Source organism: Mixophyes fleayi, chromosome 5 (genome assembly GCF_038048845.1).
Source record: "Mixophyes fleayi isolate aMixFle1 chromosome 5, aMixFle1.hap1, whole genome shotgun sequence".
In the NCBI taxonomy this organism is placed as follows: Eukaryota; Metazoa; Chordata; class Amphibia; order Anura; family Limnodynastidae; genus Mixophyes; species Mixophyes fleayi.
In genome coordinates this window covers 166,130,496-166,198,685 of record NC_134406.1, presented here as the reverse complement: position 1 = coordinate 166,198,685, position 68,190 = coordinate 166,130,496, and the positions used below count along the sequence as shown (strand labels likewise).

General features: G+C 39.9%; 1 protein-coding gene and 1 long non-coding RNA gene across 3 annotated transcripts in view; one reads left to right on the top strand and one right to left on the bottom strand.

Annotated features, from left to right (window-relative positions):
- Nucleotides 1-7,486: 7,486 nt before the first annotated feature.
- On the bottom strand, nucleotides 7,487-41,157 carry LOC142158735 (serpin B6-like). Of its 2 annotated transcripts, none has more exons than XM_075212975.1 (7): nucleotides 41,049-41,157; nucleotides 26,570-26,757; nucleotides 25,015-25,152; nucleotides 21,800-21,917; nucleotides 19,784-19,926; nucleotides 18,913-19,080; nucleotides 7,487-8,054 (listed from the first exon to the last, which is right to left on the bottom strand). In XM_075212975.1, exons 2-7 carry the CDS (start codon nucleotides 26,732-26,734, stop codon nucleotides 7,650-7,652), a joined length of 1,137 nt encoding a protein of 378 aa, XP_075069076.1. In that variant the 5' UTR covers nucleotides 26,735-26,757; nucleotides 41,049-41,157; the 3' UTR covers nucleotides 7,487-7,649. The 2 variants fall into 2 exon arrangements, with proteins under 2 accessions (XP_075069076.1, XP_075069075.1); XM_075212974.1 differs by lacking the exon at nucleotides 7,487-8,054 and adding an exon at nucleotides 11,059-12,614.
- A 26,732-nt stretch (nucleotides 41,158-67,889) lies between these two features.
- LOC142157763 (uncharacterized) overlaps nucleotides 67,890-68,190 on the top strand; it is a 649-nt gene continuing 348 nt past the window's right edge. Inside the window, exon 1 of the long non-coding RNA XR_012692613.1 lies at nucleotides 67,890-67,959. This is a non-coding gene — a long non-coding RNA (uncharacterized LOC142157763). The remainder of the gene's footprint in view (nucleotides 67,960-68,190) is intronic.

The following is a 68,190-nucleotide window of genomic DNA, read 5'->3' as shown; positions in this document are numbered from 1 at the left end:
TTTTTCAGAAAGGACCACCACAGGGAGGTTTGGACTTCATTGCTAGTGGGTTCCAGGTGTGATGAGCTGGTATAAACAGCAAAAAGGATCTGTTCAATGTAGCCGGGACTGGTACGCAAACGGACTGCAGGATGTCAAATCAGCAATCGGAAAGAGTGTCAGAACAAGCCGGGTCAGCAACAATCAGGTATAAACAGTACTAAACGACAGGCAGAAAAAAAGTCAGGAACAGTCCGGGTCAGAATACACAGAAATCAGCCACAATATGAACAGGAATGCTGGAGTAAAGATATGGAGCCTAATACTCTGGCACAGGTCTGTGCACAGAGCAGGTTTAAATAGCTGAGCTGAAGAATGGGGTAAGTCCCAAGTTAGAACACATGACCACAGGTTCAGAACTGCTTTTAAAGAGCCATGCGCCTTCTTTTGTAAAGAGTAAGACTTTGGCACAGGGTTCTGCGCCTGGAGCGGATGGAAGAGTAGAGCGAGCGTGCCGAACAGTGAGTTTGAAAAGTAAAAGCTGGACACCGATGTGTGGCATTCACACTGAGGGGCTCAGGGACTGTATCAGTAGTACTGCTGTTCTTTCTCGGTGCTCAACTATTTGTGCTTTTGGACAATGTTCTGATAAGCCTGTCTGCATACCTGCCTCAAGTGAACACCATTCATACCAGAGACAGTTTGCTATTGTAAATCAGTGTCTAAGATACTTCTACTTTACCAGGGTGTTAGGGACAATTCTGCATTTCCAGTGGCTGTCAACTGCCAGAGATTTTCATCTACACCATGTATATCCATATTTGTCTGCATATTCTAGTTTCCTGTTCATAGATAATACAGTGGAAAGATATATGGGCATCTTTAGGTTTTGGTGGTAGCCAATTTAGCTTGTAGATTTTGCGGGAGGGGGGGGGGAAGGGTAGATTTTTTTTTAATCAAATTGTTTTTTATTGAAGTTACAAGACATAAACGACCTATTAACCCTAGTCGTGTAAGTAGCAATACAAACATAAATAAACAAAAAGCTTGCCCGATTTAGCAGGGGGAGCATTACAGGTTTATCAATATCAAATCAGTTAAGTTGGTTAGTTAATTAAATTAAACTGGTGCAGTCACAATGACACAAGTGTGCAGAGTCATTAAGTACATGTACAGAGTTGGCATCACATGCAATAGACAGATTATGGTTAGTAAAACAGTCCTCGCTGCCCAGAGAAGAGCGGAGCTGAAGCAGGTGTCCTGGGTCCAGAAGGGGTTCATCTGTGACCTTGTTGTAATGCGTGCAATCTATGCTTCGAACCATACCATGGAGACCATATTTTGTAATATTAAGTTTCTCCCGTCTCTCAGTATACATGTACCTCTTGTGGTGCAGTGTCATTTACCAAGGCTTTCCATTTATAAAAATTTGGGTACTCCACTGCAAGCCAAGTACGGGATATGATGACTTTGGTCAGGGTGGTAAAGATAAAAATATATTGGTAGAGAGGTCTGTTTAAACTCTTTCCAAGGAGATACCAAATAAAGATATTTTAGGGGGGATCCGGGGTACTATATCTCCAATACAAGTCCACACCCTCATCCAGAAGGAACGCACCCACCTGGCACTCCCACAGCAGGTGCCAGAAGTTTCAACCTGACAATCCACATTTAGGGCATTCAGTAATAGACCTCCCCCCAATATTAGTCAAAGAGCTTGTGGTATGATATACTCTATGCAGTATGTAAAGTTGTATCTGTTGGAAACGGATACTCAAGGTAGCATCCTGTATGGTTTTCATAATGTGTTTCCATTTCTCCCCTAACAGTATTCCCAGATCAGATTCCCATTTGGCCTTAAGGGGTAACAAGCTGTTAATTGCAGAGTGATAATTGAGCTCAATGTATACCGTGGAGATGACTCTGCGTCCGCGCATACTTCTCAGAAGCTCTGATGGGAGAGACTAAAAGTGTGGGAGTGGAATCACCAAATTGGGATTGTGTAGCATGTCTGAGCTGCAGGGGGACTAGATTTAACTAAACAAATGGTACAACAAATACAAGTATGTGTGATAATTTTGTTCTATTTGTCTTGGGTGGTACAAAAATATTTTATATTACAACATCAAAGACCTGTGCTTTGTAGTCCTTCTCTAGATTTGTATTGTAATACTTCATCTTTAAAGTTAATTTTATTATTAGTTTCTAAGGTTTTTTTTTTTTTTGAAAACTAATTGCAATGTGTATACTGTCAGGAGTGAGCAAGGACTTTGCATCAGTAGGTTTCTGATAGGTACAAGTAGAAATTAGATTATTGGTGTCAGTAAAGATTCTTAGACCCAGACATTCTAGTATGAGGAAATTTTAAATTAAAACAGTTTGTATATATAAATAAGTACTAAAGCTTCAAATCATCTTTAAATGGACAAGTGCCTGCCCATATATGCTAATCTTCCCATAGGCCAAGGTATACATTTGTATAACTGGGTCTTAAACATGTTTCCATATTGTACCTCCTATTTGGTTTTGTTGCTTTTTTTAAAAAGAATTTTCAAATAAGAAATAAATGTTTTCCTATAAAGTGGATGCCATCTAAAACAAATTGTATTTGTAAATCTGGCAGTTTTGAATTGCCTTTTACATTTTTTTTACTAGCTTCTACTCCTTGTTTATGAAAAAATATAAATATGTGTATATAAGGCGCATACATCAGTGGTTGCCCATCATGAGATTTTAATTTGATGAGCAGAGATTGTAGGAAGACATCTAAGTATTCTGATAAATTGCTAGAGACAATTAATTCCTGATATCATTAGGAATATCTTTGAGAAGTTTCTAGTCTCTGTGTATTTTTAGTATAAAAAATAAAGATGACAATCTTTGATTCCTGATTGAGTAAATTTTTAAATTCATTGTCTATAGTAAATACCCATCTCTTTTGTGACAGGAAATTTAGTTAATATTTTCAAATACTTTGCTGGTCTGGGATTTTGTGTTTTATAGCAATCTGTGTGCTTTAGTAAAATAGGCTTCCTTGTCTAGTATAATTACGCCCCCACCTTTATCAGCAGAACAACTAGAGTCATTCGGTCTAGGTTTTTCAATTTGTGAGGTATTTAACTCAGTTTGAAATTTATCACTCATAATTTCTAAAATTTTCTTTACCATGTTACAGAATACTTCAATATATTTACCCTTTATTTGGTAGATGAAGCTGGGGCTTAGTCCTGTGTATTTGTTTTATCAACAAGTTCATGTAGTAGATTTATCAAACCTTCTAAAAAGAAAAAGTGGATGTGTAGCCCATAGCAACCAATCAGATTCTAGCTATAATTTATCCATTACATTCTAGAAAATGCTAATTTGATTGGTTGCTATGGGCACCACCTTCACTTTCTCTTTTTAGAAAGTTTCATTCATTTACGCCAGGCCTGTCCAACCTGCGGCCCTCCAGGTGTTGTGAAACTACAAGTCCCAGCATGCTTTGCCAGTAGACAACCAGTTGATAGCTGGAAGGGCACGCTGGGACTTGTAGTTTCACAACATCTGGAGGGCCGCAGGTTGGACAGGCCTGATTTACGCAATGTCTTGATATGTATTAAATTAGCCAAGTTCAGCCACTTTTGCGTCACCTGGTTGACTCCAGTGGTTTTATTAGCTATGTTTATGTCAATCAATGCTATTCGACTTCATTTTTTTAATTGTTTTTAACAAAAATAAATATAATTTTTTAAGGATGAGTCATCTAATTTTTTTTATAAGGGTCAACTTGTAGAGTAATATTGCTGAGTTTACTGTAAATAAATTAAAACCTTTCTATAGTATTAATTTTTCACTACATAGGAAGATTATAAATATTGGATTTAATTTGGACTAATGGCCTCTCCTTTATAGCTGTCTAATGAGAGGCTATCTTTTTGTGTTGTTATACTTTATATGTTCTGATGTTGTTGGGTTTTTTTCCCATGATTTCAGTTTGTTTTTTGTGGAGCTTACATTGGTCTGTTCTATAATTTTAAAGGGAATTCACCAGCACCCAAGAGAATGTGTGTTATCTCCCTTAATATTTCATCACTCAATATTTTTTTTAAAAAAAAGTAAAAAAGTTGTGTACTCATTGACATGCATATTTAAAATATAACAAATTATAAGCTTTATAATTTAGATGACCCCATTTTTTCTGAGGTCCTTGAGAATAAGTGAATTTAGAATAGAAAGTGAAAATTAAAGTAAATAAAAGCTCATGTGTTTATTACAGAAATATGGTTTCTGCACTTAATTCTCTACAGTACTGCAGTTATACATTTGTCTCCCACAGTAACTAAACCTGTGATACAATGTTATTTAATTCATACTGTGTAATTAATTTACAACTAATTCTGAAGTTAAAATACCCTGTCATTTAAGCTGAGTTAATACCTTTCATCACCAATTCACCTAAGCTAAAAAGAGCCAGTGTACTACTCTGTATTAAAGCCTCCAGATAAGGCATTAATACATCACACACGTAATCAGAACTTGTGTGGAGAGGTCTGATGACAAGCACGCACTGCATCAACATCTTTATAAGAGGAGAGGCAGGATTCAGAAGGTCCATCTACTCTCCTGGCAGTCCAGGAAGATTCTCTGAAACTCAGGCGTTTCCAGAATGATCCAGGAGAGTAGGCAATTAGGACTGTATTGTTGCTGATTTGCTCACTAAGCCAATAGAAGTGTTTATAAAAGCATATTTACATGCATTTATAGTGTTTTCCCACAGCTGCAAGTATAATCATATTTAACGCTTATGTGAAATAAACATACTTGTACTATTATCCTTTCCTGCTTCTTTGGGGGGATATTCAATTGACCGCGTTTTTTTTTTTGTTTAACACCGCATTAATTCATTTAATGCTGTTTTTTATAATTTGCAAGCGTGTTAACTTTACCTGCGATTCAATTCCATTTTAAACTCCATTTTTTTTTTTCATGAAACGGTCCTCTCGTGCTCCGGTACAAGGTCTATTGAAAGTATAGGGTGGTTGAGAGCCCGCCGCGTTAAAAGCTATTTAATTGTTTAACGCAGCACGTTAAACAGGCCAATATGCTGTTTTATCTCGCACCTCTTTGGGGTGTGCTAAAAATCAAAAACCTAAGAAAACTATTTGAAATCATGCAATAATGAAAAATCAAAAACACCAATTAAATGTTTATGTATGTTTTTGGCACAAATATGTATGTACTAATATGTTTTGACATGGTATAGATGATTCTATAGTAACAAATAGTGAAATAAAAAAATATGCTAAAGTACTGTAATGTAGATATTATCAAATAGAATGGTTGTGTAATGCAATCTAATGTATGAAAATGTATGCCAGTCCTTTTTTTTGTGTTATAACGCATGAAACACTCCCCTTCACTCCCCTAAAAAAAACTCACAAACACCAATGATTAACGCGCGGGGGCAGCGTTCCCTCTTTTTCAATTGAATTGCACGAGTTTTAACGCTGCGTTAACTAAAAAACGGTCGCTATAACAGTTAAAACCCCGCGTGATTATTATTATTTTTTTTTTTACGCTGCGGGTAAAAAAAAACTCTTGGTCAATTGAATACCCCCCCTTTGAGTGTCAGTGCTGTGTGTAAAGTACAAATTGTATGTGACAGTTTAAAAAAAACAACTTTTCTCTTTACATCCTCACCAAGAATTTTACTTGGCTGACCCATTGCATCTCGACTCATGTGTCCTAAAATAAAGTGTCCAAAACTCTTAAGATTGATTTTGACCTGCATCCATTGGCCATTATGGCTATACCAAATGTGCATCTTGGGTGCTTGTATATATTTTACAACAATTTTTGTTTATTTTTTAGTATACATTGATAGTTATTTGCATCTTGGAACATACAGAACAGCATTAAAATACGTAACACCAGGGTGTATCTTTTAGATATACAAAAATTGCAAAATGTTTGTAGAGTATTAACAACTATGCTAAAAATTTCTGTATTTTAAATGACCGATTTTAGTATCCAGCACGCATTTTAAATCAGGCTTTTATATGGAGCCAATTGCTAGGTTTATAGGTATGTACACCAAAACATGTGAGCAACAGATCATTGTTTGAAAACTTGACACTGAATGCTGAGCTTCAATTCCTCTTTCAATGATTTTCACAAGTATGATTTATTTCTTGGCTGGATTTTCCTTCCATAAAGGCCATTTTTGTCCTAGTTATGCTTCAGAAGCAACTATACATAGGTCAGGTGGATAAGTGGTATATGTAGATATAGATGGAGCAGACATACAGTCAGATAAGGGAATGGCTGTCAAAGCATAACTCAAGGGAAAAAAATGTGCAGATTTCCTGGGTATGTGGTGTCTGTATGGGGGAATCATCTCAGGGTTTATAATAGGTATAAGTGGAGAACATGGCACAGCATTTTTGTAAGGGGGTTTGATAAGTTGTGTATGGAGAAATTCCTCATGACAGAAAATCTTGTACTTGTGGAGATCAGTTAAGATAGAGGATGTACATCCTTTGGAACAAAATTTACCAAATCAAGACTCTTGCAATACTATTATTTTTTTGAGGTTTTAAAAAAAAAAAAAAAAAAAAAAAAAAGTCTAAATACAATATGAACCCTAAATAAAAAATAAATCGAATTTTTACTCCATGAAGTGATCTCTATTGCACCAAAGTCGTAGGGAATCAGAATTCAGAACTATGTACCTATATAGTAAATTAAAAATATGTAACATTTCCCTTTTTTTTTTAAAAGTAATTTAGTAATGTGGGAACTGGAAACCCCTCTGTACATCTAACGAAAAGATACCTTAAAGTATCAGGACAAATTCAATTTCAAATATAGGCATTAAGAACATGAATTCGATAATGTCCTTCTTTAGGACTAGTTGCTGCAAGAATTAGATGTATTATTATACAGCACCGCTATTAAAACCTTTGTTACAGACAGTCAAACTAAATTCTTATATTTCAAAATAGAATTTAAAGAATTGGTGGTTCACATCTAAGATGCTGAAACACATGCAATTAGTTTCCAATCAGATTAGTAAAATCCAATCTTTTTTTCCCTAAAATAAAAAGATACAGTTATTGATTTTACATTTTTAGACTGTAAAGTTGGCGTGTAAAAAAGTACTCTACTTTCAATGCACAGTAACAGCATACAATGTATATATTTTTTAATTCCTAAAGAATTTAAATAAATAAAAAGGCTTATAGGTCCTGCTTCAATGAAATGAGGGTAAAATCATATTACCTAGTATATTATTATACACCATTACCTACAGATACAGAAAGCTCTTGAGTGTTATGTTTTCATTCCAAGAAAATCAGTCAAGAACAGACCAATGAGAACTTCTCCACAGTTTAGAAAATTATCCTTTCAAGTGTTAATTTGTTTAAAATTATGGATTCTCTTTATATAAAAACAAAAAAAACAAACAAACACCAAAACAAAAGAAAGCATGTACATCTTTGGCAGTACATAAAGGCAACAGAACTTAAAAAGGAATCAATAAGAATAGGTTTTATTATCAATAGTACACAATAAGCATTTTTTTTTTTTAAATAACTTTTAAATTACACAGTAGTTTGTCATTGTAAAGTTAGGAGAATTGGAACTGCAAAGCAAGTGTTTACTGTAAGGAGTTTTCTTTAAGCATTTTATGGTGAAGTGAATCTGCCAAAGAACAGGATACTGCGGCTTTGCTTGTGTATGATAAAGAAAAGGAAAGGATGGTCACAAGTGAATTTTTGCACAAAACGTGCAGAACGAAGCATAATTACAGCGCCTGTGGCTGCAGCTGCCTCAGTACCCTCCTCATTCACCTCTACAAAGGATTTGTGCACCACTTTAGATAGAACCAAGTCACGACTACCAGACATGCCAGTAAAATCACATTTGCCAATATCAAAGGCATCGATCATCCCTAAATTGCCAAGAACAGACTCCAGATCATAGAAGTCTTCTAGCTTGAATTTAGGTAACAAGAGTTCCATTTCTGTCCTTTCAAAATTCTCTGGATTTGTCCAGTTTGCAAATTTCTCATAAGTTAGTTCCTGTTCAAGCTGGGAACAAATACAAAACAGTGTTATTAGATTATCAGTTGTACTGCTTGGGGAGAAATAGTGAATGTTGATCAGACCAACTACAATGGTCATTTGTCATCAATAAGTAAATAAATACCAGTTTTATCTTTACCAGAAACCCCCAAAAATAAAGAAAATCACTTATAAGAAACGAAAGTGTCAAAAATGAATTAAAAATAAAAAAAAAGGTTACTATAAAAAGGTAATACCTTATTTTAAAGAGGTTTTTTTTTTTAATATTATTATTTAGATTGGTGGGGTGAACTGGGTGTTCTACAAATTAACCTAATCTTGTTGTGACCATTGTTGCTTACAATAGAATATCACGTACCATTGGTTCAAATGAGATTTATTTTGATCTAAAATGGAAGTGAGGCACTAGCTATAAATTAAAATTGGGATAAAATTATAAATGCCATTAACCAATAAATATTAATCACTTCATACTTCATTTGATTTCACTCAGCTTTTGTGCTGAACAGCAGTAAGCGACCTAGAAGCAAACTAAACTTGACTATATAGACTTGCCACAATTATTCAAAGCTATCCTGTAGTGTACAATCTTGGAAGATATATTCACTCATTTTGTAATTAAAACAATGATCTTCCCAATTGATATGATCAGCAGACACATTTATTAATTTTCTGTTGCCTTATGGTTGAAATGTTTAACGATTTGGCAGAATACGGTAATATGAGAAAGAAACTGCCGCTGTCCCTTTGATGTTGGCATTTTACAGGCAAATCTCAGGTAAAACAGCCTTACAGGTATCAGGTATAAAAAACATTATATATAAGGGTTAGCCACAACAAGTTGGCTATATAGACTTAATGTTACGCAATTTTGAAAAAAATAAGGGGCACTGACACTATAGTCATAGGCATCTAAAAATAATGTCTTGGAAAAAAGTTGGGACAATAAAGGAGCAAAAGACACGTTTGTAAAAAAATAAAAATAAAATATAGACAACATAATTCAATATTGATAATTACGCTTCCCTTCCCCCCCCACCACTATTCCAACATTTCTAACACACTGAATTGATTGCAAAAATAAATATAAATTAGAAAAATCAGAAGACCCAGATCAAAATGTACATAAATTACTAATAAATTAGTTACATGTAATTGGCAATATAACCGTAATTAATGTGATGGGTCACATTTCTGAAAAGAAATAACTTCATTTGTTTCACAAATCACACAATGCAATAGACTGCAGCATTTGTATCACTTTTGGTTTTCCAGATTTATAACCAAATCTAAAGCATGCAAATTTAAGTTAAGAGTAACCACACAAGATATGTGAAATAATTTTACCTTTACCAGAGCTATTTAATATATCCATTTTGTTCTTTCAATGCTAGATATAAATAGTGAACACACTACACTTGTCACAATGTTTTAAACGGGGTAGGTAATATAAAATGTACAGACACGACATTAAAGCTTCTTAGACATCAACAAAAACAAAAACAAAAACAAAAAACAAAAAAAAATACAAATAAAACTTTAAGGGCTAAATGTGACCTCTTTAATGGTGTTTTGCTTTTAAATGATTGAAAATGGAATTTAGTATATTTGAAGTGTTTTGGGGGGAAAAAAAAAAGTTTATTTAATAATGCATTTCAATATGAACTTTGACCATCCTTCTCAATATTAAAGAATTGAAAGGTGGAATATATTCCTATTTCATGAGGCTATGAGCAGCAATGTGGGGAGAATAATTCCAGGGGGTATATTTACTAAATATTTGAAAATGTGGAGATGTTGCCTATAGCAGCCAGACTCTAGCAATCATTTTGTAAAAATGTACTAAATAACTAGAATCTGATTGGTTGCTGTAGGCAACATCTCCACTTTTTCAAACCCCCAATTTAGTAAATATACCCCCAGAAGTTTGTTTACAATAGGATCCTTTTCTGTGTTAACAGGAGATACCTTGCATGCATAGAGGTGGCAAACTCAGGGTTACTGATTATCAGTTAACGTCATTATGCTTCGTGGGTCTTTTAAGTGTGTATCCCTTTATTTGTATGTATGGGTCTGTCCTTTTAGCGCCTATTTATCTATGGGTCTCTTTCATACCAGTGCCACATGCAGATTGTACAGGAGGGATCTCCATACATGCATAGAAGATTGGCACTAATATGGGGGTGGGGGGCTGTCTGGCTGTAAAAACTATAGTAGATCTCCCTGCTACTGATTTGACATTTGAACACTATTTGTAACGAACACCACTGGGAACAGTTAGCCACATTTAGTTGACAGCTTGCAGTGCTTTGATTTGCCAAATATGTCTCACATGAACAATGTACAAACGCTCCTATCAGACGTGACACTAGAGCCATCAGCCCTACGAGAAAGCAGCAATCTCGCGGATAGCAGGTACACTTAGAAATCAGGGCAATTAAGAGTCTGCTATACATTAGCTGCTTCGCATAATTGGTGGGATTGACAGGAGTCCCGTTTTCCAGTTGGTATGGAAAGTAGGTGTTCACAAGCATGTGCTCAGGATTGGTCTGGGACATGTGTGCGGTGGTATGGTGTTATTAGGAGTGGTGGGGACTTATATTTGCACTGGAACCCAGGGGTATTTAGCTACACCACTGTGATAACCAATGCAGCTCTACAACATTCACAGTCCTGTATTAAAGTTGAAGTCTGACCACCATAACTATACACAGAGCTTGTTCTTTAAATATTAATAGAATAATTTTCAATGAAAAGACTGCAAATAAATGTGGGCTGCATCTGATTAGAGGTAGATTATGCGTTAAGAAACGCTCTACTATAGATTACTGTTATTATGCAGAAGACAGGTTTGCAGCTTAGTGAGCCTCTGTTACCAGTATGTAAACATTTGAACTAGTCCATAACCAATGCCAATTGGGGTAACAAAATGTACAAATCTCTGCAATACATCATATTCATTTAGTTATTAAACAAACATTAATAAAGCAAATGACAAAGACAACATGTCTGTAGTTTTATAGGACGACACATTTTATTTTCATATGAAAACATTGAACATAAAGCATTTATTATGGCCCTTTATTTTAAAACAAAATAAGTGTTGTGTAAGAACACATCATATCTGAAATTATTTGATCAAAAATAAAGTAGTCTTAATTTAACATAAAAGGCCTTTCTTAATAGTGCATGACCAGGAAATACAGACAGACATTTCAGATTTGGCTTTGGAGTGATCTTAAAATATAAGACCTGTACATGACAAAATTACTAATGACTACCTGGAACAAACCATTCCAAATCTTTACTGGACTACAGACCTGCCACTAACCAACATGTATGTGAAGTAGGTCAAAAGCAGGGATCCTGTGTGTCCCTGTTGTCCCAGGACAATACGCTTTTACCACCCAAATTTTTTTAAACAAAAAAACCTCACAATGTTTATTTTCCTATTAGTCAGACTCCTGATCCCAAAACTTAACAGGATAAGTGGCACAGATTTGATTATTTTACTTCAATGATACCAAAAATTATGTTAAATGCTATGGTCTGAACAAACATTAGGTCACATGGGTGTACAGGGTGCTCATTTCATACTTATGGGAGAACTACTGGAGTGATAATGATCAGATTATATGGATGACCAAAGGAATTTCTCAATTTAAATGTTATACAGCTTCAAATCCATTTTAACATATCACTTGCTTAAATTATCTGTGTCCCAAGAAATATTAGAGGAAGAAAATGCCCTTTAAACAGGAAGGACTATATACTATGTAAACTACAAAATAGTCAGTGGAATGGCACACAAAAATTATGAAATGTATTTTTCTAATCTCAAAAATGTTATTGAAATACATTCTACTGATCCACTGGAAGTCATACAAAGATTAAATTCTGCAAATATGCCACATGGATCAGGAAAATATATTTAGTAATTTTAATTCATTGAATGATCAGATGATTACTATTGTACATCTTAATTAGAAGGTGCGTCACAGGAAGTAATATTCACAGATTATACAGGTCCTTTGAATGCCTTAAATGCTTTCAGATATGAAATGTTTACTGGTATAATATGTGAATATTACAAGATGCCTTTTCATTGGTTCAACTTGTGTTATAGGTTTTGTGTCCCTTAAGATTGTAAGGAGGAAGTGTTTACGGTGAAGTGAATCTGCCACAAAACAAAATGCTGCGGCTTTGTGCATGAGTGATAAAAAACAGAAAAGGATGGTCACAGATAATCTTTGGCACGATCATCATACAGCGTAGCATCATGATCCCTGCAGTGGCTGCAGCAGCCTCTGTACCTTCCTCATTCACTTCCACAAAAGCCTTGTGCACTACTTTAGACAGGACTAGGTCATTATTATTAGACATTCCTGAGAAGTCACATTTGCTTTGATCAAAGGCATCAGGCATCCCCATGTCACTAAGGACAGATTTCAGATCATAACTGTCTTTAAGCTTAAATTTCGGCACAGACAACTCCATTTCTGTTATGTCCATCCTTTCTGGATTTGTCCATTCCAAAAATTTGCTGTAGGTTAACTCTTTTTCAAGCTGAAAAAACAAAACATTACAACAGGTCATTGAGAGTTTTTCCACAATACGATGACTGTGCATGTAAAGCTAGGTGTTGTACACCGGGGTGCAGAGAGAGGAGGATGATTATCTATTACTGACCAACCCAGTACCACCTAGTTTTCAAGGTAGTAATATATACAGTCCTTCACTGTTGCAGGCCCCCACGGCAGAAGGAAGATTACATTGCACAGTATACAACGGCTTCAGCCCCATCCACCCTGTGCAGTACAGGTTTAAATAAAAAAAAAAAAAAAAGAGGAGTGTTTCTGTACAGACCAATAGCAGAGCTCACAATTTTCTATTGGCCCATGAAGTCACACCCCCCCAGGCTGTGCACATTGCCCACTAGTGAGAGGAGGTCATGTGGTCACACCCATCAGTCAGCACACACCCCTCCAGACTCCCCCCAAATATAAGGTTGACAATAGGCACAATAGGTTCCATAGAATCAAGTCTTTATAGAAAAATCTAAAAATGATACGAGAGAGAAAAAAAGGTGGGCCACTCAGTCTGTTTCCCGTATCTTCTCCTGATTGCATGTATCACTGTTATACAATTGTTCATTAGCAGCCCACAATAGACAAATCTGGTAATAGTGTATGTCAATGAGCTTATTGCAGTCCATACACTGAACAATTCCAGAACTTTCCTAGTACATATGGAACACCTCTTTCTCAGTTACTTGTTGGATCAGGAACCAGGTGCATGCAGTGAACATCAAATATAGGATTAGGTGAATGAGCAGGTCTAAATGCAGTGAATCTGGTGCATTTTAGACCCAGAGTATCTACACAGTTTAAAAATAAAAAATAAAAAAAATGGGTTTTCAAAGAGCATCTAAAGATTTGAAGACTGTGGGAAAGTCTGATTGACTGTGGTAGGGAATTTCATAAGTGGGGAGCAGCACGGGAGAATTCTTCTAGGCAGGAGTGAGAGGTAGTTACCAGAGAAGAGACAAGATGAAGGTCAGAGGTAGATCCAAGAGGGCGAAAGGGACAGTATTTGGATACGAGATGTATGCAGAGGGAGTGTTGAGGGTTTTGTAGGCAAGGGTGAGTAATTTAAATTTGATTCTGGAGGATACAAGAAGCAAGTGTAGGGATTTGCAAAGTGGTGCAGCAGATGTGGAGCGGTGAGAGGAAGATCAGCCTTGCAGCAGCATTCAGGATGGATTGAAGTGTGGATATATGGGTGTCAGGAATGCCAGATAGCAGGAGGGTGCAATAGTCAAAAAGTGAGATGATGCAAGAATGGGTAAGTGTTTTGGTAGCATGTTGAGTAAGAAAAGGGTGTATTCTGGCCATGTTTTTAAGGTGGAGTCGACAGGACTGGGAGAGAGTCTGGATATGAGGAATGAAGCAGAGTGTGGAGTCAAGTATGATATCAAGGCAGTGGGCTTGGAGACTGATGATATTGTGCTGTAACTGACAGGGAGATTTGAGGGCAGATGTTGACTCTTTCAGAAGGGAAGATAATAAGCTCTGTTTTGGACATGTTGAGCTTTAGGTAGTGTTGGGACATCCATGTGGAGATAGCAGAAAGTCCGTTGGTTACACGAGAGATAGTACAAAAGGAGAGAGTTCAGGGGAAGAACTATAGATTTGGGTGTCATCAGTGTAGAGGTGGTATTGGAGGCCGAATGAGCGAATTAGTGCCCCAAGTGAAGAGGTGAATAATGAAAAAAGTAAAGGGTCAAGAACAGAGCCTTGTGAGACTCCAACAGATAGTGGGAATGGAGGGGAGGATGTGCCAGAGACAGAAACCCTAAAGGAGCAGTTTGATAGGTAATAAGTGAACCAGGAAAGAACTTTGTCAGAAAGGCCAAAGGAGTGAAGGGTGTGTAGGAGAAGTGTGATCAACAGTGTCAAAAGCAGCAGAAAGGTCCAGGAGAGAGTATGGAGAAATGAACCATAGACTTTTCAGAAAGTAGAGCATTGATCACTTTTGTGAGAGCAATTTGAGTGGAATGTTGGGGGCAAAAGCCTGACTGCAGAGTCGAGAATGGAATGAGATGAGATAAAAGTGAGACAGGCATTAGCCTCCAACCTACTTAAGTGATTAGGAGAGGGAGAGATTCTTTAGAATTGGTGAGATGAGTGCATGTTTAAAAGGAAGATGCAAATGTGCCAGTGGAAACAAACTGACGAGGTTAGAGAGATGGACCGGAGAAGTTGGGAGGGAATAATGTTGAGGAGACAGTTTGTAGGGCAAGAAGGAGGAGGAGTTCAGAGACTTTGTTTTTAGTTACTGAAGAGAAAGAATTAAGGTTGAATTTGGGAGTATAGGTAAAGGTGGGTAGAGCAGGTGGAGTGAGGGAGGAAGGGGGGAGGAGGTGCAGGTAGGCAGATAAGCAAGTTGAAGATGGCAAAGAGGAGATGTGGGCTAGAAGACTGGATGATATTAGAGATTTGAAGAATGTTTGTTTGGCAATTGAAAGGGCAGTGCTGTAAGATGAAAGGATGCATTTCTATGGAGGAAAATCAGGATATGAATGAGATTTCCTCCAGTGGCATTCTGCAGCCCAGGAGCACTTTTCAGGAGTCTGGATCGTCGTAGATTATATGTAGTAGCTGCATTGTCAAGGGCTGGAGTGGTTTTTTTCTTCTCCCTTTAATGAGGCAGCCTGATTAGGACAGGACAATGCAGTCATTGGAGAATACAGTTTTAGTGAAAATGAGAAATAGATTGGGTTCAGAGTTCTAAGGTTTTGTTGTGTATGTGTGAATTTGGGTGTAGCGGGGAGGGCATAAGGTAAGATGAGGCTGAAGGAAAGGAGAGTGGGCAGGCTAAATTGGAGAAACTAGAAATGGAGTAGTAGCAGGAGAAGACAAAGGTCAAGAGAGTGCCCATCATAGTGGGTGAAAGATGAGGTCCATTGGGAGAGACGAAAGGAGGAAGTAAGGGAAAGAAGAAGTTTAGTGGCCGAAGAGACAGTGGGATTATTCATTGGGATGTTGAAATCGCCTAGTATGAGAGTAAGTCGGTCAAAGGATAGTAAATAAGCAAGCCAGGTCGCAAAGTTTTCAAAGAATTGGCAAACTGGACCTGGGGGGGCGATAAATGACAGCAACACGAAGGTGGAGAGGAATAAATAGACGGACAGTGTGGACTTCAAAGTAAGAGAAGGAGAGGAAGGGTTCAGAGGGTATGACTTGGAAGGCGCAACTTGGAGAAAGTAGAGGGCATACTCCACCAACTTGTTTCAAGGTCTGGGAGTGTGGCTGAGGGAGAGTCCCCCATAGGAGAGAGCTGCAGGGAATGTAGTGTCAGAAGAGCTAAGGCCAATTTTATGTAATGGCAAGGAAGTTGAGGGATTTAGAAATGAATAGATCATGGATGGATGCAAGTTTGCTGCAAACAGATCTCACGTTCCATAGTGCACAGGAGAAGGAAAGAGGGTAGTGGAGATATGTGAATAAGGTTGATGGGATTGGAAGTATGGGATGGATTGAAAGATTGTACGGGGTCCAAGGTTAGGCGAGATATCACCAGCAGCCATGAGAAGGAGCAGGGTGAGAAAGAGGACATGTAAGTGTCTTCAGTCTCATCAGAGTGGCTAAATTGAATTCTGCATGGATGAGAGATTTTCTGCAACTTCAGGATGCATATGCTAAATATATATTTGAACTATAAAATTAGTGCACCACTTCCAGAAATGCCATATTTGTCTTCTGTATTGGTTCAAGCCAAACACAAATACCCATAACCAAGGCTGCACATAACTTGCTTTTATATTATATTAAATCTATCAGCTTTTTTTTTTTGTGTTAATACTTGTTTGTTTGTGTTTGGGATACATTGTGTGTGGTTTGAACATTTTAAAGCCATGTTTTTAATTTTTTTGGGCTTAAAAACTCATATCTACATGCATTAAATTCAGTAGGACGGTTTGCACATGAGGTCACTGATTAAACAAACAAACAGTCGTTTACATGAGAAGAGCAGTGTTACCTTATAAAAATGGCCACTCAATGCATCTAAATGGTCATAAGTTAACCAACTTCTAGCAGTACCATATTATACAACGACTCCATACTGACCACCCATGCAACCTCACCATGGAACACCACTGGTCACCCCGATCGCAACACCCACAACGGGCAGACCAACCACGCTGCACACTTCATCTACAGAGCGCATCCGCCACCTGGAATAGGATCAATCATCCATGGTAGTTTCAAGCGGTTTAACTACCTACATAAGGTAATTGCACATCATCACCAGATCGTGGGAGACTCGCAGCCGCCACTACTCCCCAATAGTGCACGCTGACACATAACGACCAATCAGCGGCGGACCTCCATCTGTATACCACCCTCTCTTCTCTACATCAACACCACTGTGGACTCATTGTATACCGATCAATAACTAGATTAATTACCAAGTTATTCACTGTATTTGCATTTCTCACCACCTATCAAGTTTAGGCAATCAACTTATGGTACCCTTACCTTGATATTATTTGTTTATCCTTATACTCTCCATCTCCATATAATTTCGCTCACGGCTCACACTGGTCAAGACAGAGTCTGAGCCCTGACTGTAAGAACCACCACCCCAATAATAAAATATCTACCCATCGAAGATCAATTTTCCATTTATACTCAATATTGCTCTCCATACGGAACTCCACGATCTGCCCATCAGGTAGGACACTCACTCCCCATGGTCACTTGTCTTTTGGTCAAGAAAAGTCATGCGCATATGTGCTGTGGACTTACATTTCTGCAATGATTTACTGTTCATAACATGCACTTCTGCCTTGTGATTTATTTCATAGACCTTTATGTCTCACTATCTACTGGGATCCTTCAGGCCTCTGTTCTTGGTCCTCTGTCTCTCACTTTACACCTCTTTCCTTACTAATTTGGTCTTTCAGCGTCCAGACACCCAAATCTACGTCTCCCTCCCTGGTTTTCCTCTCCTGTACCCAACTGTCTCTCTGGTATTGCCACATGGATGTCCCAACGGTACCTAAAGCTAGGTACACACTACAGAAAATGTCTCTCGATGCAATATAGTTAATGATTTAACCAATGACTAGTGAGGGGAGAAAAAAAAAAAAAAGTCCAGGTCAGTACACCGATTCATGTGTACACGCTGAACACGTTTTGCCTTTATATCTGTGCTCTTCATCTGTAATAACCATCCGCTGAAATGATTGCGACTCTACACACTCAATAGAGATCTATGGACATTGCCAGTTGTGAGTGCATACACACTGCAGGATTGGAACATTGTTCCATCTTTGAACAAAAGTTTCAATCCGGTTTAAAAATCAAATGAAATGATACGATATGCTTTGGAACAATAATCGTTCATCGTTGAAGCATACACACCAATGAGATATTGGGCCGAATGTTTGTTTATCATCCGATTGGCCCGATAATCGTCTGCAAACCATGTAGTGGGTACCCAGCCTTAAGGTCAACATGTCTATAAACAGAGCTCATCTTTCCACCTTGCAAAGTCACCAATACTCCATAAATCTCCCTCACTGTCAGTAACACCAAATTTCTTCCGTTTCCTAGGCCTTACAAAAATAAATAATTATTGTCAACTACCAAGCAGAGCCCTCATCATCTGTGTCATTGTATGTTTTTTTTTTTGTTTTGTTTTTTTTAAATTGTATGCACAATTTCTCTAAATTAACTGCACTGCAGAACATATTGGTGATACATAGGGCGGAATTCAATTGCAGCGTTACTGACCGAAAGTAAGCGCGGCCTGCGCACCTATTACCGTAATACTTATCGGTAAATTCAGTGGGTCCAGTTCGAATGTAGTCAGCGTCAGCGTTAACCAATACCGTACTAACGGTAATAATGCACACTATTACCATAGTAACGGTAATAGTGCGCAGGCCGCGTTACTTTCGGTAGTAACATGGCCAATTGAATTCCCCCCATAAAGGCTAATGAAACAATAAGGGTAAGCGTAATTTCTACAATGTAAGCGATCTGCATCAGAGCAAGAAGTTAATACAAATCCATAAACATCAATGGTTATATACATACGCGCGCACACAAGAGATATATATATATATATATATATAATTGTATTTAAAAAGTACAGTCATTCCCTATAGTACAGCTTTGTATAGTGAATATTTGTTCCCACCTATTTTATGAGCAACAAATGTAGGTGATTATTCAGATTGTACTCAACCCACCTTCATGGAGAACTAGTCACTTTATTACAGATACATAAACATTAATATATCATCTTTGGGAAGGAGATTATTTAATACATAGAAGTATATATTGTTTCCTACCTTTTCAAGCCCAGTAGTTCCATCCTGAATATCATCGGGGAGCATTATGACCATATTCAACTCATTATTAACATATGGTAACTCAAGGACCTTGGTGAACAATTCTCCTATATACGTCATTTGATATTTGGCCTTCTTATACATCATCTGCACAGGCTTGGTTTCATTCTAAAACGGAAAGTATTTGGCACATTTATAGACCTTTTATTACTAAACCTAGGTGGTAGCAATGTTGTGATATTCATTGCAATATAAAAAAAAAAAAAAAAAAAAAAAAAAAAAAAAAAAAAAAAAAAAAAAAGCTAAACAATTTAGCTACAGTTCTTATAAAAAGGTAACATTACTAAAAAAATAAAAATAAAAATAAACTGGCAAAGCAATTTTTTAATTATATGGGACAGTGAAAATATCTGTCCACAGTAAAATCTGTTTCTCAGCTCAAATTTGACTTTTAATATGGTAATGGCTTATGTGGCTTCTTGGTACCCAAGTGTACTCTTCTTTTTGTGCACCTGGTAAGATCTTTACTACTATATTTTGAAGTTTTGGACTGAACATTTATATCGTAATTATGGCAAACACAAATAGAAATGTAACCACCTATTGTTATTAAAACCCAGATCAAACTTGTGTGTGATTTGTCTAAGGCAGGCAAAACCTATTTGCAATCATCGATTCACTCGTTCCATAGGCAAGCACGGAAAGCTATGTATTGGGGTTAGGAGTATAAGACAAACTAGATCAGCAAACCACTTAACCCGACCAACATGTTTAAATATATAGTTTAACTTTAATCACCAGCATGTGAAATGTTAGCATTAGTAATATATGAAAAGTGGCATTCATAAAAATAAACACTTCCAGCACATACCTTATTCAATCTGAACGGCATTTCACGAGTACATGCTTTATCGAACTGGTTTGCCCAGTTTCCTTTGAAATAGATTGCATTGACAAGCACTAGTCTGGTTAGTGCATCCACACTACCGCTAGGTAACAGGTCCTGGATTTTACCTGAAAGAATAGTTGAAAAAAGTGTGATGAGCGCAAAATTCTAAAGGTGATGCATGGAGTGAGCATAATATTTTAAAAACACTAAAACTAGTAGGGTAAACTGCAGGGAAGCAAGAGAGGAGGTTGAACAGAGCAAAAGGCAAATTACAAACAGAAAGTGTGCCGAAATATGAACCAAATTTTAAGTGTTTTAAGTCACTATGTGCTAAACAACCACAAGTGCATATCTAGTATACAAATATGGATTACCTTTACAAGTCAAGGGTATGTAACCAGGTTGTGTAGCAAATATATATCATTTTTAGGTTTACTATATGTCAGTCTTAGAGGCAGATTCAAATTCCCTGCATTGTTCTTTAGAATAATAATGTAGGAGGGAGCATACATCATGTCCATTACCCCAACAAGATGATTTAAAAATATTGTCATCTTCCAGCATCCCAAAAGGATGTCCCCCATTCTATGGGGCACCAAAATATTTTTCATCACCATCATATAATGATTAATGCATGTTATCCCAAAAATGTACCATCATTTTTGTCTGCACACCACCAGCTTTAGCCCTACTTGTGCCCAAGAGGTACAAAGTGATGCAAGATCAAAGGAAAAAACAAGATTCCTACAGCTAAATATATACTTTCAAATTCTGTAAGCTGTCCCTGGTTTAATAATTTTTATGTTGGCCTATTTCTCAATTTTAAGCATTAAAAAAAAAAGTGACCCTGGATTTATGGTTACCTCATTTCCTACTAGCATATGTTCTTTTTCTGCTCCTTTTCTTTCCATTACCTGAGCCCCCGTCTCTCCTACAGGCAAACTTGCTATTGAAATGACTGCACGAGAAGTCATGTTAATTCTTTCTTAGTTGCAATGCACGACACAAGCTGGGTACCTTATGTCAAACTAACGTGTGCTGCGTTTTTCACTCCAATATATTCACACTACATGTTTAACTTATTTCACCAAAATTGATATGTTCCTAACTACCGTATATACTCGAGTATAAGTCGACCCGAATATAAGCCGAGGCACCTAATTTTACTACATAAAACTGGGAAAACTTATTGACTCGAGTATAAGCCTAGGGTGGAAAAGAGCGCTAATTTAAAAACCTAAATAAAAATGATAGGTTCAATCTATGAAATCATTTTTAGCTAGATGACAAGGAACATTCATAAATGATTATAAAATCAGAGAGAGAGAGAGAGAGAGAGAGAGAGAGAGAGAGAGAGAGAGTCAGAAAATATATAAGGATATTATGCCTCCTCTCAACAAGCATGCAAGTTCTTCTAAGCAACTGACTGAGGACTTCAAAACAACGGTAACTCGAGTTACAAGGCAGAGAAAAGCTATACAAATATAGCAAAATGCTTCCAGTTAGGAACTTACCCTGTCAGAACCATCATTAAGAAGTAGAAGAGGTACTGGTGCTGTTTAAATCAAGGCAAAACCTGGAGACCCAGAAGATGTGATCGAACGGCTTGTAAATCCACCCCGCAGTGGAACGCATATGCGTTCCAACAACAGGAAGTTCGGCATTTGGAACGCAAGTTTGCGTTCCAAATGCCGAACTTCCTGTGTTGGAACGCATATGCAGAAGTTGAAGCCGAGGGACCGGACACCAGGTAAGTTCACCCGTGTATAAGCCGAGTGCCCTTTTTCAGCATACAAAAGTATGCTGAAAAACTCGGCTTATACACGAGTATATACGGTATGTAGCAGGGGACATGGTTATTTGACACTTCAGTTGTCTTCTTTATATTACTGGTCCAACAGGGATCCAACAGGTCAACATTTATCCTGAATCCTTAACTTCTTTAGCCCTAGTGCGATGTAATAATAGATTTTTAACAAAGGTATATTCTGACACCACCTTCAGTTTTTTGTTCCACCCAGTTATTGATTTCTTTTCTGCATTCTTCTGCCTTCCCAGCGAAGTCTACAGACTGTAAATCTGCATGATAATGTTTCTGGGTTGATCCCAAGAATTCCTGTTAAATAAAATAAAAACTTCAGGTACACAGTGTCAAGATGGTCGGATCTTAGAAATGAACAGATATAATTATAGTCACACAGTGGTCGAAGTGGACATTTAGAAGTGGTGGTATGGAAAATGTAAGTGAAAGGAATTTGAAAGTTTTACAAGCAAAGCAGTAGAAGTGGCGGTATGGCGTACTTCAACCACTGGTTACACACATTGCTGACCTTAATGTACATTATTAATTCAGTGATGAAATTAATCTTTGCCTGACTTAGTGTTCAGAATTTGGCAACACCAACAATAAAACTTACCTTTACCTCCCTCCAAAAGTGATTATAAATAAATCATAAAATAAATTGGTACATATAAATCAATTAAATGTCACTAGGGGTATAAAAAAATATAAAAAAAATAAATAAATACATCATAGCTACTTATAAACATACAAATAAATAAAACATTTGCCTGACTTGGCGGTTCATCAACAAAAATACTGTTTGGCCACCAGACAGATCCAGTAGTGTGATTGTGATAGCTGCCATTTTAGCCATTGGCAGTTTGACACATGTAGATTGCAATGAAAAGCTGTTCACCACAAGTATATTGTAATATGGAGACATTTAATCACATGTTGAGTAATTTATTACAGATCGGTGAACCTGGACCCGTTTTGTTTATTGGAGAGTAAGAAAAATTAAAAAAAAAAAAAAAAAAAAATTATATATATATATATATATATATATATATATATATATAATAGAGGAGGAAAAAAGCAGCAACAGACTGTGCATTGTTCACGTATGCTACAATGTGTCCCCTCAACCAATACCCAATTTATCTTCCTACATTGTTACAGTATGTACCCATTTGACCTTCTTCCCTTGAGTCTTATTGGAAAGGGCTGGGTAGAAGAGACGTCCACCATCATCAACATTTATTTATACAGTGCCAGCAAATTCCATAGCGTTTCACCTAATGAGAAACTAAACCAAAAGAATACAACATGATGTTGCGTGTGAGAGCCGTTTCTTATGTGTGTATGTTTCACCTTGACACTTCCACATACAAATGGATGTTCAAGGGAAGGTTCTAAATGAGACACCCTGAATATAAGTTTGTATCACAAGCTTAGGGACTCACCTACAGGAGTTGCCTTGACGCTGGCAGATGAGGTAAGCTTAAACCCAATATAGCCATATTGTGCACAAAATTCTCCTCTATGTATATGCTGACAGAAGAATGTTGTCCAGCGCCCAAACAATATATAAAAATCACATTTGTACTTCTACATACAAATTAAATAACAACCCTACTTGCATTTTAAACCTCCTTTCCAAACAGTTTTATTTGCAACCCTTTACTGGTGTCATATGCAAATTAATTACCAATCATATAAAACTGCAAATATGGGTTTGTGAATTCATTTATAGCAATAGCTTCATATGACTCAGGAGCTCTGTGTACAGACAGGGGTTAAAATGCTAAATGAATGTAACCCTTTTATTATGTTAAACTGCTCTGTTCTTCCCAGGAGGTGTTTGTAGATAAGAGCCAAGACCCATGATTACAGACCAGCAGTGGTCCGATATTTATGGCATGGGTCACAAAAGGAAGTCTTTGAAATATCTCTTTAAAGGACACAAACATCTGGGATGACTGCTGAGCCAGGCAGCTGGTTTAAGTGTTAATAACAAACTGGTGAAGTAAGGACACCAGAAAATATCATTTTCTCAAATATCATAAGTACAGGAGTCATGTTTGGTATGCAGAGGAAGGGAAACTTATGATCTGTTGTGTGGAGGTAAAATCATATTTGTAGGCCATTCTGGTGCGAAGTTAGGACAGGATAAAGAAATCCTGACTTGAAAGGTGGTTTGAATAGGAGTTAAACCCCGAATTTGCATTTACACAGACTTTCTAGTTCTGACATTACAGGAAGGGGGGCTGTGGGTATCTGTAGTATGTATATGTCCTGTAAAGCTAACAGATTTGTTCACTTTTGGGAGTCAATTGTCAAGTCTCAGATTGTAAGCTTGCGGGCATTACCCAGTATTGTTTATTACAGTGTTTGTCCTAATTTTAAAGCAGTATGGAATTTGCTGGCACTATATAAATAAATGTTGATGAGGATGATAGTGAGGAGTGTCCCTTTATTCTGCTTCTCCCAACAGACAGACTTGATTACTCCAAAGTTATTTCTGTTTTTTATTTTTATAAGAAAACTATGGCATTAAAGTCTTTGTATGTCATTTGTTAACTGTTTTATCTTAAGCATTGTGGACTTATTAAGTGTAATTTAATATGGAACATAAGTTCAAGTCTGTGTTCTTACGAACTCACATTTTGGACAGCTTGGTTTTAAAAACGCTACACAATTGAAACAGAGGAGATTATTTTGGGTTTATGATACCTGAAGAAAGTAAATGGTGATAGATTAGTAACTTTTAAGGGAGAACCAAAAGCTTCCTGAGTAAGTGTCAACTCTTCACAAAAAAAAAATCTTGGTGGTGACATAATTGGTAAGGCAAAGTTAGTGTGTGGCATAGACAGGGAAAGTTTAATTAATTGTAGTTAAGTGGTCAAGTGGTTGTTTTTGATTCACTCTGACACACACACACACACACACACACCCCATGCAGGTTCAGGTGTGTGCTGGATTGGGACCACCAGTATAATGGTGAGGGCGCCAGTCATACCCTACAGAGTACTTCTAAGTGAATTTTGCATAACGCAAGTCATCATTGCAGTCTTCTCCACCTAAAGAAGTGTGACCATCATTCTCTATGGTCATCTACAGTAACAGGACGATTACATACACAAAATTCTCCAGGTAATACATGGTATATAGAGAGAAAACATACTTGGTGTCTGGTACTAGAGGGGGAAAGAAAATGTAAATATACACACTATTCCAGGGGTTAAATCTCTGAACAGTTATTGCGATTAGAACAAATACCAAATATCCCTTTCTCAATACGAAGACTGGTCATCGGACAAGCAGCGCTTCAACGATGTCCAGGAAAAATATATTTTGTATGTTTACATTTCATGTTGTAGTTTGCAAAGAAAGTCCCTTTGCTTGCCCCCCATGTTGACAATTAACTTACATCAAGAAATGTAAAGGACTTTTCTCCATATAGGCGGTTAGCAGTTCTCAAGAGATAATCAGTGCCTGGCTTGTTGATTTCAGAGATAAGAGATTGAAATGATGCATGGACATCTTTTGCTTTATCAAACTGAAGCACCTGGAAAAAATAAATTGACATGGTGTTACATTTGAGGGGAAAAAGATTCAGGTATTATATTCTAAACCGCTGTGTATTGATAAATGATGTACAGATGTGTGTTACAATTCATTATATCATCCATGTGCCAACTCCACTCCCCACCACCATAAAACACAACAGCATGTCCCTCCATCCAGGTGATCAAGCAATTATGTAATGTGATAAGAATGCAGGACAATTGGTGGGAGAGATATAAGTGACCCCTAGATTTCTCTCACACATTATAAATAACCAGGAATTATAGGCATACTAGTGTGGTAGTCATAGTTGCCAAATCCACTTATAACAAGCAGAATTGGGCTTCTATTTGTTAAGTTGCGGGGGTTTTTTTCCACTGCCGCGGGTAGCTTGTTTTTGGGCTTGGACACGTTCCTCAAGTCCTCAGGCTGCATAATAGTTTTTTTTTTTGTTTTTCTTTTTCGTCTTACTATTTTGTGATTGGTGCAATTTTTTTTTGTGGACGGGTTTGTGCAGTGAATTCCTCCAATGAAGTGGCGCTTTGTTGGTGAGTGGGCAGAGTCAGAGGAGGATGTGGAATAAATCACAGAAAGACGGATCTGCAACAACCTGCTGAAATAAGTGTTGTGTCTGTACGATCGCTGCACTTATGCAGGTAACGCCACAATATAACACCCTCTCCTCCCATTCAGTAAGCTGGTCATGTTAGACGACTGCTCTCAGAGCCCTATTTTATACTGTTATATAATGGGTCTGTGTTGTATAGACAAACCAGTGTCCTTGCATACATTATACTCAGTTCACGTATGTTGTGGATCTACCCTTTTTTACTTGCCGGGGCGATGCTGTGGTGCAATTATAGTCAATAAGAAACTATTTGGGGATATTTATAGAATCTGCAGCCATGTCAGGGCCCCCTCCCCCCCATTTCAAAAGGGTAATTTACTGCATTTGCTTCTTCTTTTGCCATATCAGTGTAGAAATGCTTCCTCTTGTGTTTATAAAGGTTTTCTAAATGGAGACGCAGTGTAGAAATTGGTGTTATAGAAAAGGACGGTCCCCTGTAAGTTGGTCTTTTTAGGATTGGTTTGAGCTTGTTTTTCACCAAGCGGTTGCTTGTTTTTCATTTCAGAGTTGGCAACCCTGGTGGTAGTAAGCTTTTATTGGCTCTTGTGTATTACAATATTTGTTGCCTCAGTGACAATATCAAAGCTCTCCACCACTGGTATATTGTAATATTAGGACATACAATATAACATCATTTCATACATAGTCTTGTGTAATATATTCATCTTTCAGTCGTTGGTAAAATCATTAACGATATTGCATTGGAAAAATTTTATGTAGTGTGTACCCAGCCTTAAACCACAAGACTCACTCCACCTCCTGTTAATGTGCTGTACTTTTAAAAACTCACCTTTGACATCTGAGCAGCAGTTTCCCCCTTAGCTCCCAGATGAATCATTGCCAGAGCAGAGGACATGCTTATTGGGGAGAAGAACAAGTTACATTTATTCGTTTCAGATATTTTCTTAAAGATATTGATAGCAAAGGAACCATTTGCGTTATGTAGAGAATCCATTGTTCAAAACCTGCAATCGAATCCTGCAACATTAAAGAGAATATGAATATTATATACTGTATATAGAGAGCTATAGTTTTATTTGCACACCAACCCTAACATGAAACTGACAAGAAATTTACATCCACCATTGTTTATTCCATATTTGATAGAAATCAGACTTTGCATTTGAATTTTGATTTAACAGAATATTTTAAAATAAAACAAATGAAAAAATAGGCATGGACAAAAGTTATGGGCCCCTTAATCTAATATTTTGTTGCACAACCTTTAGTGGCAATTTCTATAGCTCTCAATGAGACTTCTGCACCTGTCAACAGGTAGTTTTGGCCCACTCTTCCTGAGCAAGAACTGCTCCAGCTTTCTCAAGCTTAGTGTGTGCCTTCTTTAGACTGCATGTTTCAGCTCTTTTCGAAGATGTTCGATAGGGTTTATAGATGGCCACTTCAGAATAGTCCAATGTTTGTGCTTATCCATTCTTGGGTCATTATCCTGTTGGGAGGACCTATAACCTGCGATGGAGAAAGAGCTTTCCGACACTGGGCAGTATGCTTTGCTCCAGAATACCTCGATAATGAGATTTCATTGTGCCCTGCACAAATTCAAGGCACCCTGTGTTAGATGCAGCAGATCAGCCAGAAAACATGATAGCGCCTCCATGTTTCACAGCAGGTATGGTGTTCTAATCTTTGAGAGTGTTATTTTTTTTCTTCTGACATAAAGCTGATGTGACTCGACAAAAAATTCCAGTTTTGACTCATGAGTCCAAAGGGCATTCTCCCAGAAGCATTGTGGCTCATAAATATGCATTTTAGCTATTCCAGTCTGGCTTGTATCTCTTTGGCTCTTTTTCTACCATTATCACTGTGTTTAACCTGGGGTTGATTTTCCTCTTGCGGTCATGTCCAGGGAGGTTGGCTACAGCCCCATGGACTAGCTTCTTAATATTTGGAACTGTAATCACAGAAATATCAAGCTGCTTGGTGATTGTTTTATAGCCTTTACCTTTAACATGCTTGTCTATAATTTTCTTTCCGATCTCCCAGACAATTCTCTCCGTTGCATTCTCTGGTCCATGGTCAGTGTGGTGCACACGACGATACCAAACAGCAGAGCGTCTACTTTTATCCATTTAAAATAGGCTGAATGGCAGATTAGAAGACTTAAGACATATGTAAGGTGAGGAATCACTACTGAAAAAAGGTCTTAAATTTGCCCCTACAAATGTGATAAATCCATTTGAGACATATAGATTTGCAGAAATTCGTAAGAAAATGGTGAAGTAGAGAAGAATATAGAAGGTGAGAACACAGGTGTTTAAGACCAAATCCACTTTTTTTCCTCAACATGTGAAGGGTTGTTTTATAGAATCTATCAACAAATTAGTTGCAGATGATATTAGAAGAATTTTTGTCAAACATAAAATTAAGAACAAGGAATCTCAACCGGAAGGAGAGAGAAGCGATTAGAAGCCTAGCTGAAGATCATCAAATTGTGGTTAAACCTGCGGATAAGAATGGGGGGGGGGGGGGGGGGGTAGTGATTATGGATTTGAATAAATACAAAAAGGAAATCTTTTCCCAGTTGGAAACAGGAAGTACATACAAAAAATTGAATAAAGATCCAACAGAACAGATCAGTACAAACCTCCTTACTATGATCGATAAATATGAAAGTAAAGGAGTTATTGATGCCCAAACAGCTAAATATATTAAACTTGAACATCCAAGAATTCCTGTTATTTACATACTGCCGAAAATCCATAAAGATAACAAACCCCCAGGCAGACCAATTGTCTCTGGGACAGGTTCCATTACCATCAATCTTTCACGAAGTACTTGATATGTACCTGCAACCGATAGCTCAAAATTCTAGATCATACCTCAGAGAAACAATGAATTTTTTTAAAAACTTGTCTGAGATAAGGTGGGAAGCGGACATGATCCTCGTAACAGCAGACATAAAATCACTCTACACCGTGATTGCACATAATCACGGTGTAGAAGCAGCTAAAAAAAGCCTGGTCACAACTGATTACAGTGAAGAATTACAAGAATTTATCGTAGAGGGTATCATGTTTGTTCTGACCCATAATTACTTCAGATTTCAGGGTTCCTATTATCTGCAGTGTGTGGGGACTGCCATGGGCACCAGGTTCGCACCGAGTTACGCTAACATCTTCATAGCCATGTGGGAGGATGAGAGTGTTTGGCATGGTCATGATTTCGGGGCGAGCCTGGTGTCCTGGTTCCGCTACATAGATGACATCTTTTTTATTTGGAAGGGCTCAGAAAGAGAGCTTGACATGTTTTTTCAACATTTGAATTCTAACATACTTGGGATTGAACTTATTTTCTCTTGGAGTAGATATAGTGTGAATTTTCTAGACATCACAGTCTACATAGATGCAAATGGTCTCCAAACAAAAACATTTCATAAACCTACAGATACTATTAGCTATATAGATGCAAATAGTAACCATCACATAAATTGGTTGAAAAGTGTGCCTCTTGGACAAATGGAGAGTTAAACGTAACTGCACTGAAGAAACCGTATTGGATGAACAAGTAAAGGATATGAAAAGGTCCTTTGTTAGTAAAGGGTACAATGTTGATATGCTTAATAATGCAGAAAGGAAATTAAGTGAGTTTAAAAGGGAAGACCTTCTGGTTAAAAGGCAAAAAAATCCAATTGAAAACAGAACAAATAAAGAGTGGGCTTTCCTCTCAATATATAAAATAGTGATTTTAGGCGAATAGAAAAGATTTTTGTGAAGCATTGGGGGATTTTAAAAAAGGATATGGTTATTGGGGACATTCTCCCAGACAGACCCCAGTTTATATACAGAAAAGCCCCTAATTTGAAGGACAAGCTAGTATGTAGTGACCTTCCGGATACAGTGAGACATTCAGTTAGAACACAAGGGTTTCATAGATGTGGCTTATGTGCTGCTTGCAAGATGTGCAAAAGTAGTAGTAGCAAGTTTACGAATGTTACGTTGAATGGTATAAAGCACAATATTGAATAATTTATAACATGCCACACTAAAAATGTGATCTACGCAATTGAATGCACATGCAATAAGGTGTGCATAGGAAGAACATCTAGACCACTTAAAGTGAGATTAAGAGAGCATCTCTACAATATCAAAAAAGGTCTTGAGACCCACTCACTTTCAAATCATTTTAAATGTACACATTCTTGCTTTGGTGGACACAACAAGGGTTTTTGGGGATTAAAAAAAAGATAGAGGAGAATTGTAAAAATAGGGATATAACCACTTCCCTGGCTAAACTAGAAATTAAGTTTATATATGTTATGGAGACACTTCTCCCCAAAGGTCTTAATGCAGAATTCGAATTGAAATGGTTTTTGTGATCTAAATAGGTTTGAATGATCCTGCATGCAGATTATTTTATGTTGGGACTTTAAATGGAAGTCTTTCTGATATATAGTTCGACTGAAGAGCTTATTCACGTACAATATAGACTTACCTGAAGTATGGAAGGTTATGGAGTTATGTCTTCATTGAATTTTATTAATTTTTATTAGTATTTGGTTATTTATTGAAGGATGCATTTTTTTAAAAATTGTCTTCTTTGTATATGTGTGGAGAAAACACGCGATACATGTACATTGAGGAGGAATCTACGGGAGAGCAAGAGGGGCAGACCAAGTCCTAGAAAGTTTTTTGTCTGTATTAGTTAGTGATCCTAATAAAGATGTCCATTTTGAAGAATCCCAACCTCACTATGGAGGAAGTATTTCCGCATACGATCTGACACCAAGCCTCTCTCTGGTGAAGGAGTGGAGGCAAAGTATTGGAGGACTATTATAAAGGCCACAAACGGAACTTTGAGATTGTAGCTTGATAAAGACTTTATTTGAAAGTTGAAACGCGTTGGTTTTATGAAGTGAGGAGCCGATCGGTGGAAGCAAAACTAGCGGGATTGACGTGGTCTGTGAGACGGATTCATTATGCATATACTCACTGCTTGTTTCATTTAAGCTCCAGTACGGTTCCTCATTATATTTTCATTACTTGTTTTAAATAAAAGATAAAGCACAAGATCGCTTTTTCTTTCTGTTTTTATATTGATATCTTAAGTGATGTGGAAAATGGAGAAGGTGCTGCGATTATCAGAAGTCCTCTGAGTCGGTTATGAGACCTGTGATGCAGAGAGGCCAACTATGGGTTCATTTTGAGGCGCATGTCTTAGATACATCTTGTAAGTAGAAACCCTTAGGGGAGATACGGCGGTGTCAACGCGGTTTTGGATGGTGAAACCCTATATGAAAATACACACCTTCCCATAGAAATTCCATTGATTTGGTCTTGGACTGTATTACACTGTGTGTGGTTATATGTTTTCTATATAGAGATCACTCTACAACAGAACATCTTGAAATTGCGGAATACTATTTGGTGCAAAGAAAGGAAGCACTTCATGTATGTAAACCTTTTTTATTTTAGTTTCAATGATGCATTAGACTAATCAGTAGGAGTGCCAGGGCATGTAAAGTCATAGAAGCCTGTAGATGCGATAATGCAGTCTCTATTTTAAGTGCAGCCCGAATCCAGCGTTAACCAACATTCTTTATCGCAGCGATAAATAATAGTGTCGCTGCAATTTATGAAGATTACTTCCGAGGCAGCCTCAGTGAAAACCCCTTCCGAGGCAATTGATTTCTAAAATTTTAATTATACATGCAGTCCCCAAAGTGAATAAAGGAATCTGAATTCCAGCCATAGGTCCTCTTGCTGCTGCTAGTGAGGGCAGGAAGGGGTGGGGGTATGTTATCCAGTATAGCCATCTGTTCACCGAGACTGGTCTCCGGTGAGCCAAAAACACATGCAGGTGGCATTACATTTTCAGAAGAAAAGAAAAAAAGCCACAAAACGCTAAGCTTCTGCCAATTGATAAAGTGATACTTTGTGACATCCCCAAAGAGCTCTATGGGAAGAGCAAAAACTGGGCTAGCATCAGAGAAATCAGTGTTTTTTTGTTTTGTTTTTCAGCATTGACCTTTTCATAAGTAGGAAAGGTTTTTTCTATTCGCCCTTTATCCAGTTAAACAGTCGTTTTTGTCAGGGTTTAGGTTTTCACTGATTGATAAACAGACCCCTTAGACTCTTCAAAACTTTAAAAAGCTGGGTACAGATCTATGAAGTCTTATGTCCGATTCGATTTCTGTAATGATTTTACTAACCACTGAAAGGCCCGATAAGCATGCAGATTCATATTTACACACTTACACGATTTACCATTAGATCTGAGATCTGCATCTCTCATAACTATCAGCGGAAAAGATTGTGACTCAGTTCTATATAGATATAGAAAGGAACTAAAATGTTGGACATAGTCGCGAGTGTGTACACACTTCCAAATTTGCCCGACAACATTCCATCGATGGTTGCGATTTTTGGGAAGTTTATGAAAACAAATTCAAACAATGCGATTTGTTTTGGTGCGATAAAACATTTCACGATAAACAACTCTTGCAATATCAGACCAAACAGTCGTTTATTGTGGATCTGCAAAATAACTGAACAGGTGTGTACCCAGCTTTAGACAGGCAAGCTTTAAAACGTTTGAGCAACCAGCTAACAGACTAAAGATTGAGCTTTAATCCACCAGTCTGTAAGAAGCACTTCACTTAGAGGATTGTCTAGGAACAGCAGCAAGTTTCAAAAGGTTCATTATCCATTTGCAGCTTTCACTTAGACTCACCGACGCAGCTGTTCAGGCATTTATGTAATATTTGCTTTTCGGCTTGCGGTTAAGGGGAAGGAAATGCTCTTAGTAACAAATAGAGCTGCATGTAAAGTCAGGAATACATAGAATAGTTACATTACATGAAACAATAAGGTAAAATGCATTACTATTTTCTCTTTAAAATTTAGAGATTCTCAGGCTCGGTTCCCCAAAAACCGGACATACATGAACTTACCAGATCCGAGTACCGAGCCGGCTCTGTACTTTTGCGCGCCCTTGGAATTGAAAACGAGGCAAAACGTCATCGGATCTCGGGAGTTTTGGATTCTATAAGTACCGCCCTCCATGGCGATTCAGCACCATTTCACAGACGGATACAGAAGGGGTAGCACAGTTCTTGGCAGTCTTTAGTGCAGTTGGGCAGAGTCATAGGTAGAAAAAAAAAAAAAAAAAAAGAGGAGGGGTAGCAGCGTTCTCCAAAGTCTCCAGTGACATTCAGGAGAGCTCCACTGCCAATTGTCATTGCCGATATAGAAATAGGGCTGGCAGTCTTGGTCTTAATCTGCAGTTACATTGTACTGTGTTATCAAAATAGATTCACAGCAGTACACAGAAGCCCAGGAGCACCAAGCAGCTGCTGGCACCAGTCATGATGATAGTAATCCATCTATGTCATCTGCTAAAGCCTATGGGTCAAGTGCATAGTGTTTTTAACTCAGGGAAACAAAAATGTAAAAAAAAAAAACAAACAAAAAACGCCTTTTACCTTGGAAAGAAAAAAAGTCCTGTAATCCAGGCAAAGTTATCTGCAGAAAAAATAAATAAAATTGCCAATATGCCATTCTACACACACACAGTGGCAAGGAAAGAATGAGGCCTTCGCCTTTCTCTACAAGTGCTAGGTCTGCAACCATCACCAAGGAATCTCCTTGTAAGGTCAGTCATGACCAAGCAAATCATTTTTTTGTCATTCGGACTCCAGAAGTGGTGTCCAAATTTTTTAACGTGTAAAAGTACGAGCTGGAAAAAAGCAGTAAGGCATTAGAGGAAAATGTATGTTCAGATTCAAAAATGACAAATCCCTGAGGAGTATCTATCCACGAGTAATATGTGTAAGCCTGACCTTTCAGATAGTGTACCCATAAAGAAGGCTTCTTTCAGCATTTCTGCAGATGTGTGCATGAACAGCCCAAGTGTAGCCGTTGATACACAAATTGAGGATGCCAATTTGGAATTGCAACAGGATGAGGGGTATATTTATGTAGTTGATGAGGGAGCTAATGAGGATGATGTTGTTTGTCCTGCACCAGTGGAAGAAGTTCTTGCCAGTGATAAGAAGGCCATTGTCATGCCCGGCATAAGACCAAACAATCCACCTCTTATGTGTGGAATTATTTTTACCCAAATCCTGACAACAGCTGGCTAGCCCTCTAGGAACCTCATCCACGTTACGCCATTTGAAGAGAGTTCATGGCAAGCTGTTGGGAAAATCAAACTTATGCTAAAAAAACAACAAGCAGTCCATCATCAACTAAAGTCCCTTCTCTCAGCTAGATCTTGACACCTGCAATTGACAGCCAGAACACCGTCCTTATCAATATCCTCAGTAGCGATCGAAGTTAGTCCTGCATCCAAGTTGGTAAGGCTAGATGACTTCTTCACTATCCTGGATTCCTCAGTAGAATTCTTGAGCGTTAGTCCTACTGCTGCTGCTGGGGGTGATTATCCCAGAAGCAGACCAAGAAAAAGACTACTAGTAATGCTGCATACGAGCAAAAATCCACACTTGTTTTGTGCGCTTTTTAAAGCATAAAATTACAACTATATTGCAGCCAGCTCTGCATCAGGCCCAGAGTATTCAAGGCATAATTAATTGATTTTACAATCTAATGCATTATAAAATAACCACACAACCAAAAAAATATAAATCCAGACCACTGGGCACATCTATTTTTTTTAATTAATACTTTGTAATGTGTTATATAGACAGTTCTGTCAAAAACATCAATAGCCATTGTTAAACACTTTTTATATTTAACCTCCTTTATTAGTGTACCCTATTAGTATGTGAAACTGACCATACAATACACTTGTGTTATAACCAAGGTCTACTGCAGACTTATTGCTGCAGAGGCTGAAATGCTCTTGGTCCTTGTCATAAGATGTCACAGCTTTAAAAACCAATTGCCATCTTATCACATTACAATTTGTCATGGGATCATTATAATATGCTATATTATGATAAATATGACATTTTGATCCTGGGACCACCTCTCCTTGAGAGAGAAGTTTATTTGCTTACAAAACAATGGCATGTACTCTAAAAGCTGCATACAAATGTGTATCAAAAGATTCAGCGTTCCCTTGTTAGGTCAGTGACCTTTCCGCTTGAGAAGTGACAACATTGCATGGCATGCTGGCAGCCACATGGCCCGCACATCACAGAGCGCAGTGCGACAATGCCAACAGCATGTTTGACTTATTCCAAGCCTCAAAATGACAGCTACAGTAAAAGCTGTGGTCCTGTCACGTGCTCCCCAACATGTGCTCCCCCATGGGCAGTCCAAAAGGAGCCAATGCATCACTGACCTTGCTGAGCAGCGAAGTGGTCCCAATATTTTTTTTTTTTTTTTTTTTAGTTTTACTGGGAACTGGTGAGAAAAACAAATATGAAATAAAATAGAGTTGTCTGGGATCAGAATAATAAACTGTTCTGTTGCAAATCTGATGACTTAGAAGGGTGAAAAAACTAGTAAGTGTTTAGAAAAATGCTGGTATTAGTCTGGCAAAAGGTCAATGCAGCCACACCCAGAAAAAGTGATAGACAGATCTAATTAACTGAAAACAAGAAACATGCCTATTAAAACAACATTCCACATAGGTGCGTTTTTGCTCTTAGCTATCCTCTGACAAATCATTCTCATTTCATTATCTGTCTGGAGGGAAAATCATGGCTGCCAAAGAGTCACAGCAATTTACATCATTAAGCCCTGCCCACTGCTGTTTACAGCATGATTAGGGGAGGACTGGGTGCCTGTATGACGCGCGTTAACTCCGACAGGGAAGTGAGGATGCGGGAGTTTGCACTGCAGGAGTCTCCCGGGCATTATTATTATAATCATAGATTTGTAAGGCGCCACAGTGCTCCGTCACGCTGTACAGTAGGGAACACAAGGACATACATAAAACGAGAACAGACAAGGCTTACAAAATGGAGACATGAAAACAAAGGATATGGAGGACCCTGTTCATTAGAGAGCTTACATTCTAAAGGGAGGAGGGCACAGCTGAATCAAGAGGAGCGAGTGTGGGTCAGAGTGGAGATTGGGACAGTTAAGATGGTGCATTAGTGTGAATAGTGTTATCGAGGATAAGGTCACCTCTAAAAAAAGAAATGGGTTTTCAAAGAGCATCTAAAGATTTGAAGACTGTGGGAAAGTCTGATTGAGCGTGGTAGGAAATTCCATAAGTGGGGAGCAGCACGGGAGAAGTCTTGTAGGCAGGAGTGAGAGGTGGTTATCAGAGACGAGACAAGGCGCAGGTCAGAGGTAGATCTAAAAGGAGGGAGGGAGAGTATTTTGATATGAGATTTGAGCTTTCTGCAGGGGTGTTGTTGTTGAGGGCTTTGTAGGTAAAGGAAGAGTAATTTGCATTTGATTCTCGAGGACACAGGGAGCCAGTGTAGGGATTTGCAAAGTGGTGCAGCAGATATGGAACGGTGAGAGAGGAAGATTATTCCAGGAAGAGTAGGCAACTACGTACAAAGCACCTAGTCTAGCTGCCAAACGCTGACAGTCAGTTTTCTACACAGACACAGGCTCTCAGACTGTCAGCACGTCATATGAAGGCAGAGGAGAAGGAGCGAGATGATCCTAGTTGAAAACAGAGCTCAGATGGGGTATACCAAAGCCTCTCTGCTCACTACATTATTTGTCACGTGACTATTATTGCCATGGTGGTCCATGTCACTGTAAAAAATCTGAAGAATTATCAATCATTAATAGCAATTTGAAAACACAAACCAAGGCGAAAAGGTACCAAGCTTATTCTTATAGCCTGTCAGTGATTTTTTATTTTTTTTTCAAATGTGATTGCTGCTTTAAGTTTTCTTATTCTTATAACTGAAAGACAAACATTCCTCATAACTGTAAAACAAACAAAAAGACTAACAGGTTCTCATGTATTCTAGAATATTTTCATACATTTGCATCTTAGCATAAAAGAAATGCAATTTTAGAGACAACGCCCTTTCAAAACGGTTTTGCTGAGTGGAAAATGTTTTGCTGAGTGGGTTTGGCCAATAAAGTATTAAACACAAGGTTTTTGAAGGTCTTAAGAGACCATTGCTATTAACATTTTAAGCAATTTGCACGTTCACAAACAAGAGTGAATTAAATCAGCAAGTTAATATAAGATGTTCCAGAAAACTAGCTGCTTTACCATCAGTAAGATACATTTATGATTTTTAATGTTAAGAGTTACCCAAGTTCAGAGGCTTCAACATGACCCTTTATACCCCGTACAAAACATTCTGCTCCCTAATCCCCCACCTAATTTACTACTGGAGTTACTTGGACAGCATTAATTGATTTGTCTAATTATTTTCCTGAATAAGGCTGTTTTAGAACTCATACCAACCGGCATCAATTTTATGCATTGTACATCAGAAAACAGGTCAGAAAAAGGAAACCATTGTTTTCATTGATCCCATATCCACTCACTATGTTATTTACGCAGGGGAGCAATAAAACAGCATTGCTGTTATTCAAATGCCTGCTCCATTCACTGAGCTTCAGACACTTCGACAAGGATGAGTGACTGGGGGTGGAGATTCTGGGAATAGAGAAGACATACTGAGCAACCCCAATGAGTAGTATAAAAAAATATATATCAAATTTACCTTTGTTATATTTGAAGAATGTATGGGCTACCATGGCTTGGGTATACAGAAGTCAAACAATGAGTCCCAATACAATATTAGTTTAAAGGGATAGATAGGATCAGATGGAACCATTGGGATATCTACAGTCGTGCTTGATCTCAGTCTCTGTTGTAGTTCCAGTTTTTACCCAACAATTATATCACAACACCATGCATCCATGCCCTATATTGAATGAATAGACATATTTCAGGGAAGAACTAGTCATTCAATAGACATGGAGTCATCCAATAAGATAATGTTTTGCTTACACAGCCTATATATGCATGGTGGCACGCGATTGGATGCTGCTATGTCTTTTGAATGAATAGACAACTTACAAAGAAGGGGAAGCGGAAGAGCAGGGAGGAATGCAGCTGCACAGGCGAGCAGTTGGATGCTGTCTTGTTTGGCAGTCAGTTTGTTTTTCTAAATTAACAAAGTGTATTGATTCAGCTTTGTTTCATGAAAGATCACGTAGAGAGTGGAATCTCAAACGCATTTAGCATAAAATGTCTGGCACAAATTTGAACACAAATCTCAAGCAAAAAATACCACATTAGTGCATAGGGTGTTACCCTACCTGCTACTGGAACATGACCAGTTTGTGAATAAAAAAACTGCAACTACAACATATGAAAAAAACAAAAACAAAACAGAGGATATTGGGGTACCTGCCAATCAAACTCCTTCATCTAAACCAGTTAGTTAGAGCAAGAAATGCTGCATTCCCACTTCCCGCTTATGGGCAAAAACCAGGGGATACTAATGAGGCAAACACCACAGGTTACAGTAAAAAAATAAAAATAAAGAGCCACACAACATTCCCTGACAAAGGCCAAAAGGCTGTAGGCCAGGGCAAGGACAGTTTTTAAACACAATGGTCAAAAGGTCACGGCCTTAATTTATTTAATTTGTTTTTGCACCCAACCTTCATCTTTTCACAATTTTTGTGTGTGACTTTTTTGTTTTTGAGGGGTGTGAGGTTTTTCTTTTTTTTTTTTTTAATTTCTAGTTGTGTTTTACCATCAATGTTAGTGTTTACATTCAGTCACATTTAATTTACTCTTCAACACTCCCAACTATTCTAGCAGAGTGCTCTTTACTTATTTACTTTACTTGCACAGGGAAAAAAGCTCATTGCAATTATTTAAGCCTGGATTTATGGAAGGGCCACAGTCTGGGCTGAGTGCACAAGAAATACAGGGGCATCAGGCTTCATCATGTTATTACATTTTCCTTTATCTATGTATGCCTGTCATCCTAAAAAAAAATAATGTCTGTTTTAATTACTGTCAGAATACATTTATTTTAGGCACATAATGCTTAGTTTAGAATTGGAAATAAATCCAGCTAGAAAGTGCAATTTTAAACACTAGCAAAACTTTTTGCACTGCAGGGAGCTAAAAATTTGCAGACAAATTTAGAGTCGGGAGAGCAGCACAGCCTAGCTCAACTCTAAACCAGTGTAAAAATAAAGCTGCCCAGTATTTGGGTGCTACATGCAAACAAAACTGACTATGCCCTGCATGCCATGATCCATAGCAAATTTAATACAATGTCCTATACATCAAGGTGTGTCCACATGTACATATTTGTGAATAATAAAAGAAGCCTGCATCAACTTATATATTAGATTTAGTGACTCTTTAAAAACAGTTATGAGCAACATGATACATTTTGGGGGCCGTCTGGTGTGGCCCTTTAACCTTCAAAGGGGCTGCATATTACCCATAATCTTAATAAAAAGTTAACACAATACATTTAATCAAACAAGGAGCTGCCTATATGTAATAACACATCAGCAGGCATTTTAAACAAGTGTTACATACTATAATAAACAAATTTGACAATAAAGCAGAAACAAATCTGTAAATAAAGCAGGAAGAATCTGGGGGCTGCAGGTGAAGGCTTAGAAGGCCACCTGTTGCCCATCACTGATTTAAAACACCTACCACCACCACCATCTGTCTCAAGTACACCCGACAGATAAAATTCTATTAATTATACCAAACGCATAAAAAGCTGTTGAACATTTATAGTATGAATACCAGCTTGCAGATTTAAAAGGAAATATGTTATGAGTCGATTACATGAAGACCATAATATTACTGTTATATTCCCTTTACATTCCCATAACCAATAATGAAATTAGGACTTCATGTAAAAATTCTGCAATAGATTCCTTTCTCCCAAGAAGTAGAACCAAAGGGGTACAAGCCCCAGGACTCTTGGCATCTGTAATATAATGAACCCTGCTAGCCCCTCAGAATCAAGCAGCCGCCAAACTCAAATCTCTATGCTGAGGTGTTAGTAAAAGCTGTATGGGTGCGGCAATGGTGGGGTTCAGTATCTCCTGAACTCTGACTTCTGGCAATGGACCAACAGGGGAGGAAATTAAAGGTTTCCAACTCTAACAAGCCTCACTCAAGACACCAAGCAGCAGAGGGCGCTGTAGTAAGCTGGCTCATTACGGCAGTTCCGTCTTTTACCTAATCCCTTCAGAATCTGCATGCAGTATGTCACATTATACATATTTTAAAATGCATTTTTGAAAATGGCTCACATATGTTTGTGGCGTACAAGCAAATATCCATTCCAGCTGCCAGAATGGAGGTCTGAGTCTGAGTACCTTACCCATCCATTCCGACAGCCGGAATGGAGCTCAGAGGACCTTAACCATCCATTCTGGCAGCCGATATGGGGCCAAGAGTAAGTTAATCATCCTTTACAGCACCCGGAATGGATGATTAATATAAACAAAACCTTATTCCGACACCCAGAATGGATTGCGAGGACACTCGGACATCTATTTCGACACCTGAAAAATGGATGGCTACAGTACTCTGAGCCCCATTCCAGCACTTGGAAGAGTTGTCCAAGATACTTACAGCTCAATGGTAGCCGGGATGGATGACTAAGGTACTCAGCCACCTGGAAAGAATGGTTAAGATATCGAGACATCCATTCTGGCTATCAGAATGGATGGTTAACGTACTCAGAACCCCATTCCAGCACCTGGAATAATTGTCCAAAATACTGAGAGCCCGATTCTGGCAGCCGCAATGGATGGGTAACGCACTCAGCGTTCCATTCCGACATACATTCAGGCAGGTAGAACGGATAACTAAAATATATAGCTCTGATACACAGAATTTTTATATAATATATATATATATATATATTCATTCTGTGTGTGTGTATATGTATGTACGTACACACACACACACACACACACACACACACACACACACACACTACAAAATGCACCATACAAGCAGAGAAAACACAGCACACTACACCCAAGTCACAAAGCAGCAGAAGGAGCCAAATCATACTGGCAATTCCGGTTTTCACCCACATCAGATTCAGAATAATAAACAGTATCATACCTTTACACCCCCCCAAAAAAAAATAATTAACAAATCAGTCCATTCACTTGTGCATGGTGTCATTAATACTTTGCAATACATATCAGCATTAAGGAATTTCTTTGCTGCAATAAAAGTGTTTAATGCAGCACTACAGATGCTTTTAGTATACCATGCAAGTTAAAAGTCGTTATACCTCCGTTTTACTGCATTGAGTGATAAGAATAGTCCTTTCTTATTTAGTTACATGGATCAGCTATACATTCATAACTTTAACAATAAAGAAACCAGTAATATAAAGTTCTCACCTGTAATCGACTTGGGTTGGACTGGATGGGTGTGAACGCTGCGCAGTACAGTATGTAGTGATCAGCACGGCTAGAACTGCTGATCTCTAGTGGTTGAAATACAAGTTTCAGGAACACAGCAGGAAGTTGTCATATTTTGCCTGCCTCAGGATCTAGAAATGTTTACGCCCCTGTGTTTGGATATTTTTTCTGTCTACTTCCAATGTTCATTTACAGGGCTACATAATTAAATATACGTCCTGTAAATAAAATTCATATTATAACAAGGAACAACTAGCAGCATTTATATATCAGTCAGACGGTAAAACGTGCAGAACTGCAAAGGGCAGGAGTCATGTTTCATGTTTCCTCTGCAGGTAACAGCACAGCTGTGTCTCTGAAGCAGTGAATAGTGGAGGGAAGTGTGTAGTGTGACAGCAGATTATTGGGTTGGTCGGGAAGGGTTTATAAAACATGTAGTTTAGATAATCTTACAAATACAGGAAAAATCCAAATTCACCTGTGCACCACCTGCAGCGAAACATATATATAAATGCCACACTATAATATTCAAGAGGAATTTAAGCACTATTGTTTTGTTTTCTGCTTCATGTAGTTTACATAGTTGCACACTTTTTTTGTTACAGGTATTTCATATGAAAAGTGTTAACACTCTCAAATTACAGATTTCCTGGTCATGACCTGGTTTTTCCTGATCAAAGTCTCAAGTTTCCATGTAAAGTTCTCTGTCAAAATTTGTACTTCGAACACAGTGGTACATGCATGAAATGATAAATGTAATATGAAAGGTAACAACGCTGGAAACATTAATGTGGGTTTTACTAAAAGTAAGGCACCATGTGTGGGACGTACTAAAAGGAATGACAGCTTCAGTCTGCTAAAAGGAATGCCAATAGACTTCTATGATAGAAAAATGTATTTTTATGTATATTTTAAAAACTCTTATACTTTTTAAATATATCTTTTAAGCACTTATTGCTAAGGTGCTTGGTCATGTTTTACAAGTGGAATGACGGACGATTACTGTGGAATGACAGCTGTTTTATACGCCATGTCAATGAAGAAATATCAGTAAAAACTTGCTTTTCTCCCAATAAAACACCCCTATTTCTCCCATATCCCCAAGTTCCACACACTAATCCCTTTGCATATGCGCTCCCCCACACCTGTACCCCACCAAACAAGTCTCATAACGTGGAATGACGGACGATTACTGTGGAATGACAGCTGTTTTATACGCCATGTCAATGAAGAAATATCAGTAAAAACTTGCATTTCTCCCAATAAAACACCCCTATTTCTCCCACATCCCCTAATCCCACACAATAATCCATATTCATATGTGTTCCCCCACACCTGTACCCCACCAAACAAGTCTCATAACGTGGAATGACGGACGATTACTGTGGAATGACAGCTGTTTTATACGCCATGTCAATGCAGAAATATCAGTAAAAACTTGCATTTCTCCCAAAAATCACCCCTATTGCTCCAACATCCCCTAATCCCACACACTAATCCAATTGCATATGCGCTCCCACACACCTGTACACCAACAAACAAGTCTCATAACGTGGAATGGCGGACGACTACTGTGGAAAGATAGCCGTTTTATACGCTATGTTAATGCAGAAATATCAGTAAAAGCTTGCATTTTTCACAAAAATACACCCCTATTTCTCCCACATCCCCTAATCCCACACAATAATCCCTATTCATATGTGTTCCCCCACACCTGTACCCCACCACACATGTCTCATAACGTGGAATGACGGAAGATTACTGTGGAATGACAGCTGTTTTATACGCCATGTCAATGCAGAAATGTCATTACATTTGCATTGCTGTCATGGAAAACAACCCTATTTCTCCCACATCCCCTAATCCCACACACTAATCCCTTTGCATATGTGTTACCCCATACTTGCCAACATTTTTTTTTTTTCTTCCGGGAGATGCCGGCTGGGACGTGGGCGTGCAGGGGGCGGGGCTGCGAAATCGCGTCATTTTGGCCCCGCCCCCGTGACGGAATGACGCAAATCGCGTCATTTTACAGTGGGGGCGGGGCTAAACGCCGCGATTCCGGGTGAATCGCGGCGTTTAAACTAAATTTTTCCCCCTTCCTATCAGGGAGATTGCCACACTCGTCCGGGAGACTCTCGCAAAATGCGGGAGTCTCCCGGACAATGCGGGAGAGTTGGCAAGTATGTGTTACCCCACACCTGTACCCCACCACGCAAGTCTCATAACGTGGAATGACGGACGATTATTGTGGAATGATAGCTATTTTATACGCCATGTCAATGCAGAAATATCAGTAAAAACTTGCATTTCTCCCAATAAAACACCCCTCTTTCTCCCATCACCCCTAGATCCACACACTAATCCCTTTGCATATGCGTTCCCACCCCACCTGTACCACACCAAACAAGTCTCATAACGTGGAATGACGGACGATTACTGTGGAATGACAGCTGTTTTATACGCCATGTCAATGCAGAAATATCAGTAAAAGCTTGCAATTTTCACAAAAATACAACCCTATTTCTCCCACATCCCCTAATCCCACACAATAATCCCTTTGTATAGGCGCTCCCCCACAACTTTGCCCCACCACACAAGTCTCATAACGTTGAATGACGAATGATAAATGTGGAATGATAGCTGTTTTATACGCCATGTCAATGCAGAAATATCAGTAAAAACTTGCATTTCTCAGAACAAAAGCACCCCTATTTCTCCCATATCCCCTAATTCCACACACTAATCCCTTTGCATATGCGTTCCCCCACACCTGTACCCTACCACACATGTCTCATAAAGTGGAATAACGGACTGTGGAATGACAGCTGTTTTATACGCCATGTCAATGCAGAAATATCAGTAAAAACTTGCATTTCTCCCAAAAAGCACCCCTATTTCTCCCACATCCCCTAATTTCACACACTAATCCCTTTGCATATGCGTTCCCCCACACCTGTACCCCACCAAACATGTCTCATAATGTGGAATGATGGAAGATTACTGTGGAATGACAGCTGTTTTATACGCCATGTCAATGCAGAAATGTAATTACATTTGCATTGAGGTCATGAAAAACACCCCTATTTCTCCCACATCCCCTAATCCCACACACTAATCCCTTTGCATATGCGTTTCCCCCCACCTGTACCCCACCACACATGTCTCATAACGTGGAATGACGGAAGATTACTGTGGAATGATAGCTGTTTTATACGTCATGTCAATGCAGAAATATCAGTAAAAGCTTGCATTTTTCACAAAAATACACCCCTATTTCTCCCACATCCCCTAATCCCACACAATAATCCCTTTGTATAGGCGCTCCCCCACAGCTTTGCCCCACCACGCAAGTCTCATAACGTGGAATGACGGACGATTATTGTGGAATGATAGCTATTTTATACGCCATGTCAATGCAGAAATATCATTAAAAACTTGCATTTCTCCCAATAAAACACCCCTCTTTCTCCCATATCCCCTAGATCCACACACTAATCCCTTTGCATATGCGTTCCCCCCCCACCTGTACCACACCAAACAAGTCTCATAACGTGGAATGACGGACGATTACTGTGGAATGACAGCCGTTTTATACGCCATGTCCATGCAGAAATATCAGTAAAAACTTGCATTTCTCCCAAAATTCACCCCTATTGCTCCAACATCCCCTAATCCCACACACTAATCCAATTGCATATGCGCTCCCCCACACCTGTACCCCACCAAACAAGTCTCATAACGTGGAATGACGGAAGATTACTGTGGAATGACAGCTGTTTTATACGACATGTCAATGCAGAAATGTAATTACATTTGCATTGAGGTCATGAAAAACACCCCTCTTTCTCCCACATCCCCTAATCCCACACACTAATCCCTTTGCATATGCGTTTCCCCCCACCTGTACCCCACCACACATGTCTCATAACGTGGAATGACGGAAGATTACTGTGGAATGATAGCTGTTTTATACGCCATGTCAATGCAGAAATATCAGTAAAAGCTTGCAATTTTCACAAAAATACAACCCTATTTCTCCCACATCCCCTAATCCCACACAATAATCCCTTTGCATATGTGCTCCCCAACACCTATACTCCACCACACAAGTCTCATAACGTGGAATGACGGAAGATTACTGTGGAATGATAGCTGTTTTATACGCCATGTCAATGCAGAAATATCAGTAAAAAATTGCATTTCTCAGAACAAAAGCACCCCTATTTCTCCCACATCCCCTAATCCCACACAATAATCCCTTTGTATAGGCGCTCCCCCATAGCTTTGCCCCACCACACAAGTCTCATAACGTTGAATGACGAATGATAAATGTGGAATGATAGCTGTTTTATACGCCATGTCAATGCAGAAATATCAGTAAAAAATTGCATTTCTCAGAACAAAAGCACCCCTATTTCTCCCACATCCCCTAATTCCACACACTAATCCCTTTGCATATGCGTTCCCCCACACCTGTACCCCACCAAACATGTCTCATAATGTGGAATGACGGAAGATTACTGTGGAATGACAGCTGTTTTATACGCCATGTCAATGCAGAAATGTAATTACATTTGCATTGAGGTCATGAAAAACACCCCTATTTCTCCCACATCCCCTAATCCCACACACTAATCCCTTTGCATATGCGTTTCCCCCCACCTGTACCCCACCACACATGTCTCATAACGTGGAATGACGGAAGATTACTGTGGAATGATAGCTGTTTTATACGTCATGTCAATGCAGAAATATCAGTAAAAGCTTGCATTTTTCACAAAAATACACCCCTATTTCTCCCACATCCCCTAATCCCACACAATAATCCCTTTGTATAGGCGCTCCCCCACAGCTTTGCCCCACCACGCAAGTCTCATAACGTGGAATGACGGACGATTATTGTGGAATGATAGCTATTTTATACGCCATGTCAATGCAGAAATATCATTAAAAACTTGCATTTCTCCCAATAAAACACCCCTCTTTCTCCCATATCCCCTAGATCCACACACTAATCCCTTTGCATATGCGTTCCCCCCCCACCTGTACCACACCAAACAAGTCTCATAACGTGGAATGACGGACGATTACTGTGGAATGACAGCCGTTTTATACGCCATGTCCATGCAGAAATATCAGTAAAAACTTGCATTTCTCCCAAAATTCACCCCTATTGCTCCAACATCCCCTAATCCCACACACTAATCCAATTGCATATGCGCTCCCCCACACCTGTACCCCACCAAACAAGTCTCATAACGTGGAATGACGGAAGATTACTGTGGAATGACAGCTGTTTTATACGACATGTCAATGCAGAAATGTAATTACATTTGCATTGAGGTCATGAAAAACACCCCTCTTTCTCCCACATCCCCTAATCCCACACACTAATCCCTTTGCATATGCGTTTCCCCCCACCTGTACCCCACCACACATGTCTCATAACGTGGAATGACGGAAGATTACTGTGGAATGATAGCTGTTTTATACGCCATGTCAATGCAGAAATATCAGTAAAAGCTTGCAATTTTCACAAAAATACAACCCTATTTCTCCCACATCCCCTAATCCCACACAATAATCCCTTTGCATATGTGCTCCCCAACACCTATACTCCACCACACAAGTCTCATAACGTGGAATGACGGAAGATTACTGTGGAATGATAGCTGTTTTATACGCCATGTCAATGCAGAAATATCAGTAAAAAATTGCATTTCTCAGAACAAAAGCACCCCTATTTCTCCCACATCCCCTAATCCCACACAATAATCCCTTTGTATAGGCGCTCCCCCATAGCTTTGCCCCACCACACAAGTCTCATAACGTTGAATGACGAATGATAAATGTGGAATGATAGCTGTTTTATACGCCATGTCAATGCAGAAATATCAGTAAAAAATTGCATTTCTCAGAACAAAAGCACCCCTATTTCTCCCACATCCCCTAATTCCACACACTAATCCCTTTGCATATGCGTTCCCCCACACCTGTACCCCACCAAACATGTCTCATAATGTGGAATGACGGAAGATTACTGTGGAATGACAGCTGTTTTATACGCCATGTCAATGCAGAAATGTAATTACATTTGCATTGAGGTCATGAAAAACACCCCTATTTCTCCCACATCCCCTAATCCCACACACTAATCCCTTTGCATATGCGTTTCCCCCCACCTGTACCCCACCACACATGTCTCATAACGTGGAATGACGGAAGATTACTGTGGAATGATAGCTGTTTTATACGTCATGTCAATGCAGAAATATCAGTAAAAGCTTGCATTTTTCACAAAAATACACCCCTATTTCTCCCACATCCCCTAATCCCACACAATAATCCCTTTGTATAGGCGCTCCCCCACAGCTTTGCCCCACCACACAAGTCTCATAACGTGGAATGACGAAAGATAAATGTGGAATGATAGCTGTTTTATACGCCATGTCAATGCAGAAATGTCATTACATTTGCATTGCTGTCATGGAAAACAACCCTATTTCTCCCACAACCCCTAATCCTACACACTAATCCCTTTGCACATGTGTTACCCCACACTTGTACCCTACCACACAAGTCTCATAACGTGGAATGACGGACGATTATTGTGGAATGATAGCTATTTTATACGCCATGTCAATGCAGAAATATCAGTAAAAACTTGCATTTCTCCCAATAAAACATCCCTATTTCTCCCATATCTCCTAGATCCACACACTAATCCCTTTGCATATGCGTTCCCCCCCACCTGTACCCCACCAAACAAGTCTCATAACGTGGAATGACGGACGATTACTGTGGAATGACAGCCGTTTTATACGCCATGTCAATGCAGAAATATCAGTAAAAACTTGCATTTCTCCCAAAATTCACCCCTATTGCTCCAACATCCCCTAATCCTACACACTAATCCAATTGCATATGCGCTCCCACACACCTGTACACCACCAAACAAGTCTCATAACGTGGAATGACGGACGATTACTGTGGAATGACAGCTGTTTTATACGCCATGTCAATGCAGAAATGTCATTACATTTGCATTGAGGTCATGAAAAACACCCCTATTTCTCCCACATCCCCTAATCCCACACACTAATCCCTTTGCATATGTGTTACCCCCCACCTGTACCCCACCACACATGTCTCATAACGTGGAATGACGGAAGATTACTGTGGAATGACAGCTGTTTTATACGCCATGTCAATGCAGAAATGTCATTACATTTGCATTGAGGTCATGAAAAACACCCCTATTTCTCCCACATCCCCTAATCCCACACACTAATCCCTTTGCATATGTGTTACCCCCCACCTGTACCCCACCACACAAGTCTCATAACGTGGAATGACGGAATGCTGTATTGTATACAGCACCGCTGCGGACGCTTCTTTGACAGTGCCGCGGCTGCTGTATACTACAGTGCAGCCGAAACGGAGCTAGGGTTTTGTTTTTGGTTTTTTTCGGGGTTGGAGGAAACTCCCCTGAAAAATCCTCCATGTGCCCCTGATGTTAATAAAAAAATGTGTTTAAAATCTGTGTATTTCTTGCACAAACCTTCAAATACTGTCACTGGAGAACTTGTATGATGGCCTCAAAGGTCTCAGGTATGATTAGACCCAGAGCTTTAGGTGAAATAGCTGTGCTATACTTTAGATCAGGCAGTCTCCTTCCAGTAGGCAATAATCTTAGGTGAGCAACCAGGGTCTGCTCTGCAGATATGGGTCTCCTGAAATGTGTCCTCCTTTTCTATGAATGAGGTGGCCAGTTCCAGCAGCTCCTGGAAAGTAGGGTTATCCATCTACAAGAAATTCCTGAAGTCATCAGGGCTATTCTCCTGTATCTTGTGTAGCAGTGGCATATGTGAAAAGGACTCTCTCCACAGCAACCAGTCCTTGGTCCAACAACTGCGATTTTTGCTTTTACCATTTCTACTGTTTATTGTTTACAGTTGTTGTCATGTCAACAAGCACACAATTTTCTTTTATAGGACCAGATCCTTTTAGCAATAAAAACCTAGGGCCTGTGAAAGTAATGCAAAAAAATTAGTAAGTCTTCTCCTGGACAAACCATGTTACAATGCAAGGGGTGCAAATTAGTTTATTATTTTGCACATAAGTTAAATACTGGTTGTTTTTTCATAAAGCACACATATACTGATAGCTTTATTTGTATATTGAAATTTAAAGTTGATCTAGGACATTCATTCCCTATCCCAGTGTTGGCTTAAGCTGGGTACACACTGCAGAATTTTCCACCAACTTTTTATGCCAATCGATTTTACATGCAATCGATGGTCCGATCGCTCGGTCCATGGACTGCATACACACTAGCCTTGTTTTTCGATGATAAAGGGAAGAGCGGACGTCCCTTTAGCGACTTTTTACAGCCATGTTGTCATGAGCAATGATTGCAATTTAGTACACACTGAAGCAACATCGGTCGGAAGTTTATAAACACGACACAACGGAAACGAGATTGGAACGAAAATGTTTAACGGTACGACCAACCAAATGAGGCGACAATCGTCCATTTGGGCAGACTTTCGACCATCGTGTCACTACACACACTGACCCGACTTTTGAACGAGCAGTCGTATGTCGGCTGGTTGAGCCGATTATTGGAGGAAAACCCTGTAGTGTGTACCCAGCTTTACCTTTGACACTCCAGGTGCTGTGAAACTACAGGTCCCAGCATGCTTTGCCAATATATAGCAGCTTATTGCTGGAAGGGTATGCTGGGACTTGTAGTTTCACAACACCTGGAGCGTCACAGGTTAGCCAAGATTGCCCTATGCCAACTATAAATCTGTCTCCACATTTTAAAATTTACCTCCCTCTCCATTGCAACATGGTTTTGCCAAGGCGCAAAGTTACTCCTTTTTTATGCTTTACTTTCCTTAATGAATCAGGCCTCTAGTGTACAGTTCTGCAGGGAGTGGACCAAATGTAAACTATACACAATGCAATGAATGGCGATGATGCTATTTCCTCTTCATTGAAGATTGTGTGTGTGTTTTTGTGCTGTAAAGTTCAGTCCGTTATTTAAATAAGGTATATATATTGCTGCAGAGTAGGCAGATTTCTGTAGAGTATGTATGGAGACACAAAGTTTTTAGCAGATGATTATAAGAGATGCAGATCTCAGATCTGACAGTAAGTTGTGTAGATGTGTGCGCATGCTCACCGGGATTCTCAGTCGTTTGTAAAATCGTTACCAAAAATCTGTAAGATTGCATAGGTGTGTACCCAGCTTGATTCTTGCTATCACTATGGATGCAGAGCCCACAGCTGAACTGAACATTAATAAATAGTTTCTGTTTCCCCTCTGTTCCATTTTTTACAGCTGAACATGGAAAGATAAGCTCTCTCAAAACCATACTTGCCAACTCTCCCGGAATGTCCGGGAGACTCCCGCATTTCGCGGGAGTCTCCCGGACTCCCGGGAGAGTGTGGAAATCTCCCTGATCTGCCCACTTAAGTGGGCAGAATTTGGTTCAAACGCTGCGATTCACCGGGAATCGCTGCGTTTGGCCCCGCCCCCACTGTAAAATGAAACGATTTGCGTCATTACATCACGGGGCGGGGCTAAAATGACGCGATTTTCAGGGGCCCCGCCCCCTTCACGCCCACCTCCCCCTTGCAGCTCCCGGAAGAAAAATAGTAAATGTTGGCAAGTATGCTCAAAACTTGCCGCGATCATTCAATTGGATGTTGGAGCAGGTATCATATACAGTAGAGTATGCTCTGCTTTCTTCCATTTCAGTTCCAGCATCTTTACTAATTTAATGTAACTGCAGCCAATAACTAATGACAAAAAGCCCAATTTGAAGCCCTATCTAAGCAGATTGAGGATTTTGTGGCATGTCTTAACCACTGCAGAGACTCATTAAAGTTAGAGGAAATTACTTATGTACTTATGAAAGACATGGAGAAATTACAGCAAATTATTGCCATCATGAGCAAAAATAACTGTGACTATTATAGTAATTTCAATAGAAGAAAAAAAATGTACATCACTGAACAATCAATTAGTCATTCTTCTCTACAAACTGAAAATCTCATTAATAAAATATATGTAATATATAAACAAAAATAAATTAGATCTGTGGATAGAATAAAAATATTTATTTATTACATATAAAACACACACAAACAACTTAGGGTTATATTTACTAAACTACAAGTTTGAAAAAGTGGAAATGTTGCCTATAGCAACCAATCAGATTGTAGGGCCCGATTCATCAAGGTACGCAAACGCATACGCATCTGCGAATTTGTTCTGCGCATGCGTGAAACGGCACTTGAGACGCGTAAAACGCCACTTACGATACGCAAAACGCCAGTTACGCTACGCAATCACCGAAGATACTACTCTCAAAGTCAACGTAATCTCAAAGGACAACGCAAATAGATTTGAGATGGCTGCTGACCACTTGAGAACAAAGGGGTGGGAATGGGCGGAGAGTAGGCGCGGACTGGGCGGAGATGAGACACCATTTGAGTAAAGTAGGTGTTATGCATTTTCACTTGAGAACAGTAGGCGTTCCCTCTTTCCAGTTGAGTGAAACTGACGTCACTCCTGTCTCAAATCTTTCCCAAAAGTTAATAACGGCCAGGGTCATGTTTAAATCCAAAAAACCTAGCGCAAACAACTGTTAAGAGCCTTTAGAAGCATACTCTGCGTATGAAAAAAATAAATAAAATTATGCTAAGCAAACACACGTATTATTATTAGGATTTTTTTTTTTTTTATTATAGTGCACTATGCTGCTTGCTGCCACTTCAGTAAAGAGGCCTGGCTTTTATAGGCCTCTACACTGCAGTTTGGTATGCTAGGCAGATATATTTTATACTATCACTCCCTATCTATTCCGGCTGCCAAAATAGAGTGCACACTCCATTCCCCATTCATGACAGTTTACAAAATGGAGTGCACACTCCATTCCACATTCATGGCAGTTTTCAAAATGGAGTGCACACTCCATTCCACATTCATTGTGGCTTCCAGAATGGAGTGCACACTCCATCCCACATTCATTGTGGTTTCCGGAATGGAGTGCACACTCCATTCCCCATTCATGACAGTTTCCAAAATGGAGTGCACACTCCATTCCACATTCATTGTGGCTTCTGGAATGGAGTGCACACTCCATCCCACATTCATTGTGGTTTCCGGAATGGAGTGCACACTCCATCCCACATTCATTGTGGTTTCCGGAATGGAGAGCACACTCCATTTCACATTCATTGTGGCTTCCGGAATGGAGTGCACACTCCATTCCACATTCATGGCAGTTTCCAAAATGGAGTGCACACTCCATTCCACATTCATGACAGTTTCCAAAATGGAGTGCACACTCCATTCCACATTCATTGTGGCTTCCGGAATGGAGTGCACACTCCATCCAACATTCATTGTGGTTTCCGGAATGGAGTGCACACTCCATTCCACATTCATGACAGTTTCCAAAATGGAGTGCACACTCCATTCCACATTCATTGCGGCTTCCGGAATGGAGTGCACACTCCATCCCACATTCATTGTGGTTTCCGGAATGGAGTGCACACTCCATTCCACATTCATGACAGTTTCCAAAATGGAGTGCACACTCCATTCCACATTCATGTTGGCTGCTGGAATCTAGTGCAAAGTGCCATGGCTAATTTGATAAATTGTGTTAAACTGTTAGGCAAACATTCTGCTTTATCATAAATATTAATTACAAATCTCTTTTGATTCTCAGCAACTAACAATTAACATTAGTCTCAATATGCAACATGGATGATTTGACACTTGTTGATGGTGGCTTTTCAATATATTTAAAAATAAATACACATAGAATAACTGTACACTTTTTCAAGGAATTTACACCCATTTTATTAGCTATTGTAAACGAAGTGTTCGATTACCACAGGCTAAGTTTTATCACCAACACAAATATTGTAAGGAAATATCCTTAATCCCTAATTAAGGATCCCTAAGACCCAAGTGAATTAGTCTCTCCCGCCCGTTCCGAATCCAAATCGAGGCCGAACGTCATTGTGACGTCGTCGGATCTCGGGGCTCGGTTCTCGCGATACTTCAACTTTATAAATACACGCCTCCACAGCAATCCATCGCCATTTGACAGAGGGAGAGAGCAGGGTGTAGTCATAGGCTAATTAGAGCAGGGACAGAGAATACAATATTGTTCTTGCAATTGCTCTAACCAAAATCGCTAGTGCAGAGAGGAGGATAGAGGTTTATTATTTTTTCTTCATATTTGGCACTCCCCAGCGCTTTTGGGGTGTCCCCCATAATTGTGCATAAATATTTCTGGCTGTCAAAAGTCATAACTGTCAGCAGTATCTACTAAATAATTTTTAGCACTCCTCAGTGCTTTTGGGGTGTCCTCCCTAATTGTGCATTAATATTTCTGGCTGTCAAAAGTCATATCTGTCAGCAGTATCTACTAAATAATTTTTAGCACTCCTCAGTGCTTTTGGGGTGTCCTCCCTAATTGTGCATTAATATTTCTGGCTGTCAAAAGTCATATCTGTCAGCAGTATCTACTAAATAATTTTTAGCACTCCTCAGTGCTTTTGGGGTTTCCTCCCTAATTGTGCATTAATATTTCTGGCTGTCAAAAGTCATATCTGTCAGCAGTATCTACTAAATAATTTTTAGCACTCCTCAGTGCTTTTGGGGTTTCCTCCCTAATTGTGCATTAATATTTCTGGCTGTCAAAAGTCATATCTGTCAGCAGTATCTACTAAATAATTTTTAGCACTCCTCAGTGCTTTTGGGGTGTCCTCCCTAATTGTGCATTAATATGTCTGGCTGTCAAAAGTCATATCTGTCAGCAGTATCTACTAAATAATTTTTAGCACTCCTCAGTGCTTTTGGGGTGTCCTCCCTAATTGTGCATTAATATTTCTGGCTGTCAAAAGTCATATCTGTCAGCAGTATCTACTAAATAATTTTTAGCACTCCTCAGTGCTTTTGGGGTGTCCTCCCTAATTGTGCATTAATATTTCTGGCTGTCAAAGGTCATATCTGTCAGCAGTATCTACTAAATAATTTTTAGCACTCCTCAGTGCTTTTGGGGTGTCCTCCCTAATTGTGCATTAATATTTCTGGCTGTCAAAAGTCATATCTGTCAGCAGTATCTACTAAATAATTTTTAGCACTCCTCAGTGCTTTTGGGGTGTCCTCCCTAATTGTGCATTAATATTTCTGGCTGTCAAAGGTCATATCTGTCAGCAGTATCTACTAAATAATTTTTAGCACTCCTCAGTGCTTTTGGGGTGTCCTCCCTAATTGTGCATTAATATTTCTGGCTGTCAAAAGTCATATCTGTCAGCAGTATCTACTAAATAATTTTTAGCACTCCTCAGTGCTTTTGGGGTGTCCTCCCTAATTGTGCATTAATATTTCTGGCTGTCAAAAGTCATATCTGTCAGCAGTATCTTCTAAATAATTTTTAGCACTCCTCAGTGCTTTTGGGGTGTCCTCCCTAATTGTGCATTAATATTTCTGGCTGTCAAAAGTCATATCTGTCAGCAGTATCTACTAAATAATTTTTAGCACTCCTCAGTGCTTTTGGGGTGTCCTCCCTAATTGTGCATTAATATTTCTGGCTGTCAAAAGTCATATCTGTCAGCAGTATCTACTAAATCATTTTTAGCACTCCTCAGTGCTTTTGGGGTGTCCTCCCTAATTGTGCATTAATATTTCTGGCTGTCAAAGGTCATATCTGTCAGCAGTATCTACTAAATAATTTTTAGCACTCCCCAGTGGCTTGCACTCAGAATGGATTCAAAGCAGTCCACATATGATCTGAATGAGCAACCAGGTTCTGTCACCAGTCCTGATGTTAGTGTTCCCAGTACGTCATCTGGCCAAGGCGATGTCAAACAACAGAGTGTTTTTTCAAATTAGTGCAAAAAACAAAAACCCAAAAAAAATTTACTGTATTGAAGCGAAAAAGAAGTGTAACTGAGCAAAAGTTAAGTGACGATAAAAAAAAAATTGCAAGCATGCCATTCTACACACGCAGTGGCAAAGAGAGAATGAGGCCTTCACCTTTGGCTATTACTGGCAGATCCCAAAAAGTTACCCAGCCTACAATTGGTGCACAACTACTGTTACGCGTCAAAGCCGAGCTGCAAGATAACAGTAAGGCATTAGAGGATAATGTTTGCTCTGAATCAGAAATGACACCAATCCCTATGGAGAGTCCATCCAACAGTGGGATGTCTAATCGTGACCATTCTGTTAGTCTACCCATAAAGAAGGGCCCTTTCAGCAGTTCTGCTGATGTGTGCCTGAACAGCACGAGTGTAGCCGGGGATACACCAAGTGAGGATGACACTTTGTCTTTAGAAGAGGATGTGGGGGAGATTTGGGTATCCGACGATGAGGATGCGGTTGATTGTGTAAGTCCTGCAGCAGTGTGGCACCAGTGGGAGCAGTTCTGGCATGTGAGGTTCTGGCACCAATATGCACTTTCCAAACACAAGCAGGGATGACGCAGGTGGCAGACCACAACAGTTTGACATCTGGGCTGGTTTGAAGGATTTGTCAAAAAAATGTGTGACCTTGACCATAATTCCAACCAATCCTACTATTAACATGCAAAGGATGGTGGAGGGCCTATCAGGGATTAAACTGTATTTTTCATAATTTTCACTAATAATGTTTGGGTGTAATATACACCCAAAGACGAGTGCTCAATTGCTAAGAGTCATTGATGGAGAGGAAGACAAGCAGGCTTGTCTGTAGAATTTGCAGGCAAATTGTGCTGCGTTATATAGGTAACACCCAAAGAGAAGAGCTCCATTGCTCCATTGCTAATTGTAATTGCTGAAATAGAAATAATAGGGCTGACAGTCTTGGTCTAAATCTGCAGTTACATTTTATTGTACCATAACTCACTGCAAAACTGGAGAGGTGGCAGGGTTTAGTGATAAGCTTCCTGTCACGGGCACTAGGAGTCTTTACCCAGGGATCACCAGATGGTAGGCTTACCAGAGCAATGTAGATGGTAATAGGGTACTCTGGTAGCTGGGTGATCACGGAACATGAAATGATGGCCGATGAGATGCTCAGGAAAGTCTATGACTAGCAACACTGGTAATAATGAGGTAATGATACACAAGGAACTGTATGGACAAGGACACGTGAAGGTAGTCAGTGGTCTGCGGTAGCAAGTTGTACCACTGCTATAGTGAGGAGGAATGTCCAACAGAAACAAGGAGGTGATGAGAGTCAGCGGTCTGCGGGTAGCAAGTTGTACCGCTGTCTGAGTAAAGGAATGGAATCCAAGTGGAGGTATCCAGGTAGTCAGTGGTCTGCGGTAGCAAGTTGTACCACTGCTATGTGAGAGGATAATGGAACAGGTGATACCGGAAACAGGGATCAGTGGTCTGACATCAGCAAGTTGTACCACTGCATATATATGTGAGGAGGTGCACGGGGGAAGACTGCAACACAGGATATACACAGGCACCTTATACACGATCCACAGTAATATGCACAATATAGGTATATATATATGTAAATGACTGATCAGGTCTGCAATCTAGAAAGTCTCTTGAAGTAGTCCAGCACAATGATAACACAGTCAATGATGGCAATAGACTCAGCGGATAGCAGACTCCAGAGAGAACCAAACACAGTCCAGCAAGATATGCAATACACAGCACAGTCAATGAGAAGTATGCATACCGTGGTTCAGCAGTAGCAGTCAGATGGGATTGCAGCGGTACCTGAGCGGCTGGAGGCCGACTGGATAGGAAGTCCCTGGATAGGAGAAGCAGCGGTCTAGCAGGTGCAGCGCACAGGTGAGTAGACCGACAGGGACACGAATCCACAGGAGTCAGCAACACGTGGAACTGGACTCATAGGAAACCCAGGAGAATGGAGATGATCCAGCAGAGGGTAGTAGAAGAGATACAAATCCAATGCTGACAGGAGGGTAGAGGCCAGTGGAACACGTGAAGGCGTGGAGAGTGGATCAGCAGGAGATGGACGATAGCGCTGACCACAGCGACAGGACTCAGCGGCACACGGAGGTAACCAGTAGCAACCACAGGAACCAACAGCGATGGGAAACAGGAGTGCAGCGCAGGGCAGGAGCTGTAGATCACGAAGTGTAGCAGATGGTAATGAAAAGTGGCAGTCTCGAGGAAGTCACAGCAAAGATGAGATGAGAGTGTAGTGCACGGAGGCAGCGGATAGTAATCAGCTGGCAGTCACGATGTTGAACAGAGGCGAGTTCCAAGCAGGAGACTGTAGTGCACAGAGGCAGCGGATAGTAGTCAGCTGGCAGTCACGATGTTGAACACAGGCGAGTTGCAAGCAGGAGACTGTAGTGCACAGAGGCAGCGGATAGAAATCAGCAAACAGACTTGATGAGAAGCAGGTGAGTGAGGTAAAAGCTGGAGTGCACGGAGGCAGCGGATAGCAATGAGCAAACAGTCACATTGATATAAAATAACGTTGAAGTGGTGTAGAAGACTGTAGTGCACGGAGGCAGCGGATAGGAATCAGCAAACAGTCATGATGATACAGTTGATGGTAGAAGTGGTATGGAACCACAGTAGTAGAAGTGGTTTGGAAACCACAGGAATCAGCAGCACTGAATACACAAGAAATACAGGAACACCTTCAGAGACTCATGAGGAATGAGACTCCAAGATCAGGCAACGTGGTAGTGACCACAGGTGCTTAATATAGGGAGGTTGCCTGATCTGCCAATTAAGTTAAAGGGGTATACACTGAAGTATAGAAAAGGGCTGCGCATGCGCAGACCCTCAGGATGGTGGACGGCCACGGTTCCTAAATGTCCGGGAAGAGGCACTCACGGTCCGGTGAGTGACAGTACCCCCCCTTTTAAAGGTGGGCACAGAACGCCTGGAACCGGGCTTGTCCGGATTTTTGGAGTAAAACTTCTTCAAAAGGGCAGGAGCATTAAGATCTTCAGCTTTGATCCAAGAGCGCTCCTCAGGACCAAAGCCCTTCCAATGAACGAGGAAGTGGAGGACTCCTCGCGAAATTTTTGCATCTAGTACCTCGGTAATCTCAAAATCCTCCTCCTGATGGACTTGAACTGGCTGCGGAGCTGAGGGAGGAGTTGAAAAACGGTTGATAATAAGAGGTTTGAGCAAAGATACATGGAAGGCATTAGAAATCCGAAGACTCTTAGGAAGAAGGAGTTTCACACATACTGGATTGATAACTTGAATGATCCTATATGGACCAATAAAACGAGGGGCGAATTTCATGGATGGAACCTTCAAACGAATATTTTTTGTGGATAACCAGACACGATCTCCAATTTTTAGTGGTGGAATGGCCCGCCTCTTCTTATCAGCGAAAGATTTATATTTGACAGATGTCTTCTTTAAACAGGTTCTAACCTGAGACCAGATATTTTTAAAGGTCTGACAAACAGTCTCCACCGCAGGAACTTGGGTGGGCGGGAGGGCAGGAAATTCCGGAAAAGACGGATGGTGACCGTAGACCACAAAGAATGGAGTTTTGGATGATGACTCATGGTACATGTTGTTATGGGCGAACTCAGCCCAAGGGAGTAACTCTACCCAGTTGTCTTGATTGGCTGATGAAAATATCCTTATAAAAGTCTCAAGATCTTGATTGACACGTTCGGTTTGTCCATTGGATTGTGGATGGTAAGAAGATGAGAGTGCTAATCGTATGCCCAAGGTTTTACAAAGGGCTCGCCAGAATCTGGACACGAATTGTACTCCTCTATCAGACACAATCTCAGATGGACATCCATGGATACGGAAGATCTCTTTAATGAAATGTTCAGCCAGGATAGACGAGGAAGGCAAACCAGACAGAGGGATGAAATGAGCCATCTTCGAAAATCTGTCCACTACCACCCAAATAGTGTTATGGTTCTTACTAGGTGGTAAGTCAGTAACGAAATCCATACTAATATGGGTCCATGGTTTGGACGGAATGGGTAGTGGTCGCAGCAACCCTGCTGGGGTTCTGCGGGAGGATTTGAATTGCGAACATAATTCACAGGAAGCAATGAACTCTTTGACGTCTCTCCTCATTGAAGGCCACCAGTAACTTCGAGAGAGGATCTCAAAAGTCTTGTGTTCACCGGCGTGTCCAGAAAAACGAGAGGCATGGAACCACGAAAGGATTTTCCTCCTTAGAGTAGAAGGCACGAGGGTCTTCCCAAATGGTAGCGTTTTGGTGGATGAAGCAGCCAGTGAGATACATTTGGGGTCTAGAATGGTATGGTTGGAAACCTCTTCTATATCAGAGGACGTAGCAAAGGCTCTAGATAAGGCATCAGCTTTTTTGTTCTTGGCAGCTGGTTTGAAGGTAATTATTAATTCAAAACGGGAAAAGAAAAGAGACCATCTTGCTTGACGAGGGTTCAAGCATTGGGCAGACTGAAGATATGACAAGTTCTTATGATCCGTGAAGATCGTCACCGGATGGCGAGCTCCCTCCAACAAGTATCTCCATTCCTCTAATGCGGCTTTGATAGCCAGTAATTCCTTGTCTCCGATGGTATAATTCTTCTCTGCGGGTAGGAGACCCCGAGAATAGAAGGCACAAGGGTGGAATTTTTGCTGTTCCGAGCGTTGGGAGAGAATAGCTCCTAAGCCCACATTAGAGGCATCTACTTCTAGGAAAAAGGGGAGTGTCACATCAGGCTGACGAAGGATTGGAGCCGAAGAGAAGGACTCTTTTAATGTTTGAAAGGCTTGAATAGCCTCAGTAGACCATTGCTTAGGATTAGCCCCTTTACGAGTCAGGGCCACAATAGGAGATGCAATGGAAGAAAAATCTTGAATGAAGCGTCTATAGTAATTGGCAAAACCTAAAAAACGCTGGATGGCACGAAGAGTAGTTGGCTGGGGCCAATGTAGTACAGCATTTACTTTGTCAGGATCCATCTTCAGACCAACTCCGGAAACAATATACCCCAAGAATGGAATCTGGGGTAATTCGAATGAACATTTTTCTAATTTACAGAACAATGAATTTTTCCGTAGCCTGGAGAGGACTTCTGCCACATGTTGGTGGTGAGAAGGCAGGTCCTGTGAAAAAATCAATATGTCGTCCAGGTAGACGACGACACATACATATAATAAGTCCCGAAAAATCTCATTAATGAAGCCCTGAAAAACAGCGGGGGCATTACATAGCCCGAAAGGCATTACCAGATATTCGTAATGCCCGTCTCTGGTGTTAAACGCCGTCTTCCATTCGTCACCGGAACGGATTCTGATTAAATTGTAAGCACCACGAAGATCCAACTTAGTAAAAATACGGGCTCCCTTGATGCGGTCAAATAGCTCAGTGATCAACGGAATGGGATACCGGTTCTTGATAGTAATGGCATTGAGTCCACGAAAATCTATACAAGGGCGTAATGATCCATCCTTCTTTTTGACAAAGAAGAACCCAGCTCCAGCGGGCGAGGTGGAAGGTCGAATGAACCCACGCTGGAGGTTCTCCCGTATATATTCAGATGTAGCTTGAGTTTCAGGTAACGAGAGTGGATAGACCCGGCCTCTGGGAGGAGTCTTGCCAGGAAGAAGATCAATCGGACAATCCCAAGAACGATGAGGAGGAAGACGTTCAGACTGAGCTTTATCAAAAACATCGGTAAATGAAGCATATTGAGGAGGGAGTCCCGGTGAAATAGCTGAAATGGAAGCTTGCTGTACCTTGAGAGGAATGACTTGGGAAAGGCAATGATGGTGACATTCAGGCCCCCAAGACGTGACTTGAGGGGTGCGCCAGTCAATCTGGGGAGAGTGACACTGAAGCCATGGAAGGCCTAGGACAATCGGACTTGTCGTAACAGGAAGAATTAAAAACGATATCTCTTCATGATGCAGAGCACCAATCTGAAGGGTTACTGGAGGCGTACTCTGGGTGATGAGACCGTTGATGAGACGTGATCCATCGATAGCCGTCACAGTAATGGGAGTTTTTAAGGTAATCATTGGTAGAGACCATTGATTAACTAACGATTTGGAAATAAAATTTCCTGCTGCTCCGGAATCAATCAATGCCTGTGACTCAAAGGTCTTGGTAGCAAAGGAAATAGTCACATCAAAAGCGCAGACTTTAGATTTCATAGACGATGGAGAGGACTCCAGGGACCCTAACTTCACCTCTCCAGAACTAGTTAGGGCCTGGCATTTCCCGATCTCTTAGGGCAGGAGCTGAGGACATGAGTGGAATCAGCACAATAGATACAGAGTCTATTCTTAACTCTTCGTTTCCTCTCCTCAGAAGATAACTTGGAACGTCCAATCTCCATGGGAATCACAGCGGGTGACACTGGACGAAATTGAGGGTTAGAGCGAAAAGGTGCTTTAGCAGAAGTCGTTTTCTCAGCCTCTCTTTCACGAAATCTCATATCAACACGATGGCATAGGGAGATCAAATCTTCAAGTGACGAAGGAAGCTCTTGGGTAGTCAGTGCATCTTTAATTTTATCGGAAAGCCCCTGCCAGAAGGCGGCAACTAGGGCTTCAGTGTTCCACTGAAGTTCAGAGGCTAAGATCCTAAATTGAATGACGTACTGGCCTACAGTATGAGATCCTTGTCGCAGACGGAGGATGCTGGAAGCAGCGGAGGTCACACGACCTGGTTCATCGAACACACTTCGGAATGTAGAAATGAATTTGGCACTATCTTGTAATATTGGATCGTTCCTCTCCCACAGAGGGGAGGCCCAAGCCAGGGCTTGTCCTGAAAACAAAGAGATAAGATAGGCCACTCTGGAACGATGGGTAGAAAAATTTTGAGGTTGGAGCTCAAAATGGACTGAACATTGGTTAAGGAAACCCCTACAAGTTTTGGGGTCTCCATCGTACTTTGACGGAGTAGGCAGGTGAAGCGTGGAAGCTATAGACACCTGGGATGGCAATGGGGAAACGGAGGAAAGCACAGGAGCTTCAGTAGTAGCTGTCACAGTCTGTCCAGATGTTCCTTGGGAGGTTAATGACTGATAACACTGAAGTAACAGCTGTTGGCGGGCATCCTGTTGCTCCACACGGCTAACCAGATGTTGCAGCATCTCTTTGGCGGTAGGTTCCACATCTGGGTCTGTCATGGCCTGATCTTACTGTCACGGGCACTAGGAGTCTTTACCCAGGGATCACCAGATGGTAGGCTTACCAGAGCAATGTAGATGGTAATAGGGTACTCTGGTAGCTGGGTGATCACGGAACATGAAATGATGGCCGATGAGATGCTCAGGAAAGTCTATGACTAGCAACACTGGTAATAATGAGGTAATGATACACAAGGAACTGTATGGACAAGGACACGTGAAGGTAGTCAGTGGTCTGCGGTAGCAAGTTGTACCACTGCTATAGTGAGGAGGAATGTCCAACAGAAACAAGGAGGTGATGAGAGTCAGCGGTCTGCGGGTAGCAAGTTGTACCGCTGTCTGAGTAAAGGAATGGAATCCAAGTGGAGGTATCCAGGTAGTCAGTGGTCTGCGGTAGCAAGTTGTACCACTGCTATGTGAGAGGATAATGGAACAGGTGATACCGGAAACAGGGATCAGTGGTCTGACATCAGCAAGTTGTACCACTGCATATATATGTGAGGAGGTGCACGGGGGAAGACTGCAACACAGGATATACACAGGCACCTTATACACGATCCACAGTAATATGCACAATATAGGTATATATATATGTAAATGACTGATCAGGTCTGCAATCTAGAAAGTCTCTTGAAGTAGTCCAGCACAATGATAACACAGTCAATGATGGCAATAGACTCAGCGGATAGCAGACTCCAGAGAGAACCAAACACAGTCCAGCAAGATATGCAATACACAGCACAGTCAATGAGAAGTATGCATACCGTGGTTCAGCAGTAGCAGTCAGATGGGATTGCAGCGGTACCTGAGCGGCTGGAGGCCGACTGGATAGGAAGTCCCTGGATAGGAGAAGCAGCGGTCTAGCAGGTGCAGCGCACAGGTGAGTAGACCGACAGGGACACGAATCCACAGGAGTCAGCAACACGTGGAACTGGACTCATAGGAAACCCAGGAGAATGGAGATGATCCAGCAGAGGGTAGTAGAAGAGATACAAATCCAATGCTGACAGGAGGGTAGAGGCCAGTGGAACACGTGAAGGCGTGGAGAGTGGATCAGCAGGAGATGGACGATAGCGCTGACCACAGCGACAGGACTCAGCGGCACACGGAGGTAACCAGTAGCAACCACAGGAACCAACAGCGATGGGAAACAGGAGTGCAGCGCAGGGCAGGAGCTGTAGATCACGAAGTGTAGCAGATGGTAATGAAAAGTGGCAGTCTCGAGGAAGTCACAGCAAAGATGAGATGAGAGTGTAGTGCACGGAGGCAGCGGATAGTAATCAGCTGGCAGTCACGATGTTGAACAGAGGCGAGTTCCAAGCAGGAGACTGTAGTGCACAGAGGCAGCGGATAGTAGTCAGCTGGCAGTCACGATGTTGAACACAGGCGAGTTGCAAGCAGGAGACTGTAGTGCACAGAGGCAGCGGATAGAAATCAGCAAACAGACTTGATGAGAAGCAGGTGAGTGAGGTAAAAGCTGGAGTGCACGGAGGCAGCGGATAGCAATGAGCAAACAGTCACATTGATATAAAATAACGTTGAAGTGGTGTAGAAGACTGTAGTGCACGGAGGCAGCGGATAGGAATCAGCAAACAGTCATGATGATACAGTTGATGGTAGAAGTGGTATGGAACCACAGTAGTAGAAGTGGTTTGGAAACCACAGGAATCAGCAGCACTGAATACACAAGAAATACAGGAACACCTTCAGAGACTCATGAGGAATGAGACTCCAAGATCAGGCAACGTGGTAGTGACCACAGGTGCTTAATATAGGGAGGTTGCCTGATCTGCCAATTAAGTTAAAGGGGTATACACTGAAGTATAGAAAAGGGCTGCGCATGCGCAGACCCTCAGGATGGTGGACGGCCACGGTTCCTAAATGTCCGGGAAGAGGCACTCACGGTCCGGTGAGTGACACTTCCTCAAACAATACTAATTCATCCCAATATCATAGAAGTCTGTGTTGTATGATGTAATTGCTGATAATGGCCTTCCAAAGGGAATGACTAGTTGATTTTAGGGCAGAGCTGTCACGATTTTTGGGCAATTCTTTTACAGCACAGCAAATATCAAAATGTTTAGCTGGCTCATCTGCATCACCACTGGGTGTCTTGGGAAAGCAATTTCTTTTACAACAAGCAGTTGCCAGAGAAACTGAAGGAGAAGACGTCCAAACAAGATGTTGATAAGTCTGGGATCCTTGCAAAGAAAATGAAGTATTTAATCTACAATTAAAATATAGTTAGCACATTTACTTTGTTTTATTGCACACTATAATTTTATGTAGCACCTTTTCAAAATCTATTATTAAGGCAATCACTTGACTCAAGCTAACCGTGTCTGCACTTTCTTCACAGGTAACTACTTCGCTGGACTAAAGTATATTCCCCTCAAATGCTAGTCTTCTTGCAGCTGCTGCATTCTCCTACATGCTGTTGCAGAAACCAGAAATTGACCCTTAATGTTTATGGACACAAACAGCATCTCCTGCATGTCATTTTTCAAAAGTTCTGTAACACCAAGTTGATAGTGTGTGCAAAACAGGAAATGTGATGGAATTCAACCCCGCTGTAATGCTTGACCAATATTGGGGTCGTAATCAGAAATGACATATCCTCAGGAGACTCCTAGCAGGATTAGCCATCTTTCAATGACATCCCTTAGTTTTTGGAACAGTTTGTCAGTTGTATGCCTCTTAGTGAAGCTGCTGATACACAGAGTAGCCTACTTCTCAAAAATGTGATGTACCTGGGTACATGCTGCTGCTGTCCATGCTGGGGAAGGCGAATGACCAACCCAGTGGGCTTTCACAGTCATATAATCTTTTGTTTGCCCAGTTACGCTTGTACACATATCTGTGGTTAAGTATACAGTGGGTAGAATACCATTTTGTCACCCAATAATGAAATTTTTAGGAACTTTCCGGTACAGGAGAGAATTAGCTTTTCTAGTAAAATGGTATAGTGATGACATTTGCTAACAGGGACATAACACCTCAATTAAATGTCTTAAACCAACTGTATTAATAGTGGACATTGGACGCAGATCTAACACTAGCATAGTACCCAGGGCGTCTGTGATCCGCTTTGCGACTGGGTGACAGGTTTCATTCTTGCTTCCTCTTGCAGAGGATTGTTTAACTGCCAATTGTTGGGGGGGGAGATTGCAGGTGCTGGGATGTAGATGAGAGAAGGGAGGTAGATTATGCTGGAATGCTTGTTGTTATTTTTTTTAACCAAAGTTTCTGATTTTCCCAACAGTTTTCCAATAACTCGCTGAAAAATGACGAAACATGGATGAGGATCCCAGATGGTTAAGGTCCCTACCTCTACTGAGTGTGGCTTTAAAAATGCTACAAATGGATAGACAACTCTTGCCAGGATTCGTGTAAAAATAATTCCACACTTAAGAGGTGGATTTTTGGTTTTATGCCCAGGCATGACAATGGCCTTTTTGTTATCACTGGCAAGAACTGCAACAATTTTTCTTTTCAAGTGTATGAAAATCATATTGTGACATAGGAGGTGTTCAAAATTGAATAAAAAATGACTGGAAATTAGTGTTACTGAGGTTAATAATAATGTAGCTACAAAATAATACCTAAATTATGTTATTTTAGCACCAATAAATGTAATTTTTTTAACAAATTGCAAAACAAAACCAAAACCAAAACACGCAATGGCGGTTTTGCAAAACCAAAACCAAAACACGACGGTAATCCAGATCCAAAACCGAATCCAAAACCAAAACACGGGGGTCAGTGACCATCTCTATCTTGAACACATGTTTGCAAGCTTCAAAGGTGCCTTGGCTATCTGCTACGCCACTGTACAAGTAGTGATTAGAACAGAATAGAATAACAATGAAAGATGAGCATCTTTTAAGGACAACAACTTATTATATACGTAGGGTATATAATAAGTTGGGTGTCCTTAAAAGATGTTTAAAACTCCAAATATTTTCACATATTATACATGGTAGAAACTGGTATATGGTGAGTTAAAATGTATGCATATGGAATTATATCCATGTTCATTAATACAAATCAAAAGTATAATAATATTGCTACCATTTTTGTGTTCTCCTTTTCTACTTCTGAGAGTATAGATTTACTATGTCTTTGCAATAAAGTCTTTTGCTACAACTCCTTTCATCTCTTGTAAGTGATCACAATGTTCAACATGACAGATAGGCAGATTAAACATCAAACCATATACAAAAGCACTCTTACATAAGTCACAGAGTAGAGTAAATGCGCTCAAACATTGACATAAACAAAGGTAAGCACATACACGCATGAATCGGAGGTCAAACTCATTACCTTATCATTGCAAGGTTAGTTCTTTATCCTCTAAGGTATACTTCAGATAGAAAAACACACACCAAACTGCACAATAACTTTTTCGGCCAGCTGAATCGCTGTCTTAGGTCTGTCAAATCTGGCCGGTTGCATTTATTGTTAACGGAATGACGGATAAGGCGCTATTAAAACCATAACCCTACATACACACACATAAAATTAAATAATGCTTGTCAAACGCATCAGGACCTTGAAAGACTTGACCATGTTAAGAATTGAGGGGGAATAAAAAAATAGAAAAAAATTGCGTGTCTTGCGCTATGTTACAAGCATTTGCATATTTTTATTCCTATTATACTTTACTGAGTATGCTTAATGGAGCCTTGTAAATGGCTCTGTGCTTATGGTTGACCTGTGGGCTCGAACTCCTGCACTTAGTACTAGTGGGTGGAATACATAACCACTACACTATAGTGTCACACATTAAGTTTACACATGTTAATTCAATACATGTAAATGATTTTTAGGGAATATGATTATAGCCTAATCAATTTATTCTTTATTATTGGCACAGTAATAAAAGCGAAGCGCATTATTGACATCTGTAATAATAGTTTAAAAATCGACTCACCATACAATGAAGAACCTTAGGTTACATGCCAGCATGACTTTTAGTCAAAAACAAAATTGTTTCATTGGTACGCAGCTGTCAGCTCTTAATGATTTCTGTTTACCATACTCTCCGGCGTTCGCACCGGCATTTAATTACCTAATTAGAGTGGTAGTTAAAAATACCTTGCTACCACTTCTGTGTTGTTGTGAGTTTGACAAATCAGGGTAAGTAGACTGTAGATGGGCAAATGTTTTTTTTATCAGATGTTTATTGCTGTACCTTGCTCAGTACTCACTGGGGCATATTCAATTAGCTTTTGGATTCGCGGTAACGCGCGTTGCCGCGAAAAGTGCGCATTCTTGCAGATATTACGGTACCGCATTAACGCGGATTTTCGTTCGCAACCCTATGGGCTGCGAACGAAAATCCACGTTATTGCGGTACCGTGTATTACGTTTCGCGGCTGTTCCGGCGCGTTACCGCGAATCCAAAAGCTAATTGAATATGCCCCAATATGTTTAAAGATGTAACTTTAAAGTATGTTTAAAGATGTGTGTGTGTTGGTGAGCAAGAAATCTCTGTTGCTGCAGAAAGGGCTTAATGTACTGTGCTGGTGGTTTGTATGTTGAATATTAGTGCAAAAGTGTTTGGTTAGCTGTGGAGTTTTAATATTTAGTCCACTGTGTATACTTAGAGGCGGAACTGCATACAGTCCTCTAGAATGTAGTCAAATGTTTCAATATTATCCCTATTTGTTTTTTTTATTCTTTCTTGTTTACCCTCCCCCACAGCTATTTGGGTCTGCTGGGATCTTGACTAATCTTGTTGTGTGCCATTTTAAGACGATCTTGTGTGTGTGGTAAGTATAAAACAAATATAGTTTCTTGCATACCCCTTGTTACAACACCTTGCAGTAATAATGGCCATGGTTTTTGGAATAATTCTCTAGTGCTATAATAATTTTTTTTTAAGTGGTGTTTTTTGCCCCTACCTTAAACACATTAGCACTCTGTGTTAAGTGTTTCACTCCCTTCACATTTCTATGGCACATAAAGGTCAATATAACTAATCTGATTTGTGAAAGGGTCTA

Coding starts and splice junctions, on each gene's coding strand:
- LOC142158735 (XM_075212975.1), bottom strand. CDS start 26,734: ATGGATTCTCTACATAACGCAAATGGTTCCTTTGCTATCAATATCTTT. Junction 25,153..26,569: donor CTGCTGCTCAGATGTCAAAG/GTGAGTTTTTAA, acceptor TATTTTTTCCAG/GTGCTTCAGTTTGATAAAGC. Junction 19,081..19,783: donor TGCCGTTCAGATTGAATAAG/GTATGTGCTGGA, acceptor TTTCCGTTTTAG/AATGAAACCAAGCCTGTGCA.